This window comes from Berghia stephanieae, chromosome 1 (assembly GCF_034508935.2).
Source record: "Berghia stephanieae isolate SIO BIC M18660-M18661 chromosome 1, UCSD_Bste_1.3, whole genome shotgun sequence".
NCBI lineage: Eukaryota > Metazoa > Mollusca > Gastropoda > Nudibranchia > Aeolidiidae > Berghia > Berghia stephanieae.
The window spans coordinates 94,211,517-94,264,016 of NC_088360.1; the positions used below are offsets into that span (position 1 = coordinate 94,211,517).

General features: G+C 35.8%; 1 protein-coding gene across 6 annotated transcripts; it reads right to left on the reverse strand.

Moving 5' to 3' along the window:
• Positions 1-11,719: 11,719 nt before the first annotated feature.
• LOC144962411 (nuclear pore complex protein Nup153-like) lies at positions 11,720-44,607 on the reverse strand. Of its 6 annotated transcripts, none has more exons than XM_078895324.1 (27): positions 44,382-44,591; positions 43,115-43,409; positions 41,181-41,297; positions 40,657-40,800; positions 40,096-40,211; positions 39,242-39,364; positions 38,833-38,955; positions 38,455-38,511; positions 33,026-33,088; positions 32,661-32,777; positions 32,174-32,278; positions 31,383-31,487; positions 27,072-27,293; positions 25,617-25,788; positions 23,791-23,934; positions 22,736-23,044; positions 21,553-21,696; positions 20,561-20,704; positions 20,090-20,233; positions 19,275-19,430; positions 17,082-18,107; positions 16,244-16,321; positions 15,308-15,394; positions 14,802-14,954; positions 13,958-14,046; positions 13,340-13,479; positions 11,720-12,703 (listed from the first exon to the last, which is right to left on the reverse strand). In XM_078895324.1, exons 1-27 carry the CDS (start codon positions 44,454-44,456, stop codon positions 12,643-12,645), a joined length of 4,509 nt encoding a protein of 1,502 aa, XP_078751450.1. In that variant the 5' UTR covers positions 44,457-44,591; the 3' UTR covers positions 11,720-12,642. The 6 variants fall into 6 exon arrangements, with proteins under 6 accessions (XP_078751450.1, XP_078751452.1, XP_078751453.1 ...); XM_078895326.1 differs by having other exon boundaries at positions 22,736-22,837; positions 44,382-44,590; XM_078895327.1 differs by lacking the exon at positions 22,736-23,044 and having other exon boundaries at positions 44,382-44,590.
• Between the last annotated feature and the right edge of the window lie 7,893 nt (positions 44,608-52,500).

A 52,500-nucleotide genomic window follows, 5' to 3' on the forward strand; every position in this document is an offset into this window, starting at 1 on the left:
TAGTAGAAGCTATTCCTGCAGTGAGCGGGTAATTCAGAACTAAGATAAGACTAGACAATGGCATGAAACAAAACCAAATAAATGGAGGGGCGGAGCGGAAATGGATAAGATTGTTTTAGTGATAGATTAGTGTGGGCGGTCAATGATCGATTAGAAGACTGCTCGACTGACTGAATGGAATGCTGGCCTCAAGGCTGGCTCGTGCAATCTGTAACTGTGTGGCCCCGTCTGGTCTACTTGTTATGATGATGATGATGATGATGATGATGATGATGATGATGATGATGATGATGATGATGATGATGATGATAATGATGATTTTGATTACTATTCATATCATCATATCAATAGCATGAGCACGGCACCGCTGTCAGACCCACATCAGACCACGTATTCTGCCGTTAAGCCAAAGAGGAAAAATTAAATCAAGGATATTATTATTATTATTATTATTATTATTATTATTATTATTATTATTATTATTATTATTATTATTATTATTATTATTATTATTATTATTATGTTATTATTATTATTATTAGTATTATTATTATTATTATTATTATTATTATTATTATTATTATTATTGTTATTATTATTATTATTATTATTAATTATTATTATTATTATATTGTTGTTATTATTATTATTATTATTATTATTATTTCATCATCATCATTCAGCATATATATTATTATTATTATTTATTATTATTATTATTATTATTATTATTATTATTATTATTATTATTATTATTATTATTATTATTTTATTATTTATTATTATTATTATTATTATTATTATTATTATTATTATTATTATTAATAATAATATTATTATTATGATTTAGAAGTATTTGACTTTAATCTTATAATATGTTGGGCTGATTGTGTGATATCCAACAAGGATACCCAAGATTTTCCACCCTAGTTCGCCTGGGCAGCGGGTAATCTAACACGGGCCCTCCAGTTGCAGGCTAAATGGGACTCAGATTAAATAGTGTGTGCGCCATCCTTAGAAGCTGCTGCATCTGTGCCATTCACCCCCTGTAAACTAATAAAGCGGGGGCTCAATACTAAAAAATACAAAAATCTTTCATTGGGACGGACTATTTGATTAAACTAATGATGTTTATAAATCACGTATCTGGTTGTTTAAAAAATAATTGAGAATCTCTTCGTTGACATGGAAATGACGACCACCTTGGAAAATAAACAAGTTTTTTTGGGACTCCACCATATTAATGTTTTGATTTTGAGTTTTAAAGTTATGTAAAGTATAGCTGGCTACTTAATTTTATAAATATCTCAAACGTCTTTTTGAAAGATGAATAAAAATTTCCTCGCTTTTTGACACTATTTAAAGAAAAAGAAAATAACCCCAAAACTATTAAATTGAAATAAAATCAAAGTAGTCAACTATTTGTTGTAGCATATAAGTTATTTTAGGTCCAAATTTCCAAGCTCTCTCCAATGCTAGCATTGAAAATTTTAAATGGCCAAGTCCCAAAAGATGGTTATGGTGATTAGATAACAGTTTTGAGAAGAAACGCAATATTAATCAGATTTTGAGCCCAATAATGTTGGGTAGAGGTTTTGAGTTGCCTTTTTTGACTGTTTTAAACTATTCATTCATCAAAAATATGGGTTGAAATGAAAGAAGGAATGAATAAATTGATCAAAAACAGTCACTTCCAAAAATTGATAATTTCCACCCAAACTAACCCCATTTGAACCCGCGAGCCCCCATGACATATAAACAGCTGTGTCTATCTACGTAGAATAGAACATTTTTGTGGACTTTTTGCATGTCACACAAACACTCCCGCTTATAATGTGCAGATATGAGCGTGACCTTGTGGTATGACACTCGCCTTCGGGTCGGAAGGTCCTGGGTTCGAGTCCCGCGTTCTGAGTGGTGCATAGTTGAGTCCTTGGAAAAGGCTCTTTACTCACATTTTCGCACCACACTCGGGTGTAAAATGAGTTCCTAGCCATTAACAGCGTTGTCTCTGTCGGGGAAAATGAACTGTCGCCCAACAGGAATCGTGTCTAGTCCTACATATTAAGAGTTGCTGTTGGCTAATAGCCCCTTGTAAAGCGCTTTGAGCACATTTAGTGGATATTGCGCTATAATAAAAGCTCGAGTTTTTATAAGATTAAAGTTAATAGATATTTATCTCATAAACTATCAGTTACCTGTTACACCTTTGCCAGGACTAGTACGGCTCCTGGAATCCTTTCAGTAAAATCGGGTCCATCTTGTTTTATCAAAATGCAATTATGAGGGATCCACTTTCGTGAAGTAATCGAACATTTAAGGTAATATGAGATTAGTTTAACATAATAACATAAGAATCCTTATGAATATCCATATTTTAGATAATAACACATTCCTTTTGTTCTTGGTGTATCATAGTATGCTGAAAATTGCCAGTTATCCACTATCCTGTCAAAATAGACGAATCATCTCATAAGAAATGCACAGAGAGAGACATCCATTTAATCTCATATTCTGGAAGCCCGATAGAATGCATTTTTGGGATACATGTTCAGAAGGAAGGCGGTTTTGTTGTTTTGTTGTTTTTTTGTGTTTTTTTTTTTTTTGGGGGGGGGGGGGGTTGGATTATTTTATTTATTTATTTATTTTTTTAATTATTATTATTTTGTAATGGATTCGATCGGCGTGCATTTGCAGGTCTGATAACCGAACGCAATTTTATGGGCTTGCTTTATCATTGTTGTAACGGACAATATTTTGCGCTGGTTTGAGAGTAGATATTTCCATTACAACAATGAACCCATTACAATTTGGGTTATCAGACCTGCAAATGAGCACATGTCGGATTTCATCATTTTTATCGAGCCGTAGTCAGAGAGTATTGGTAAAAAATAAGGCTTCAGCATTTAGACCAGTGATAGGTCGGTCTCCTCAGAGTGGTGTATAAGTATAAGGATACATCGTTGTTTATAATTTACAAAAACGATCTCCTTGACACTTTAAATTCAAATTGTAAAATATTTGCAGATGATACGAAAATATAATATTCTACTCAAAATTGGCACCTCTTACAAAATTATGAATGATTTACAGATTGGATGCTTTCTAAAACAATTACTGACGTTTTTGAATATTCTATATTCAAGTATCTATGGGTCTAATGACCGATTCAGATAATTGAATAAACATAGTTAACATTCCTATTTAAAAATCTCCTACGATTAATATCAATCATCCTATTTGCCCAATTGTTCCAATAATGGATATGAGAAGTAAAGTTAACGATCCCATCAATATCTTTCTCTGCATCAATACCAACTGGGACCATGCAGTAATCATAAGAGGAGGTTTTGCTACCATTATGTAAGCGTAAGTCTTTTTAATTTTTTGTCATGTAGACCATAAAAATAAAGCATAAATCATACCACCGCTTACTAACACTAACATGGTAATAGAAGAAAATAAAGCAATGAACTTTTACTTTTCTACCACCGCTTCTAAAAGCTTGGCTACATAGCAGGACGGATCATAAACCTACCAAGATTGATGAATACAAGTGAATACAAGTCAATTTAAATTCACAATCAGATCTTAAGAACTATCTAGATACAAGATGTCGCACACAACATAAAATCTTGTAAGCAAATCTCTATAGCAGGACCGGTCATGAACATACCAAGATTGGTGAATCAAGTCAATTTAAATTCACATTTAGATCTTAAGAACTAGATACAAGATTTATCACACAACATAAAATCTTGTAAGCAGATCACAAAATCCACGAGGAAGACAACCGAGGCTGTGATGCCAGAAGACCACACCAGCGCGAGACAGTGAGTCAGTAAATCTTATCAAGGTGTACACAATATCATTAATATTCCACTAATTGGACATTTTGATTTTTATCCAAAAGAAATACTGGATAATAATAAAATAATAATAATAATAATAATAATAATAATAATAATAATAATAATAATAATAATAATAATAATAATAATAATAATAATAATAATAATAATAATAATAATAATAATATCATGGATATGAATTCATTGACGATAGGACGCATAACACTGTGAATGGAATCGGGTGAAGTGTTGCGTTGTACCGGTGCCACATTTGACCAGTTAACTACCATACTCTGGGAGGAAAAAACGCATTTAACAATTTGGCCAGAAAACCCGTCCTTCAAATACCGATCGATTTAAATGACTCTCATTTTGGCAAAAACTCTCAAAACTCGCGAAGAGAGTTTTTGCCGAAATGAGCGTTATTTCAATCGATCGATTTTTGATGGACGAGATTTCTGGCCAAATTTGTAAATACCTGTATTTCGAGAGTACAGCAGTTAACTGGTTAATCCAAACTCGATAACCATTGACCCGGTCCACAACTATTTACTATAGATTGAGAACACGTGTAGCAATGCAGAAAAGGAATGTGCGTGTAATGTGTTATAATCTAAGCAAAACGAAAAGTTAAGGTAAATACTTGAGTATATAATGCCTTCTTAATGACCGCCAGGTCTCTCCTCTCTCTCTTTCTTTCTCTCTCCTATCTATACTGTTCTCTGCCCCCCCCCCCCCCTCTCTCTCTCTCTCTCTCTCTCCAATATACTGTTTTCTGCATGTGTGTGTGTGTGTGTGTGTGTGTGTGTGTGTGTGTGTCCCAGCGTTTTCCTATAAAGAATAACAAGGGCAAAATGAAAATGTTATCTGACATATCATACCAATTAAACAGTAGTTCCCATGAGCCCTAGGACCATGGAGTTGATGCCGGACTTGGTAGAATTAAACAAGTAGCAATTATTTTGCAAAACTTTTCTGCCATAGTCTGGAAAAACAAATTCATAAAACGTGTCCTTCAAATCAAAAACTCTCAAACCTGGGACTTCAAAGAAGTAAAGGAATTTTCTGACAAGTAAGGCAGTTTTGATATGATACTAGTACACTTGCTCTCAAATTTTACAAACCCAGCTATCCAATAATGGGGGATGGGTGAATCATAAGAAAATCTCTTCACCTAGGATTGATAAATATCTTGGACAGACAATGACCAACAACGGAAAGAATGAGCTGGAAGTGAAAAACAGGATTGCTATAGCTAAGTCGAGGTTCAGCCAACTGAATAGCATTTTAACTTCGCAACAAACGCAGATGAAAACGAGAATAAGACTACTCAAATGTTATGTCCACTCAGCACTTCTCTACGGCTCAGAAACATGGACCTTGAACAAACAAATAGAGAAAAGAATTGAGGCCTTTGAAATGTGGACTTTCCGTCGCCTTGGAAAAATCAGTTGGAAAGAAAAGAAAACAAATCAAGAAGTCTGTGACATCCTTGATATCAGACCGACCCTAATGAAAGTAATAAAAACAAGAAAACTAAGGTATTTTGGACACCTAAGACGCCATCAAACTGTCAACAAGGACATTCTTGAGGGTAGAGTTGAGGGGAAAAGAGGAAGAGGCAGGCCAGCAAGAACTTGGATAGATGATGTGAGGACATGGACAGGATTGTCGGCAGCCGTCAACAGGGAAGATTGGCGTGTCATTTCAAGTCGACCTCAACCCATGAGATGACACTGGAAGAAGAAGAAGGATTGATATCCGTCTCTTTGCTTGTAAAAAGCAAGATGATAAAGATAAAAAGTTGTAGATCTGAAATAAAAATTTCCAAAGAAAAAGCAAGACAAAGAGGACTGGTACAAAATGGGGACCTAATATTCCATGAGCCGATGTGCCTATTTTGACAATACCTAAAATGTCCCATCCAGGCCAAAGCAAAGGGTCAGACTTTGAAAGCTTCTCACAATTGTTTACACAAAGTACAATATAGATAGTACGAATTTGACGTCACTCGGGTCTTTGTAATTGCTTTTTGCCATCCGCGTTTATGAGTAAATCTCACTAAACTGTATTGACCAAACTATAAATGTTCAAGGTTATACATAGTTTTGTGTGTTTGTCCGTTTGGCAATGTTGTGAGCTTCTTAGCCAAGCGTATACTACCTATACAATACAATACAAATACATAATATAGAGATGATTTGAAGGGGGTGAAAAAGATCATCTCTCATAAAAAAGGTATTAAGCATGTGACTGTTTCTCCTCCAGCTAAGGATCCCCGCCAGGACCAGGATAAAAAAGGGCAATCTCAATCCAGAACAAAGACGAGAGAGAAACATGGAAAAGGAAAACAGATATGGGGGGATAGGCGACACAGCATGTGATCCTTTGGTCACCATGGGAGGTCAGAGGACTCCACACAGAGGATCCGACTAAGGGGAACACACTAATACGTTTACAAAATACACTCAAAATACTCTAAACAAAAACGAGAACAGTACACAACTAAGAGATGATTTACAACGGAAACAAAATCTCTCAAAACTATTACTTTACATTTGATTGTTTCCCTCCCTGCCAAGAGCCCTGACCAGTGCCAGGCAAAAGCAAGTAAGCTCATTCCAAGACAAAGACAGAAAGCAACATGAAAAGGGAAATAGAGGGGGGTGGGAGGCACAGAAATAGTGACCTCGCTGCCTACCATGGGACACCCCACCGAATCCCAGGTGTCCATCCCATTCCAAGACAGAAAGCAAATCAGAAAACAGATACGGGTGGATAGAGGACAGCAAGTGACCTCCAGCCTACCATGAGGGGTCAAAAAGATCGTACCCGGAGGTAACAACTTATTATGTAGATAAAATGTGGTCACCCAGCTCCAGGTTATATCAGCGCCAGTAAAAAGGAAGAAAATGGGATAGTAAAAAGTTCTAGAATTATAATTAAAGCACCCAAGAAAAAGTAAGACCAGGGGGAACTCGGAACAAATAGGGATCAGATGTATATTCCAAGAGCATACATACCACCAATGCACTTAGTTTGAGATCACCTATAAGTCTCATCCAGACACAAGCACAAGATCCAACAAAGAGAAATTCACTCAAATGCTTACATTATACATTCAAAATAACAAATATAATACTTAACAATTACAGAGAGATGATTTACAAAGAAAAAAATATCATCTCCCAAACTATATATTTGACTGTTTCCCAGGGCCAGGACGAAACCAAGTAATCTCATTCCAAGACAAAGACAGAAAGCAAGTTGAAAAACAGATATAGGGGGATAGAAGACGCAGTAAGTACCTCCCTGCCCACTATGGGAGGTCAGGAACCCCACCCAGTATGGATAACCTGTATAATCGAGGGGTGATTTATAAGATATAAAAATAAAATGTTCCCTCAACAAAGGAAGCGAAATCTATTATTTGCAACAAACCAAAACAACGCTGGTATACAAATGGGATTCAAATTTATTTACAAAACATTCATGACCGTCCTTTCTTCAAAGTCAGTATTTTTTCTTAACATTAACGTTAACATCCAAATCAAATAACACAATGTGGCCGACAACAAAATCTTGAGAAACATTTGATTGTTAAAAAAACGTACAAAAAAAAATTTATCAATTTCACATCTCATTTCAAAAATATCAGTATCAACATCCCAACGCAGAAAACCATTGTCATAAATATGTACAAAAACAAAATTTAGGAAACAAATCCCACTTCCAGCAACAAAGAACAGTAACAACAACATTTCTTCAGTCTAATGACAAAACATTCCTTTTTCCTTTTGGCGGGGAAAACGTCTACTTCAAATTTCGATAAATTAAGAAAATTTGTGGGTCAACTTAATTTATCGACATTTGAAATAACATTTCACGCCAAAATTACATCAACAAAAAAGGTCTTGACATCGTATGCAAAACAGTTAAAGCATCTCAGCAAACTTAACTTATTCCAATATATTACAATTTCAACTAAAAGCAAAGCCTTATCATAGGGCCCTGACATTGTATTTGAAAAGCGATATTGAATAACACAAAAATACGTCCCGCGAAAACACTTCAATTCAGTTGCATTTAAGACTTGAAATTTTAGAACCATGCTTATGTTACGCCCAAACTGTTTAAGATCACTACCAGTAAAAAGGAAGATGATGAAAAACAAGCACTTGCAAGCAACCAAGAGAAAGAAAGACACAGATGGGGCTAGTTCTTACACAGAACAGGGTCCTTTCCTCTGTACTAAGCACTTAATCAGTGCCTATAGTAAATGACAATTTTCAGTTCTATGAGAGCTGAATAGGATTTAAGTTTGAATAAAATTGACATTTGACTTTAAAACTTAGCCCCTCAGATACCAGGGCTAATCATCTGTTTTTGTTTTTAAGGATTTTACGGCGCTTGCAACACATTAAGGTCATATCAGCGCCAGTAAAAAGGAAGAAAAGAGGAAACAGATGTAGATTCCAATAGCACACCATCAAAGTACTTAGTTTGAGATCACCTAAAATTCTAGACACCAGCACAGGTCCCCACTAAGAGGAATACACTCAAATGTTTACAAAGCATATGTTAAAAATGAAAAGAGTAACAGTACATAACAGAGAGATGATTTACAAGGAAAAAAATATCATCTCCCAAAACTATAACTATACATTCGACTGTTTTGTTTTGTTTTTGTTTTTAAGGGTTTTACGGCGCTTGCAACACATTTAGGTTATATCAGCGCCAGTAAAAAGGAAGAAAATGGGATAGTAAAAAGTTCTAGAATTACAATTGAAGCATCCAAGAGAAAGTTAGACATAGGGGAACTGGGAACAAATAGGGATCAGATGTAGATTCCAAGAGCATATCACCAATGTACTTAGTTTGAGATCACCTATAAGTCTCATCCGGACACAAGAACAAAATCCAAAAAGAGGAACACACTCAAATGCTTACATTATACATTTTTGTTTTTTTTGTTTTTAAGGGTTTTACGGCGCTTGCAACACATTTAGGTTATATCAGCGCCAGTAAAAAGGAAGAAAATGGGATAGTAAAAAGTTCTAGAATTACAGTTAAAGAACCCAAGAAAAAGTAAGACATAGGGGAACTGGGGACAAATAGGGATCAGATGTAGATTCCAAGAGCATACCACCAATGTACTTAGTTTGAGATCACCTCTAAGTCTCATCTGGACACAAGCACAAAATCCAACAGAGAGGAATACACTCAAATGCTAACATTATACATTGAAAATAACAAATATAATATTACATAACAGAGAGATGATTTACAAGGAAAAAAATATTATCTCCCAACACAATAACTATGCATTTGACTGTTTCCCTCCCAGCTAGGACTCCGGCCAGGGCCAGGACAAAACCTCTCATTCCGAGACAAAGACAGAACGCATGTTGGAAAACAGTTATAAGGGGATAGAAGACACAGTATGTACCCCCCTGCCCACTATGGGATGTAGGAACCCCACCCAGCCACCCACCATGATCTCTATATAATTATTAACTAGCTGTGTTCCATAATGTGTTGTGCATTATTACCGCTGAACTATTTTAGATACATCTTTGCTCAATTCTATGGCACTATTTAACAACTTCAAATGGTCTCATCAGTAGAAAAGCAAGCCTTAACGTGTTTGGTCATTTATCACCTATGACCTGTAAAGTGAAATGGTATCACTTTGCTTCATCCGATCAACTAATAGTTTGCATTTGATTTTGTTGTAAAAACTGCATGATCAAATCATTTCAAGGGGAAATCACTGCAATGGATCAGAGTACAAACAAATCTGTCTCCATTCGAGGAAGAAAAGTAACTCCATTTGACAGTATATAGAGTTGTCCTATGCCACTGCTTTCTTTTTTTTTTCTCCAACTCCTCAGTTCTGTTTGAATTGTTGCAATTATGTCACTGGACATAATTGCAACAATTCAAGAAAATAAATCGCTATTGATCTGTCATTCAACTATTCTAGTTTAAAACAAGCAACAGGAAACTTTCCAAACCACCATATATTTCAATTATAACAGCCCTTTGGAAGTGGGATGAGACTGGAAAGACATTTGGCACATTTTAAGACATTTCTCAAATTACACAATATTATAATGGTAAAGAAATCATACATCATCCAAACCAACTATGTAAATGCAATGCGCAGTACGATTTTAATTATTTACAACAAAAAAACAACGAACAATGCAATTATTTTTTTTTTTTACCATTTACAAAATTACTCATCATTGTTACATAAAAACAACATTGATAATGACAATATATATAACAAGTTTGCCAGTTTATGTGGTCAGAATACATTTCTTTAAGCACATTTAATTCTGCACTTTAATTTTAAAATTATATGACCTAAGCATAGGGAGGCAGGCATGGTGCATAAAGACTTCCTCTCCCTTACATTCAAATATTGCGGCCACCTCTCATGCTATTATTAAATTCCCAACTCTTTGAAGCTTGAATATTTGAAGGTCTTGAGACCTATTGTCAACTGGCCAAAAATTATGGAGAAAAAAAATCAACCAATATTGAACTTACAATAATTCGATCACAGAAATTCAATAATAAATACGCAGAGGATTCTCCAATATGTGCCTCTTGATACTACCACTGCCTTTGAAGAAAGTAACATAAATGAACATTTTTTGTGTGTAAAATATTGATAATGATCATTCAAAATTACTTCAATTAACACATGCATTTTCTTGCCTTAACAACTCGGGACACACCATTTCAAAAACAATAAAAAGAGGAAAGGAAAAAAGGAAAGAGAAGAAAGAAAGAGAAATAAAGGAAGAGCAGAAGGAAAAAAAAAAAAACAAAAAAAAAAAGAAGAGCCTTCTCCATTCTTTCTTACAAAACAAGGGAGGCAGCAACAAAAATGTATAGAGGGAATGTGTTTGACAATCAATTCCAACATTAACCCATCAACATATGAAGAATATCGTGAAGCGATGTTGGAAAAGCATACAAGTCATGAAATTCAGCAAAATCATCCTTTTTGGGCAACCTAGCTTAGAAGATTTACCAGCAAGTTGTGCATGATTTTCACTGATCAACAGAAATAATATCATTTTAAAATACTAAACTATATGACTAGCATCCCAAAATTGTATCTAGTTATGTGTATATTGTGAGTAGCTGTCTATTAATTGTGGATGTTGGAAGCTACAGAGAAAAATTTAGTGTCAAATGCATTTTCTATAGAGACAAATAAATGGAAGCTTTACAATTGGGGCCATTTTAAGCCAAAGGTCAGCACCCTATCAAATTTCAATTTAAGCAAATCAAAAGACTTTTACTCAATCCTAAATGGATACTTTTAATGGAAACAAAAATGAGTAGATAATAATCTGACATGGAACTAAGCTGAGGAAATTGGTTGGACCAATGGGATGTACCACCAATTATAAAATACGGAAACCTCTATTTTAACCTGGACACATTTCAAACAACAGCAAAAGTTGTTTGACCATTTAAAATTTATAAGACCCGAACAACATACCAAAAAAAAGGGAAATACGTAAATATATAATTAATTCAATTAATCCAAAACATCTGCATGCAGAACGAAAAGTTCAATTTTGTTTTTCAATTATTCTAAACTTTCTTCAACAATTTTTTTCTTTCTTGCTTTATGTCTTCTAGTTCTATTTTGCTCCAAAAAATGCTTATTTCGAGGGGTAAAAATAGAAAGAAGCTCGAAAATGGGTTTCATCAGATAAAAATGCTGTACGCTTAAACAATTCTCTCTTTTACCTCCCTCCCCTCCCCCCTCCCACGAAAACTGTCAAAAAAAAGTCTTGAGTAGCAGGTTATCTTAATCAGTCGAGTTATGAGGTACAAGATTTTTGGCTGAGATTTTTAAAATGTAGCTTTGCTTAAGTTTTCAACAGATGGTGAATCAAGTAAAACCAAAGTATTTTCACAAAGTTTTTTTTTCTTTTCTTTTCTTTTTTTTTTTATGAGAAAAATCTCTAAAGAGAGGGGAAATAATTGGGGGGGGGGGGGGGGGGGGAATAGTCGATTCATATTTGATTGGAATTGAATGTGTGAAAGGTCCCAGGACTCCAGACATTACCAGGTGTAAGTTTCCATATACACAATTTATCCAAAGACAATAATGATTTTAATTCATCTGTGAACAGTAAGAGGTGCACAAAAATTAAAAAGAGCATTGTAAAAATAAACAAATAATTATGCCAAATAAATTTTACAAATCTTGTTTAAGATTATAGGTCGATCAGGATTGAGTAAGGGAATTCAATACGCTTTCCACAATTCACATCACTCATTAAAACGAATAAGACGAAATCCCTCCCAATCAATTTTCATCCTGTGGCAACAAAGAAATATTCCAATTTAAGATAAGAGTGTCACAGCACATTGCCATTTGTGAATATTGTAATGCTGAAGGAATGCATGACACAAATTCAGCTGAATAGTTTTTAGGCAACAAAATATGCAGCTTACATACAATCAGTTTTATTAGGTAGTTACCAGTCTACTTAGAACTGGATATCCTTTACCAAAACCTTAATGAGCAACAACACTATTCCTTACAGATCAAGAGCAAACAGCTGTCACAGATGCACATAAATTGGGCTTTAACAGTGAACTCAAGCAAGCAGTTTAAGAAGTCACTGTATATGATCTACACCACATCCTTTTACAATGTGATTTCCAATCCGATTGAATTGGAATGGAAATGCACAGAAAGGCCAGCCTTGGTGCCGAGATTAATGAACGAACTAGTATCTAACACTTTTTATCACCGAGGCTTGATTCGTCGCACTGCTTTCTTCATTTTCCTCTGACTTGTATCAGCAGACCTGTAAAAGTGGGAGTGAAAAAAAGAAAGGGGAATTAAATATTAAATGTAATAAGGTTACTGCCTAGTGTGATAATTTTTAGGTATATCCAGATTGCACATCAGTTTCAGATCATTCTGGGGCTTTACAAAAGGAAGATCGTGCACTACACAAAAAAAGGTCTTAGCAGTATCTGCTACACTCATAGATCACAAATGCCAAAGGAAAAGAGAGACAAGGGAGAAAATCTACACACAGAACCCAGATATCTTTCCTAAACCAAGTCCACCATGACCACCTTATGACTCACATATACAAAGGAACAAGATCCTCGCTAAAATGAGGACACGTTTAGGTGGTTCTAAATACCAACATCCTCAAAAGAGATCATCTATAGGAGAAAAAAAAAATTTCCAAAAAAAGGAGAAGAAAAATAAAAAAGCCAAGGAAAGCACCCTCGTAGATAAGTCTCTAGCCAGGGATTAAGCAAAACAGTCACGAGGACAGAGAGCCATGGAGAAAAGAAATAAAAGACCCTACCCAGAAGTACCCTCAACTGCCCACTAAATCCAGACTGATTCATCTAAATTTCCAACAATACTAAGGGTAGCGAGTTAAAATGGACCCGTTAGAAAATTTGCGTCGAAATGGACTTACCCCATGTTAAAACTTCCTACAGCATTTGGAGCGGCAGCAGCTGCTGGTGCGGCACCAAACACAGGGATACTGGGGAGAGGGGCTGCGGCATTGGAAGACGCTGCTCCAAATGTAAACATATTTGAAGAGGGTTGCTCTGACTGTGAAAAGAAATAATAATCAGTAACTGTTCACAAATAATTTGTCAATTTAAAAAGGGAATAGCAGCAGCCATATTATATACACGACAACCAATTGTGCCATGTATTAAACATAAGTTTTTATGTGTGTAAATAGCAGTTTAAAGAATAAGTCCTAAAATAAAATCACCAGTTTGGACAGATATGATTGTTTCACTTTCCTTATCATATGACAATGATGATGATGAATAAACAGTTCTTTTGAAAGAAGGAGTCAAATTATTTGCCTATTGCTTTTTCTTTGCATCCTTTCTTAAACTGAAAAACTAAAAATCAGATGAGGTTAGCTGCAACGTTTGAAAGAATAGGAACTGAGGACTTTCACATATAGGCAAAACATAACAAATGAAATGACCTAAAACAGATGATGATGATGATGACGACGATATTTCAACATTTAAATCATTATCACCATCAGTGCTGGTATTCTACAACTTACAGTTGCCTTCGATCCAAACTGGAAGACTGCATTGCCATCAGGAGTTGCAGAAAAGTTAAAGTTTGGGGTAGTGCTAAATGAAACTTCACCTGGAAGGGAGAGAGAAGAGAAAAGAGAAGCATAAGTATTTATCTATTGTAAAATATTTCATAGCCACATCAAAATTCAAACCAAGTAATTCTATAACCAGGGTTGTCCAGCAAGATCTCAGTTTTTAAAATCTAATCCGGCTTTTCAGGAACCAATGTGTGTCACAAAATCGTCCAATAGATCTTAAGCTTTCTTTGAACTATATTTTGAATCAACGTAAAGAATGAAGACATGTTATTAAAGTAGCAGTACATGCATTCTATGTATACCGCTATTAATCATAAGTTACATTCTGTGGAAAATAGTACACTACAATACATTAAAGAAATTTTTTGACTGTTTAGTTTTCAGCAAATCAAGCAAAAAGACAAAATATTTATATTGTAATGTAATATTAAATGTGAGCCACTGACACAGATTATCTCCCTTTTAAAATAAACTGAAAGACGGTAAATTATTTCCTTTATAATTTGGAAATAATATGTAAATCTAGAGACAAAAATATAATCAAAGCAATGCAAAATACTCTAAACAATGTCAAAAATGGCAATAATAACAACCTAAATGAGAGGAAATACTTGCGAATTGCCAGGTAGCATGGCTTAAAATGTAGTTATACAATTATCGCATTCTTACACCCTTCTTTTTTCAGTCTAAAATGGAATATGAGATAAATTCTAAAACCGAAAATAAAATAAATAAATAAGTAAATAAATAGATGATTAGATGATAGATTTAAAACAAATTGGCTCACTTGTGCCGGCCGATTGTGTTAATGGCTGACTTGGTTTGGCAGTGAATGCAAATGCTGTGGCTGGTGCTGGTGCAGCTGGACCTGCAGGGTTAGCAGTGAATTGAAATCCCCCAGCTGGATGGCTAGATCCAAAAGCAAATGAACCTGCATTTGCTTTAAAATATAAGATAATGATACTGAATAAGACAAAACGTAACAACGAAATTAAAGATGTACTTCAGTCTTCTACATCTCACCTCTCCTATATACTAAAAATAAAACTTATTCTTGTGCATGAATTTTTTCTTTTTCTTTTTAAAAAAAAATCTTAACACATCTACTCTTTTCCAACACCTGTTGGATGTCATAAGGATGACTAATCCGATAACATTATCAATTAAAATATTTCTAACTCTTCAAATAATTGCAACACCTGCTGAGTATCATAGTTGAAACTTCCTAAAAATTAAAAAGTGTTAGACCTCAGCTAAAGTCTTTCAAGTTAAGACCTAAGAGAGAAAACTCACCATTAAAATTAAATCCACCATTCACAGTAGGCTCTTTAGGTACTGTACCAAATGAGAGACTTGCTTTTGCACTTGGAGCTTCATTATCTATTTTTTTTTTTAAAGAGAGGGAGGGATGATAACAATAAAATATACAAATGCATTATCATCAATAACATAGCTTTTCAGACAGCGAAAAGTAAATATCGGATTGTATAAAAAATAGTCATCAATATAATTATTCTCAAATCTGTGCATAAGATGATGGTTTTTGTAATACTATACCCATGCATAAGTTACCTGCATTCTATGTCTTGGTTTTATCATGAATTCCTGATTAATAACAAAATTGCTTCGTGCTATTTACATTATTAAAGTACCTTACAAAGTAAAAACACAATGAAAAATACAATATGCGAGTGTTTAAATAATATCTTGCAAAGTTAAATATGATTTCATAACATCAAAGATATTTATTTTTTTTGTTCACGGCGCTTGCAACCCATTTAGATCATTTCAATCAGTGCCAGTAAATGGGCAAAAATGGGATAGAAAAAAGTTCTAGAATTACAATAAAACCACCCAAGAAAAATTAAGACAAAGGGAAATTGGTTCAAATACAGAAAAGATGTAAATTGCAAGAGCATACAACCATCAGAGTTCTTAGTTTAAAATCACCTCGTCTTCTCATCCTGCCAGAAGCACATGTCCCCACTAAGAGGAACACACTCAAATGTTTACAAATCATATATATGTGTAAATCAAACCCAGTGCATAGCAAAGATGATTTATAAGAACAAAACCAAGTACCCTAATCTCATTCCAAGACAAAGACAGAAAGCACGTTGGAAAACATAGGGGGATAGAAGGCGCAGTAAGTGCCTCCCTGCCCACTATGGGAGGTCAGAAACACCACCTAGTAACATCAAGATAGGTAACTTCCATTTAAATTCTTACCAGCACTGTCAAGGGTTCTCTTTGTGATAGTATTTTGTTTGGATCCAAATGCAAAACCACCAGATGAGGTATTGAATCCTGTGAAGGAGATATTAATAAATCATCATGCACTGATGAAAAGGAAAATGGTAAACCCTCACTAGAAAAATTATTACCTCCCCTGAATATCTGGATGCAAATGTCAAATTCATGAAAAATATCTGATTACAATGATATAGTTTAAAATCATTCTGACTTACCAGATTCTATAAGATGAAAATTGAATCCAAATATATGATTCAAACTCACAAAAACTATAAAGTGTGCTATAAATAATACTGTATGCAAATATCAAAGATTAAAAAAAAAACACAGATAGCCTTACTGTAATTATGTGAAAGCAAATGCAAAAATCAAGGCTGCCTCACATGGGATTTCTGCCATTTCTGGATTTAGGTGGTGGTATTAGGAAGCAGTAGTTGTAGTGGTGGTGACAGTTTAAGTAGTAGGAAATTTATTAACATTCTCATTTTTCCAACCAATATTCATTTTTTCAGAACATGGATCTGCTCTACCGACCGAAATTCAACTTTGCCCAACTCCGGCTTTAAAAAACGACTAAAATCCGACTTTGGTGGACATCCTGTCTCATTTTAATATCAAATTTAATGTTACACCTTTATTACACCTCCCAATTATATCAGATTAGGGCAGGTCAGTTGTATCATCTCTAGCAATGTGCTGAGCAACATTTTCTCCAATGCTTCCATTTGTAAGATTCAAAACGAGACAAAATGTTAACAATTAACACAGCTAAGAAACATTGGTGACTAACAGTTAAGCATTTGTGCATTTTTACCTGTATTGTTTGGTTCCAGTGATTTTTTCGGGTCATGGCCTGAACCAAAAACACCATTGACTAGGGGGCTGGATGCTGATGATGCAGCCAGACTTTGACCCATACCCAGTCCAACAGCATTTTGCTGGGGTGTTGAAGACACTGGAGCACCAAAGACAAACGGACTGTTGTTGGATTGACTCTTTGTAGAGGGAGGCACTGCTCCAAAAGTAACTGAAGGTGTCTCAGATTTTTTCCCCACTGGGATAGCCGATGACGACAATGATGGTACCGGGGCAGATGAACCAAACTGAAAGCCACCCATTACAGCTGCTTTATTATTACTAATATTATTGTCAGATGTACTAGAACTCGGCAAAGAAGAGGAGTTACTAAATGTGGTTTGGCTACCGTGTAAAGAAGTCTTCTGACTTGATTCATTATTATTGTTGTTGAAAGTAAGTCCTGCCTTAATGGCAGATGTGTCACTTGAACTAGTTGTGGGTGCCCCAAACTGAAAACCGGAGGTAGGTTTACTAACATTTGTTGCTGCGGAACCAAATGATGACGATGACGATGATGTTGACAATGACGGAGTGCTAGAAGCCACAGTTGGTGCTCCAAAGCGAAAGCCTCCAGATGAAATATTGACACTTGAAGCAGTGGAGACAACAGTAGTAGCACCAGAACTAACAGTTGCTGCCGCTCCAAACTGAATACCTCCCAAAGAATTACTATTGTTACTAAGAGAACTAGATGATAATGGCATGCCAAATTGGATCCCACCACCTAAAGGCGTTGTCTTTGTGGTATTGTTGCTACTAGTATTTACAGAAGAACTATTACTGTCTTTATCTGTGTTTTTGTTTCCAAAATTAAAGCCGGTGCTGGGTGGGGCTGCATTTGAAGATATCACAGAAGCAGAGGCACTGCCAAACTTTATCCCAGCAGAACCAGTGGTTGTGGTGGTTGTAGAAAAGTTCAGGGAAAATCCTCCACTGGGATTTATTGTCATTTGATTGTCTTTAGTTGAGGAAGGTTTAGACACTGTATTTGAACAGAAGAAAAAAGATAACAATTAGTTTCTAAAAGCTGTAATAAGAATATCAAAATCTATATGAAAAACTTCCCGACAAAGCAGAAAGAAAAATACAAGATAAAAATAATCCCTAAAATTCAGTCTGCCTCGACTAAGGATCAAACCTTAAATCTCCTAATTACCGACCAGACATTGCACCACAGGTTACCCCATAGTTTGGACAATTTAATTCATAAATCTTTCACTAATGTATGTGTTTTGTGAACCCTTTCCTGCACCAACAAGCACTGAGCAAGACTATTCAATGTGATTTTGTATTATGGATGCTGAATGATGCAGACGATGCAAAGGGTTTCTGTTTATAAGCACTCAAGTTTTAAGAATTACCTTGCCGCAAGCTCGCCCAAGGCACAAGACAGAATTTTTACACTATAAATCTAATTTATCCTCCCAAAAAGACTTCTTTTTGTTTTTTCAACCATTCTTTGAAATCAATCAGTAAACGAGGGTTTCTTTTTTATTTATTTTTTCGTGTGACAGACTCACAACAACAAAAATTAAGAACTGATCAAGGTTGGTGATGGGGATTTAGTGCTAATGTTTTTGTTTTTGTTTTTAAGGGTTTTACGGCGCTTGCAACACATTTAGGTTATATCAGCGCCAGTAAAAAGGAAGAAAATGGGATAGTAAAAAGTTCTAGAATTACAATTAAAGCACCCAAGAAAAAGTAAGACAAAGGGGAATTGAGAACAAATAGGGATCAGATGTAGATTCCAAGAGCATACCACCAATGTACTTAGTTTGAAATCACCTACAAGTCTCATCCAGACACAAGCACAAAATCCAACAAAGAGGAACACACTCAAATGCTTACACTATACATTCAAAATAAAAATAATAATACATAACAGAGAGATAATTTACAAGGAAAAAAATATCATCTCCCAAAACAATAACTGCATTTGACTGTTTCCCTCCCAGCTAGGATTCCGGCCAGTGCCAGGACAAAACCAAGTAATCTCATTCCGAGACAAAGACAGAAAGCATGTTGGATAACAGATATAAGGGGATAGAAGACACAGTATGTACCTCCCTGCCCGCTATGGGAGGTCAGGATCCCCACCCAGGATTTAGTGCTAACAATTAAAGCAAATCAAATAATCAATATGACTAACCTATACCAGCAGACTGCAAACCAGGCTTTGAAGCATTGCATGCAATGCATCTAAGAGCAGTAGAATTGTTATGAACCATACAAGTATCACATTCCCATGAACCCTCAGGCATCTTGAACATGGCTGCTAGAGAATTATCACTTTTAGAGGCAGTCCCTGTTTGAGAACAAACAGAAAAGGATACATTGCTGAACCCTCCAATGTGATACAAAGTCAATTACTCCAAATCTGCACTATCATCCCGTGCCAGATGTACAACATTTATCAATGACCATGATTTTTAAAAACCTGTCTTGTCAGGCATTGGATTAATATAATCAACAGGATTTGTTTATCTATCGACAGAAAAGTCTGAGCGTTTGATTTGTTTGGGACGCTGATATGGAGGAAAAGTTGTAGATCTTGACTCTCTCATTACAGACCATTTTCAAGATTTGTACTGAAATGTCATAATGACCCAGCAAACAAATTGAATTTTCAACTCAAATTCAAAAGCAATTGTGGAGTGCTATACTAATTTTGTTGAGCAAAACAAACTCTACAATTTGTAAATATAAAACTTTTTCTTCAATCTTTTTTTATTTGTAACACAAAACCGAATAGGGAAAAATGTTCTTTGTATTGTAACAAAAGTGATTATTTTCCAGGGCCACTCAAAATGCCGACTGTTTAGATATAAATGGTTTGCTTTTTCATTTCAAATGGTCTCAAAGGACATGGGGAGGAGAGAACGCAGCAAGGTGAATAATTAAGACCCCATGTGCCCAAGACATTCAATCAACATAAATCTAATGCAAATGAATATATGGTCATACCACTTTCGGCTCCAGGCTTCGGAGTTTCACATGCCACACATTTAGTAACAGACGGAGCGTTCTGAATCATGCAAAGGCTGCAATCCCATGTTCCTTCTGGTTTCTTAAACAGCTCGCTTAAAGGAATTTTGCTTTTGTCCTGACCTGAAATCACAAAAGTTAATAGTCTTGTCTAACTCAAAGATCCCAGATAAATTTTAACATGAACTCTTAGTGAATGAAATAAATTATATTGGAAGGTAAGAGATAAATGAAATGGGTTCTATAGCATGTAATTTACAAAGATGCTAATGCCATATAAAAAAAGCTTGAAATTTTTCTCAAAATCAAGAGCCAAAAATATAATATAAAATTTCATAATTACAGCGAAGTGATTGTCTGTTTTTTTTTTTTACTTAACATAATTTTTGTGTATGGGGAAAGGGCATTTCAAAAAAAAAAATCTATTAATTTAAAAGATTATGGCCATACCACTTTCAGCTCCAGGTTTGGGAGTTTCACAGGCCACACATTTTGTCACAGATGGAGTGTTCTGAATCATGCAAAGGCTGCAATCCCATGTTCCTTCTGGTTTCTTAAACAACTCGCTCAAGGGAATTTTGCTACTGTCCTGGTCTGAAATCACATAACCGATATCTAAATTTACTCAAGGCTTCCAGTAGAGTGCTTTCATGGGTTTTATGTCACTTGCTACACATTTAGGTTTATTTCAGCGCCAGTAAAAGGGCCAGAAATGAAAAGAAGTCTAGATTTATCAAAAGCAAATGAGAATAAGTAAGACAAAGGGGAATGCTTCAAGTAGGGAACAGATGTAGATTCCAAAAGCACACTATCAGTGTACTTAGTTTTAGATCACCTAAAGGTCTCATCCAGACACAAGCACATGATCCCACCAAGAGGAATACATTCAAATGCTTACAAAATATAATGTTCAAAACCAAAAATAAATATTACAGTATATAACAGAGAGATCATTTAAAAGGAAAAAAAAATATCATCTCTCCAAACTAATACTGTAATACTATTCTTCTGAGTGTTTCTCAGCCAAGGATTCTGGCCAAGACATAATAAGATCTCATTCCAAGACAAAGATAGAAAGCAAATCGGTAAACATAAAAACACAGTGAGTGATCTTCTGCCCACCATGCGAGGTCAGAAAACCAAACCCAAAGAAGACTTCCAGATAATGATGTCAAATTCTTTTATCACTGGCAATCTAATTATTGAGAACCCATAATTTGGTGAAAAAATTAATAAGGATGATTCAATTCAACCGGAGAAGCTCTTTAAATGAAATAAAAAGAGAGAAAAAAGCTGACATTTTTTATAAACACAAGTCAAAAACAAAATATAGAGAGTGATATTAATCACCATGCATGCAATTGGACATATATAAATTACTGTGTCCATGAGTTTGAGGAAAGGGTAAAGAAGACTTCAATGAAATGAATATAAGACCATACCACTTTTAGCTCCGGGCTTGGGAGTTTCACATGCCACACATTTAGTAACAGACGGAGTGTTCTGAATCATACAAAGGCTGCAATCCCATGTTCCTTCTGGTTTCTTAAACAGCTCGCTTAAAGGAATTTTGCTACTGTCCTGACCTGAAATCACACAGAAATGATATTCAGCTGATCAAAATAATTACCAAGTCATCAGCATTTACACTTGTGAGAACCTTTATTTTCAAAAATTGATAATTAAGGATTTCTCTATGTGTACAGATCCTAAAGCTTTTGAGTTTTCAGGAAATACGAAATAATTTTTCTTTTCAGTTTGTAATTGTGGTAAGCCTTTAGAGCTATAATGGCCAGATGTTGTTATATGAGCAATTACAACTGCTTGCTACCTATGTATAGGACATGACACTATGGAAAAGTGCTGTCCCCTAGATCTAATAGTCCCAACTAACCAATTATAAAAATAAAATTCCCTTTATTCATCCCATAGGGGAAATTTGTCTTTAGGGTCTATTCCAAAGGAAGACTCGAATAACCTGAACGTTGGCGTTGGCCACAGTGCAAGTTGATCTAGGGTGAAGTGACTTGCTCCACAGCGCAGTGGGTAGGTTATTTGAACTTGGTACCTTTTGGTTACGAAGCAAAGACTGTACCACTGAGCCACGCTGACCCCATTACGATGAGTGAGTGAGAGAGAGAGAGAGAGAGAGAGAGAGAGAGAGAGAGAGAGAGAGGGAGAGAGAGAGGAGAGAGAGAGAGGAGAGAGGGAGGAAGAGGGAGGAGAGAGGAGAGAGGAGAGAGAGAGAGAGAGAGAGAGAGAGAGAGGAGAGAGAGAGAGAGAGAGAGGAGAGAGAGAGAGAGAGAGAGGGAGGGAGGGAGAGAAGAGAGGGGGGGGGAGAGAGAGAGAGGGGGGGGGGGGGGGGAGGGGGGGGGGAGGGAGGGGAGTGTCACACTAGCCACTGAGCCATCCAGCCACACTAAAAAAAACTCTCAACTAACCAATTACTGCTATGAAGGTAAGGAATCCACTAAAATCATTGGTATATGATCCTGTACCCCCCCCCCCCCTCCCCCCTCTCATCTTTTTTTTTTTTCTGATAAGGTGAGCACTATCAGAGGAGTCATTAAAAGTAGTGGTACAAATTAATAAGAAACCAACATGATGAAATATACAAAGCCACACCTTTGATCGGAGACTTAGATCCCGGTTTGGAGGCAGAGCAAGCAGCACACTTATTAGCAGATACATCATTCTGTTTCATGCAAGTTGCACACTTCCAACTTCCTGTTGGATTTTTAGACAAAGTAGATAAAGACTGGTCTTGACCACCAATGGCATTGTTTGATTTTGAACCTGGTTTAGGTGCTGTGCAAGCAACACATCTATTAGAATCTGCAGTGTTTCGTATCATACACGTATCGCATTCCCAAGAACCTGGAGGTTTCTTAAACATAGCACTTAATGGTGTATTGTTACACACACCACCGCTGTCTGCAATGAATGAAAGAATGTAAAGCTATATGAAAGGAACATATAAAAATAGAGAAATGCAGAGCAATAAGTTAATTTCTTATTGATAGTGAGTTACTGTTTGCATTAAACACACAAAGGGAGAGTGTGGTTCAGGAGTATGATCTTTGCTTCATACCCGAAAGGTACCGAGTTTGACAGCCCGCCGCGTTGTGTGGCCTTGAGCAAGTCACCGATCCTTAACTCAGTTTGCGCCGCTGCACTGCGGCTGACTCCTGGGTTATTCCAGTCTTCCCTTGGAATAGATCCTAAAGAAAAATTTCTCCTTAGGGATGAATAAAGGGAATTTATTTATTATGGCAATAACCCCAAATAGTGAAATGCTGAGTTGCTTACCTGTAATTTTAAATAATTCACCATGCCACTATTTGGCAAGAACAAAGCTGACAGGCCAAGATATGCTAAATTCTTCTTTTCAATTCTTAAGTTTTTATTACAATTTGATGATGACTATGATACAATTCAACCCTATTCAGATTCATGAAAGGAACACTGGTAGGTACATTAAAAAAAGAAAAAAAAGAAGAAAAAAACAAAAAACGATCACAGCTGAAAGTGACGAGGAAAATTTTGAACGATTGTCTTTAAGCCTAGTTTTTCACTGCATTAACCACCACTTTTAGAGTAAATGAGATTATAAAGTATCATTGATACTCTAGCTAAAATATGCTTGTTCTGACTAGCATTCAGACTATCTTTACACTTACTAGATGAGCCCCCTAAAATATCCATCACTGATCCTTTCTTGAGAGTGGTTGCTACAGGCAAACCAACGGAGGGAGATGCATTTGAACTATCGCTTTTCTGACTTCCATTCCACTTAGTGTATGACTTGAAACTCGATGAAGTACCTTCAAAAGAATTTTCAATTATAGAATAGAATAAAAAACATCTGATAAAGCAAAAAGGAGAGAAAAAATAAAAAATATACCTATGCAATTCCAATCAACACACAGTGGAAGGAGGGGTGGTGTTGAATAAGCTAGATCTCTTATTATCTCATTTTACTTTTAAAATAAAACACCAGATATGATTATAGATTTGTCTTGGTACAAGATCTCACTATGACATTGTCAATAATTCTCATCCTGATTTGGTAGGTTGATTTGATAGTGGAGAAGGAGCACGCTTTTGACTTTAAAACCACATTTTATTCTAAAGTTTAAGGTGCATATGAAATCTAACATATACATAACGTTCATTCTGCTTCATGTTTGTCCTTAACCATTCAGATTATTCATTTTATCATGTAAACACAACAAATTCAAGACAAAAACTCTTGGATAAAACAGGATGTTTGTTTATGTTTGTTTTTAAGGGTTTTACAGCGCTTGCAACACATTAAGGTCATATCAGCGCCAGTAAAAAGGAAGAAAATGGGATAGTAAAAAGTTCTAGAATTACAATTAAAGCACAAAAGAAAAGGTAAGACAAAGGGGAATTGGTTCAAATAGGGAACAGGTGTAGATTCCAAGAGCACACTGTCAAAGTACTTAGTTTGAGATCACCTAAAAATCTCATCCAGACACAAGCACAGGTCCCAACTAAGAGGATTTTGTTTTTTTGTTTTTAAGGGTTTTACGGCGCTTGCAACACATTTAGGTTATATCAGCACCAGTAAAAAGGAAGAAAATAGGATAGTAAAAAGTTATAGAATTACAAATACAGCACCCAAGAAAAAGTAAGACAAAGGGGAATTGGGAACAAATAGGGATCAGATGTAGATTCCAAGAGCACACTATCAAAGTACTTAGTTTGAGACCACCTATAAGTCTCATCCGGACACAAGCACAAAATCCAACAAAGAGGAATACACTCAAATGCTTACATTAAACATTAAAACTAACAAATATAATAATACATAACAGAGAGATGATTTACAAGGAAAAAAATATAATCTCCCAAAACAATAACTATGCATTTGACTGTCTCCCTCCCAGCCAGGACTCCGACGAGGGCCAGGAAAAAACCAAGTAATCCCATTCCAAGACAAAGACAGAGGGCATGTTGGAAAACAGATATAAGGGGATAGAAGACACAGTATGTACCTCCCTGCCCGCTATGGGAGGTCAGGATCCCCACCCAGCCAACTAAGAGGAATACACTCAAATGTTTACCAATCCTATAATATAATATGTAAACTAAACATAATACAATGCATAACAGAGAGATGATTTACAAGGAAAAAAAATATCATCTCCCAAAACTATAACTATACATTCGACTATATCCCTCCCAGCTAAGGAACTCCGGCAAGGATCAGGACAAAACCAAGTAATCTCATTCCAAGACAATGACAGGAAACAATTGAAAAGCAGGTACAGGGGGATAGAAGACACAGTAAGTACCTCCCTGCCCACTATGGGAGTAAAACAGGATGTTTTTAAAACACTAAAAAAGGACAGGAATGTCTTGGAAGCTGGGGGTGAATATGGAAGTTGGAAGCTAAGGAGGAGGAAAAGGTGTTTTACAAAAAAGAAAATATAAAGGAAAAGAAAAAAATTGAGATCAAAATCAAGGAAATTTACAATACCTCCAATATCAGGGGCCATTGCCTTGGGTTTCATCATTTGGGGTGTCCACATAGAAACTGGAGGAGTAGCTGCCCCAACTGCTGGCTCAGGAGAGGGTTTAGACCCTTCTTCAGCACCGGCAGCACCCGCCTTGCCAGGTGAGACATGGATTGGAGAGCTAAACTTGAATGCCTAAGAGCAAGGATGGCACAAAATGTAAAAGATTTTTTTAAACCGCTAAAGAGTTCTAAGTGATAAAATGAATTTGTTTTAATACCACTACATGCTTTTAATTGGGGAAAAAGACAACATATCAAATTTAAAAGTTTCAATGGTCTTTTCACTTATTATGGGTTATGTGGTGCTTGTGAGATCAATTCAGTGCTGAAAAAAAAAGATGATATGTATTGAAGTTATCCCTTTAAATGTGGGGTATATATCTTTTAAAGCAAATCATAATTCTTTTCTTGACATATTTTTATTAACAGCCACAGATGTTCTCACAATAAAAGTGGTTACAATGAGTCCCATCACAATTACTGCTTTCTTGTCAGGTAGTGTAAAATCAATACACTGTTATAGGTGTTTTAACAAGTCCCATTTTTTTTTGGTATTTTTCAAACCTCACTTTGCAAACTCAACTTTTTCTCAGAATCCAATACAGGTCATGTCAATATTACATGACTCTTATGAATAAAAATGAGAAATTGAATGGAAGCTTCAATTTAAAAAACAAAAACAGATAATGTGGACGTTACAGGTTTCCCCTTTATCAACAAAATAGGATGAATGAAACACTACAGACGAATGAGATAATATGCGACTTCTTTGAGCTTCGAGCAGCAACATTTACATGTTTCTTCTGAACCACTGAATTGAAAATTTTACGCGTCGTGACCTCTATCCCTTTCCCCCATATTAATATCTAATAATAATGTTAATCAGCTCAACACAGATTTACTTAATGAAAATCAATTGTCGAGCATTATAAATTTAATGTCAAGCAAAAGATCAGAATTTGTGTCTGCCTGCCCCAGCTAATAGCAAAATTTGAGCTAGCTACAAGGAATAACTGTCAAATTAATCGTGCACTGGTTTCATCAGAGGATCCGTAAAAGTGTTCCCCATGAGAGGTAAGACTTTGCAATGTACATCATATGAAACCAATACATCTTTATTCAGAATAACATATTACAAATCAAGTTAGAAAAAAAAGAAGGAAAGAAAGAATGATAGGGGTTTTGTAGGTAGAAAGGAGTAATTCAATATGAAAACATACTTGATCAGCTTGGTTTCATCAGAGGATCCGTAAAAGTGTTCCCCATGAGAGGTAAGACTTTGCAATGTACATCATATGAAACCAATACATCTTTAATCAGAATAACATATTACAAATCAAGTTAGAAAAAAAAGAAGGAAAGAAAGAAGATAGGGGTTTTGTAGGTAGAAAGGAGTAATTCCATATGAAAACATACTTGATCAGCTTGACGGCCAAATTGAGATCCCAGTGGTCGATTCTTCTCAATTGGTGTGGCGAATGTAAACTGAGGTGAAGTGCCACAACTAGGTTTGTGGGACACAGCTGCCGAGGGAGTAGGGACTGTGACCGGCTTTTCACTCCCCGACGATAAAACTATGGGGGCCATACTGGACAATGGCAGGGTAAAGTCTGTTCTCAGATTGGGGATAATCATGACCTTAAGGATAAAAAAATGCATTTAATTATCTTTAAAAATATGCAATTCCATAAGTTCAAATAGTGCATAGAATCGAGCTTTTCAGAAACATTTTTGAGAAATATCAACCCAATATGCAGAGACCAAGCTAAAAGTTAATGTCTCTATATTAGCAAAAAGAACAGCAAATTATTTATTATTAGAGCTACTAGCTCATAAATCAGAGCTGCCAACCCACAATGCACTTTTTAATCCTACAGATGCCAGGGCCGATTTTAAGTTGACTCAATGCATGGCTATTGTCAGGACACGATGACTGTCATTTTCATCACTTTCAGTAACAAATTAGTAACTGTGGTGAGACTAACTTCTGGAGAAAATAGATAGCATCACAGGTTCTAATCTCTTGCAAAAAAAAAAAAAAAAAAAAAAAAAAATAGAAAAAAGTCGTTCAGAGCCATTGGGCCCATGGAGCCGGAATTTATCCCGTTTTCTAAAGCGTGAAATGGACAATAGCAATTGATTCCTATCCTTACTTAAGCGTGAAATGGACAATAGCAATTGCTTGCTATCCTTTGGATAGGACGCTAGTCTATCACAAAGTACTTTCTGCCAAATCTAACAGACTCGGCTACCCACTCACTGCTAGGTGGATAGGGCATCAGAAAAAAATTTCGACTGCAGCCTGGATCGTCTCGATCCCTTTGTGTGTGAAGCCAGTGCTCTACCAACTGAGCTATCGGAACCTCCAAAATGGAATGGAAACACTTATCAAATTCTATTTGTTTTTGAGTGAATAAAAATGTTGGATTGTTTTACAGCACTTCCAACACATTTAGGTCATATCAACGCCAGTAAAAAGGAAGAAAACAGGATTGTCAAAAATTACAATAAAAGCACCCAAGAAAAAGTAAGACAAAGGGATATTGATTCAAATAGGGAACGGATATAGATTCCAAAATTCCAAAGTCCAGCAAAATCTCGGACTGAAAAATCCATCTTTAGAAGAAAAATCCTACCTAACAATCTAAGAACCAAATCCAAATACGTAAGAAATGCACCAATTTGGAAATCATTATTGTGACTTACATCGAGTCACAGGATAATTGAACTTAGATAAGGACCAATACACAAGCACAATTGTAAAATCAATGGAATAACTTAGAAATGTATAACTGCCGTCCTGGTACATCATTTGAGAGGGAGTTTTAGGATAAAAATTAGGGAGATTGTTTTTTGTTTTTGTTTGTTTGTTGCTTTAGGTCTCTTCCAACACAATTGAGGTTATAAGAGAGACCGCTGAAACAAAAAAACAAAAAAACAAGCAATCTAACAAAAATAGTACAAATGTCAATCAAAAGCATAACCTAAAGATATCATAAGCTAAATTATAAATAACCAAGAACAAACAGGCAGAGGATTTACAGGAAAAAAAATATCCCCTGTCAAAAATACAATCACAAACCAAAGAAGCAGGATAGGCTAGTAAAGAGAAGAAGAAACGACATCACTATCGGATCGTACACCCATGCGAACATCATAGGTATACGATTCAAAGGTGATGCTCCCATCCAACCACCCGCTTAGGGAGATTGCTAAAATGTAGGAGATTGCACATTTATTTCATTAATGTAATATAAAGGTCTTCAAGTAGCAATAGTAGTTGTAGATTGAACCCCTAAACTGGACCATCCTACCTTTGTATCTACTTTGACAAAATAAACACACCTAAAAATGGAGAATATTCATTTCTCTTGAAACTAAACTTTAATAAAAGCTTGCTTGAAAAAAAAAGAAAAATCAGAATCAGATCAAGATTTTGTTTTAAAGGGATTGAGTTTATATTTCATACAATTAAGGGAAATAATCATTTTAATGTTTACGTTTTAAGGGTTTTACAGCGCATGCAACACATTAAGGTCATATCAGCGCAGGTATAAAGGAAGACAATGGGATAGTAAAAAGTTCTAGAATTACAATTAACTCTTTAAGATTCAACCCGACAAAAACCGACACCGGCATAATATTCATGGGCGGGGTAGTCAAGACTGGCCTCAGTAAGTAAAATCCAATCGTTGTGAAGGAAATGACAGGCCCTGTCACTGCCGCAGGGTGTTTTCAGCTTTGATTTTTATAAATTTGCCGACAGAAAAGAAAATACGTTTCAGAAATTGCGATTTAAATCCTATCTTATTTGCGGGTGAAAATCATTGACATTGCACTTTGTTTGGTAAAAATCGGTAAAAAATTACGACTTTGGTGATGAAAAATGACTTTGAAGACAATTATTGTAAACTTTTTAAATATTGATATTATAACTCTTATTTGGTCGATTTTGTCATTCGAGTATCATTTTTGATAAAGATAGGACTTCGAGATTTTTCTGATGCGAATTATTACTTTGTAATTTTAGCACTAAGAAAAATAGTCGGTAAATAAATTTGTTACACCTCTTTGATAGACCGCCGGGGTCCGTTCGTGTAGAATTGTGAATCAAGCGTCTCAAAGTCTTCGACCAATCACAGGCTATCTATCCAGCTGGCCGAAACAAAGACGCTTCTCCCCGTCGATGTATTACGCTATTGTTATGCAAGGAATATAACACCTTATTGAGTAGGCCTAAAAGCTAAAATCTAAAAGTAAAAAATATAATTCTGAGGAATTTGAAAGTCACATTGCTGAAATCAGCTTGAAAAAAGAAGTACATTGGTCTTTGTTTCATAAAAATCGGTTGAAAACCAACTGTTTTACGAATAAATTTGATTTAAAAAATTGCTTTTGTTTATTTTAGCTTTTTTTAGCAACTTTTTTATTTATCGGCCGATTTTCTTGATTTTTATATCATTCTTTATATCTCAAAGAGACGAGATCAGTGATATAATTTGTTTGTTTCAAATGTAACTAGAACATAATTTGGCTTTTTTACCTATCGACCATGCCTTGATAATTTATTCAACAACGTGGCGATGTGAAGCAACTATTCCATGGCCGTCTTCCACTGCCTCAGCGATGATTCAATTCATTGTTGACGGCTGTTGACACGTGAGCTGTCAGAACGACCAATCGTTGAAGGGTCAAGATGCTCAATAGCCAATCGTTCTTCGGTCAAAAAACTTAAGAACTCACGAGAACAAAAGTTTGAAATTTGGTGATGGACGGACCTATGAAATCGTTTCTGGGCGGAGTTTAGCCATGAGTGACCGTAAAAAAACGAAAAGGCGACTACAGATATCAAAGAGTAGGCTTATATCATCAAAGGATGTCTACATGATTGACATGGCCATATAGGGAACTCATTATCTACTCCCCCAAAAAGAATCTGAACACGAGAGGGTTAAAGCACACAAGAAAAGGCAAGACAAAGGGGAATTGGTTCAAATAGGAAACAGATGTAGATTCCAAGAGCACACCAACAAAGTACTTAGTTTGAGATCACCTAAAAGTTTCACCCAGACACCAGCACAAGATTCAACTAAGAAGAATACACTCAAATGGTTACAAATCATATGTTAAAAATTGAAAATAACAATACATAACGGAGAGATGATTTAAAAGGGAAAAAAATATCATCTCCCAAAACTATAACTATACATTCGACTGTTTCCCTCCCAGCCAGGGTCAGGACAAAACCAAGTAATCTCATTCAAGACAAAGTCAGAAAGCAATTGAAAAACAGGTACAGGGGGACAGAAGACACAGCAAGTAACTCCCTGCCCAATGTGGGAGGTCGGAACCCCACCCAGATTTTAATGTTTAATTTATTTTCAGATTGAATACCTTCCAATCAAAGATGTTGATTTAATTTTACACTTAATTAACACAATAATTGTAACAAATAGTGAAAGTATGAATAATATCTGAGAACATTAAAAGTATATTCGATGCGAACATGCATTGTTTCCCTCTCAGGCAAGGACTCTGACAAGGGCCAGGACAAAACCAAGCAATCCCATTCAAGACAAAGTCAGAAAGCAACTCAGAAACCAGATATAGGGCGATAGAAGGCCTGCAAGTTAACGTCTGCCCACCATATGACCCCACACAGAAATGTTGGGTTCATATTCTAATACATTTGACACAAAATATTTCTCAATTGAAAAATCAACTTACCTCCTCTTCTTGTTGTCCACTAATATGTTGTGAAAATTTCTTGGTTTTCATTTTGCATGAGCCTGAAGTAAGCTGGGAATTAGCATCTTTGATAGAAGCAATATCCTGAAATCAGAAGTATTCATTCTTTACCCATAGTAAACTGATATTTTCAAAAGATTTAAGTGGTTAAACACGATCCAATATAAATCACCTTTCTTTAAAAATCCATTTCCAATACCTTTAATAAATATAGTTAATTCACGTGAAATTGAGCGTGTGTGTGACACGAAAATAAAATATTTTTAAATATTTTTCTTTACTCTAATACGTTAGTTCGGATGATATGCCATATGCAAATTTAATGGTAATAGTAATAGTGGTGTAGTTTGAGATCACCTAAAAGTCTCATCAAGACACCAGCACAAGCTCCCACTAAGAGGAATACACACAAATGTTTACAATTCATATGTTAAAAATAAAAAAACAATACAGTACATATCAAAGAGATGATATACAAGGAAAAATAATATCATTTCCCAAAACTATAATTATACATTCCAACTGTCCATCCCAGCCAAGAACTCCAGCCATGGTCAGGACAAAAGTAAGTAATCTCATTCCAAGATAAAGCCAAAACCCAACTAAGAAACCAGATATAAGGCAATAGAAGACACAACAAGCGACCTGCTGCCCACCATATGACCCCACCCAGAAATGTTTGATTCATATTCTATTTAATACCATTCCATGATTGCAGCTTTGTGTTGCATTTGGCACAAAATATTTCTCAATTTAAAAAATCAACTTACCTCCTCTTCTTGTTGTCCACTAATATGTTGTGAAAATTTCTTGTTTTTCATTTTGCATGAACCTGCAGTTAGCTGGGAATTAGCATCTGTAATTGAAACAGTCTCCTGAAATCAGAAATATTCATTCTTTACCCATAGTAAACTGATATTTTCAATAAATTAAGTCAATTTAAGTGACTTAACACGATCCAAAAGAAATAAATGTAATATATAATAATATATAGCATTAGAGAGAGAGCTCAATGGGAATCCCTGATGAGAACATATTTTCTCATCATCTTGACAAAATAAAATGCCTATAGTGAAAGATGAATGTTTCAGAAGTCCATAATGGCACTAAGTTTAAAAAAAAAAAAAAAAAGAAATCCTCATTTTAATATATTTAGGACAACAAAGCAATTACTTTTACTGTGAAAAGATTGGTCTGCAATTATAACCAAGATTTGAAAGCTAGTCAGTCTCAGAATTAAATGAAACAAACAACTACCTGTGTAATGGACAAATCAGAATCCTGCCTCATTGGTCTAGATCTGTCTCTATTCCTGGCAATTTCAACTTGAGGAGTACCCTGCAACTGACTTGTGGGGGGACCTCGATTGGGGATCTATGTTTAGGATTATAAGAAAAACGTAAATCACACCATTTTTTTTCACAGGATTGAAAAAGGTGGATCAATTACTACCAATACAGATAGGTCGGAACTTTCAAATTGATCGAAGGGTTTACAAGCCTATAATAGCAATTGACTAAATTATTGTTTAATTAAACTTAGTAAATAACTAATACAATGACTACATAATAATAAAAATGATAACACCAATACACAGAATATACTATATAAAGTAAAAATACCTGCAGTGGCCGTGTAATAGGTTTCACTGAACATTTGCTGGTCTGCCTTCTGTATGATGATGGCTAGAATTTAAATTAAAAAAAAAAAAATAAAGATATGAACCATTAATTGAAGAGCAAGGTCATTCAATTATAAGACTTTTTGTTTCCGTATTTTAATTAACAATTATATAGTACAGGACATCAGGTTTTTATTTAAGACACATTCCATCAATTAACAGCTTATTTATTTACAGACTTTGATGCCAAAAGTGGTTTCTTGGATGAGTAGTCAACTCAAACAAATGTAGTTGTATACCATTAAAATATATACAAAAACAGAGCACTTTCTCAAAAATGACATGTTTACTGAACTCAGGACTGCATTATAGATCAGTTTTGGATGACCTAGTTTTAGCAACAGCACATGGAGTTAGTGTAAGGCAAATTTTGTAAAGAAAAAGCGCCCTAGGATATTCACAAATGCATCACACTTTTTTCTCTTAAACTTTATCAATTCTATGTTAAGCAGAATCCCTTCAATCTTTTCTGCACTGTAACTAATAAACAATGACAATTTTGTATTATTTTCCAGACAGCAGTTGAAAATATTTTGATGCGTTTAATATAAAAATAATAGACCTGTAAATGTGCTCTATAAAAATTGACTGAGACTGAAACTGAACCTCACTGAAACTCTTCGTATCGTCAGGGGTGAGAATGACTGGTCACAAAAAAGGAGGAAATTTTTCATCGTGAAGATCATGACCCATCCATGCGACCATAACCTATAAATTTGAATTTCACTAAAATTTACTGAGATCCGATCCAAAATTTGTCTCGCAGCAATTTCTAACATGACTCGGTGGAATTTCAAAAGTTGAAAGTGTAATTACAACACTTGGTGGTTGTAGCAGGGATGATGGTGGTTGTAGTAATAACAGTGGAAGGGATGATGATGTGGTGGTGGTTGTAGTAATAGCAGTGGTAGGGATGATGTGGTAGTGATTCTAGTAGTAGCAGAGCTGCCAACCCCATCTGATGAGAATGTGTACAATGGGATCTCAAAATGGGGGAGATTTCATAAAAATGGGTACAATCCTGAAATAGACGGAAAATAACCATTGTGAAAGTAAGAGGAAGGTATAATTACATAAAGTCACACCCCACAAGCTCAATTGCAGCAACAATGATGTTCCCAAGACTATAATCCAATCCTTTCAGAAATCTACCTCCCAGCATGAAGATCATAATTGGTCACAAAATATATGAATATCCACTAGGTCACCAAGGTTTCTCAATAGACTAGTAATAATATGAATTACAACTAAAGAAAACTGAAGTGACTCTGCACACTGAAAATGGGTACAATCTTGGGGGAAATGTGTACAAGTGTACAATCACTGAAAATGCGTACAATTCCGCATTTTTTGCAGTAGGTTGGCAGCTCTGTAGTAGTATGGATGATTGTGTGGTGGTGGTTGTAGTAGCTGTGGTAGGAATGATGATGTGGTGGTAGTTGTAGTAGTAGTGGTGGTAGGGGTGATGTTGTGGTGGTTGTAATAGTAGTGGTGGTAGGGATGATGGTTTGGTGGTGGTTGTAGTAGTGGTGGTGGTAGGGATGATGTTGTGGTGGTTGTAATAGTAGTGGTGGTAGGGATGATGGTTTGGTGGTGGTTGTAGTAGTAGTGGTGGTAGGGATGATGTTGTGGTGGTTGTAATAGTAGTGGTGGTAGGGATGATGGTTTGGTGGTGGTTGTAGTAGTAGTGGTGGTAGGGATTATGTTGTGGTGGTTATAGAAGTTGTGGTGGTAGGGATGATGGTGTTGTGGTGGTGGTTGTAGTAGTAGTGGTGGTAGGGATGATGATGTTGTGGTGGTTGTAGTAGTAGTGGTGGTAGGGATGATGGTGTTGTGGTGGTTGTAGTAGTAGTGGTAGTAGGGATGATGGTTTGGTGGTGGTTGTAGTAGTAGTGGTGGTAGGGATGATGATATGATGGTGGTTGTAGTAGTGGTAGTAGGGTTGATGATGTGGTGGTAGTTGTAGTAGTAGTGGTGGTAGGGATGATGGTTGTAATAGTAGTGGTGGTAGGGATGATGTGGTGGTGGTTGTAGTAGTAGTGGTGGTAGGGATGATGATATGATGGTGGTTGTAGTAGTGGTAGTAGTTGTAGGAGTAGTGGTGGTAGGGATGATGGTTGTAATAGTAGTGGTGGTAGGGATGACGGTTGTAATAGTGGTGGTGGTAGGGATGATGGTTGTTATAGTAGTGGTGGTGGTAGGGATGATGTGGTGCTATTTGTAGTAGTAGTGGTGGTGGGGATGATGATATGATGGTGGTTGTAGAAGTGGTAGTAGGGTTGATGATGTGGTGATAGTTGTAGTAGTAGTGGTGGTAGGGATGATGTGGTGCTATTTGTAGTAGTAGTGGTAATAGTAGTGTTGGTAGAGATGTTGATGTAGTGGTTTTGGTGAGTGTTTTTTAATTCAGTGATGATAATAGCAATTGTCAAAAAGGAGGAACCTTTCTCAGTCTATCGATCAAACACAAGCAAAGAAACCTAGTAGTTAGTCAGCTTATAAATACAACCCAAGAATCTCTCAAATTTAAAGCCATAGTCAAAAGGTAAAAAGGAAAAAGATTAAACTAAGCCAACCACCATTGCTTTGTTCTAATATATCATCTCTATATACCAGATGATTTAATGTGGTTGCGAAAGAAAGAAAGAGAGAGAGAGAGAGAGAGAGAGAGAGCGAGAGAGAGAGAGAGAGAGGGGGGGGGGGGGGAGGAGGAGAGACTTCTTTACAAGAATAACTTATGTATTGACCTTTTGAATTCTATATCCAAAAAAAAAAAAAAAGAAGAAGAAAAGAGAAATAGAAAGAAAGGCAAAAGGGGGGGGGGGGGGGAGAGAGAGAGAGAGAGAGAGAGAGAGAGAGAGAGAGAGAGAGAGAGAGAGAGAGAGAGAGAGAGAGAGAGAGAGAGAGAGAGAGAGAGAGAGAGAGAGAGAGAGAGAGAGAGATTTAAAAAGCAATAGGTACCTACAACAAGGGGAAAAAATCCAGACCCACTTGTCCCTCCCCTTCCCCTTCAACCATCAACTAACTAATCAAAGAACACTACCTACTGGTCTTCTGTGTCTATTGTGACATCTGGTGCCATACTGTCTGGCCCAACGTCATAAAAACGGGACCGTCACTAAATTTCACGAGACTGAGCACAGGTGTCAAAATATGACATAGACATAATGGTGATTTTGTGGTTTTGAGGAAAATGTTTGACACGGCAAATTTGAAAAAGGAGGAAATGTGATGGGATGGGCGGAGATAAACTACCATTTAGGCGGAAATCCGCCTTTAGGCGGAAGATTCTCAGCCCTGATTGTATCAGAAAAATCCAAAGAATTGAGATGAATAGTAAACAGCAAGCTCACTTGAGCAAAACAATGGCACAAAACTAATTTACGTGGTAATTAATTAGGCTACTTACAATTGTTTCTTATAATTAGGTACCCACATCAGTGAAAAAATGGTCAACCAGTTTGTTTACAACGTGAGGCAATCGAAATGTGCTTGTAGTTGTAGCAATCATATAACTTTCGATTTGAAGGTGTCTTCATAACGCATTCCCGGCTATCGCATTAAACTTTTTCATACTTTTAGGTTCAACCAAGTAAATGTGGTCAATTTTGACTTAGACGAAACAGTGAAATTTATCGCTCAGCGGCTCAGTTAAAACTGGCTACCATTGGGATCACGACAGGTTTGGAAAGTGAAAAGATAATTTCACGAAGTCTGTGTGAAAATACACTGGGGTGTGTTCAGACACGGCAATTCTAAGAAGCGTCGCTTAGCCTTGGCAATATATCCATCGTAAATATAAACGGCCCTTGAGCTATGCGTAGCGTTGTGGAACATTCCTAATTACTTCACGGTCATTCAACTACGATTCATGAATTATTTCTTTCTTTCCTTTTTTAGACCTGTAAATGAGCTCTATAAAAATTGACTGAAACTCTTCGACAAACTGAAGATTCAATTATTTTTTTTAAAAATAAGGGCATCATTGGAGAGGAGAGTGATAAATACAATATATCAAAATAGTGGGTGTTATTTCTTACTGGAAGTCTGGAAGTATGACTGTCATAATTTGATGTAGAAGTAGAAGGAATGCTAAATAAGCATGTCATTCATATAGGTAAAGATGACTTCATCAAAGTCATATTCCTGCCTCTGGAATTTTTTTGACATAGAAAAATAATCACCATTATCATCTTTAACTTCTAGCCATGACCAATTGAATTTATTCCTCACGGGACTCACATCTTTACCGATGCTCGACAAGTCTGAATTGCGATCCATGAACAGCTCAGCCATTGTGAGAACATTAGAATAATGTAGCAATGAGCAAACTTGATTTTCAATCAGTAAATGACAGAGAAAAAAAACTTAAATATGACTTCAGGCCAATACACTGAATTATTAAGTAGAAGTGAATTATCAAGAAGAAACTTCAGCAGGCGTAGCGGAAAAATTCAAAGAATCGAAATGAAGGTAAATCGCCACATAACAGCAAGCTCGCTTGGGCTTGAGCAAAACAATGCCAGAAAACGTCCTGATTTGCACGGGAATTAATTAGGCTACTTACCATTGTTCCTTATGATCAGGTACTCAATCAGTGAAGAAACGGTCAACCAGTTTGTTTACAACGTGAGGCAATCGAAATGTGCTTGTAGCAATCTATCCTAACTTTCGATTTGAAGATGTCTACATAACGGACTTTCGGCTTTCGCAATTTACTTTATCATAGTTTTGAGACTCGAAGGGTAAATGTGGTCAATTTTGGCTTAGATGAAACAGTGAAATTTATCGCTCGGTGGCTCAGTTAAAATTGGCTACAGTTGGGATCACGACGGATTGGAAAGTGAAAAAATAATTTAACGAAGGATTTGTGAAAATACCCAGGGAAGTGTTCAGACACGCCTTTTATAAAAAGCGTCGCTTTGTCTTGGCAATATATACATCGTTAATATAAACAGTCCCCATGAGCTATGCGTAGCGCTGTGGAACACTCCTAATTATTTTACGGTCATTCGACTACGATTTGTGAATTCTTTCTTTTTATTTCTTTCTTTCTTTCTTTCCTTTTTTAAATATTTGAATTTGACAAATTGACTGATTTCAGTTAATTGACTGAGAATTTACAGGTCTACTTTTTAAAAATATTTGAATTTGACGAATTGACTGCTTTCAGTTAATTGACTGAGAATTTACAGGTCTGAAAAATAACAAGCTGCATTAATGAATTGCATATAACAAAACAAGTTTACATGTACATACCCATTGTTAACCTTAGTCCTGTGACTAAAAATATCGGAAAATGTAGCTAATCAATGTTTTTGTTTCGTTATTTAAGTTGTATTTCAGAGATACAAAAGCTTTGCAACTTACTGTGAATGACAGAACAGAGTCATTGCCTTGATCCCCTTGAGGAATCTTCTTGGCATCCTGCAAAGTACGAGATACCATTAAAGACATGATGGTGGGAAGTTATTTATTGCTTTAATCTTTATTAAACATATTATTTAATTCACATTTGTGACTCTTTTCTCTCTCTTCAAAATCCACTTCCTGTAGTCTAAATAATATGATTCTACCATTTAGCAATTTTTAAAAATTTCCATTCAATATTGTCATTAAAAGCACAATGACATAATGATGTGGAAACAAAAATACTAAAGTATGATTTTTTGTCTGTCACTTATTAAAATTTTAATGACTATACTGCCCTTCTGTACAGACACCCATCATTTTACCAACAAAACTTACTTCAAGAGGTGTTGACATACGCTCCAAAGTATCCAAAATTCGTTGAGCAGTAGAACTTGTTGTGGCATGAAAACTGCTGTTCATCTTTGTAGCCCTCACTTGTTTTCTTAATGGCAATGACGACTGGGATTTTAAATTTAAAAAACAATTTGAAGGTAATAAGAAAAGTGTTTATAACATATTTAAAACAACTACAGAGGTGGCATACAATAGAAATAGCACTGTTTAAAAATTATAACTGATTGTGATGCAACAACAAAATTTACAAAAATTCAAAGATTTGTACCCAGGAGATGAAAACAACTAAAATCTAAGATTTTGTATATTAGCCAAACATATAAAATGCTTTCACCACATCTAAATTAATGTTGCTGCTTTAAGTTAAAAATAAGAAGAAAATCTTAATCACCTGATATGGGAGGGAAGTATTCATTGTAGACTTTCTTTTAGCAGACGAGGCTCCACCATAGCATGTCTTTCCAACATAGAAAGAAGAGTCACCAAAACCACTTGCCATTGTTGAAGTATCACCCTGCAACAAGAAAATGAATATTGCTACTATTAGATTAATAAATGAAGGGTACTAAACTTAGAATCATTTGTTAAAAATATTTTCATGATCGTCAGCTAGCTAAATGGATTAGCCAGTTTGGCTAATAAAAAAGGAGAAGGGATCAATCTTATGTGTCCATAAATCAACATCATCAATGGACTCATGTAGTGCCTAATCAGTAAGCCAGTAAGTACAACACTGTTAGCTAGAAAGCAAGTGCAAGTTTGTTTACTTTCCTTTTCCTTTCCACACCTTCAAATATGGATCATATGCCATATTTCAACTTTATCACCGGGTAAAAAATTATTGACCATTCAGGAATACCATCTGCAAATTTGACCAATGCTTTCAATAAAAATGATTGAATAATCCAAGTATTTTATATCTTTACTATATGCCTGTCCAACATACATCATACCTAATGGCTAAAAAATGCCCGTTCAGACATCTACTGTAATACCAAATGTCTTGTCAATAATGATATATAGAAACGACAGCAAAACAAAAAACAAAACAAAAAAAAAGAAATAAAGAAAAAAAAAAGAAATAAAGAAAAAAAAATTTTTTTAAGAAGATATTACAATGCGCACTTTATGAAAGGATAGAGCTGAATTTATTGGTGCTTCTAATAAGCCTAATAATGGACAGATAAGCTGTCCATGTTTAAAAATAAGACTAAGCCTCAAAATCTATTTTTTGACAACACTCACCTTGGACGGTGTCCCAAATAAAAGAGAGTTGAATGTAGGCTTCCCTCTGGGAGGGGGTACTAATGGTTTCCCTTGCCTTAATGGCTGAGGGCTCCACAGTCTTTGTCTTTTAGTATCTAAAAAAAAACAACACACAATTGAAATTATAACAATGTCTTTTCTACAAAGAAAGGTCAAGGGATGGTAACCATGTATTAACTGTAAAAATTTTTTTTTTTTTTTTTAAAACAACAACGCAACAAAACTAAACCAAAATACAATTCTTTCGCTCTTTACAATTGATAAGGGTGACCTCTTAAATGCGCATAAATTTTATGATGGATTATCATTTCCAAGCAAGGTGCAATCTCGCTAACATTTTGATGACAATTTTTTTTTTTAATGTAAAAAAGAGATAAATGAGAGATACATCCGTTAAGATATTGGACGATCTAAATCTTCTTTGCCTGACATTTTTTTAAGTTCAAGAAGAAGAGTTTTAATAATCATCTATGACATGTATTTTCTTACATATAAGTAAAAAATAAATAAATAAATAAAATAAAAAACACAAACAAGCACCTTGTTTGGCTGATGAGGATTTGATTCCTGTAGATACCATTATGGGTCGCACTGGTGTGGTCTCAAAATATTGGGGGTGATTGTCTTCAGTTTCAGAAATTCTATGACCAATATTCCCTGAAACCACTGAAGAATCAGAATTTCCTGAAGATAAAATAAATAAATAATATATTTTTTAGTGAATTTCTTAATAGTCAACCTGTGTAAGGCGGACACCATTTGTTCCAGAGCCATGTGCTTATGCAAATGTCCTGACATAAATTACAACTTGACGGTTTGATCACGTTTTGCTAGCAATTAGCAATGGCAATATCAATAGCTCATGATGTTATAATTATGAAAGATGAATCTGTAACGATCGAGGTATAAAGGATAAAGGCCTGTCCTTGATCCATAAATATTTGTCATTAATTTGATGAATATTGCATTAAAAAACCCAGAATTTTGGAACTTAGGATGTAATTGGTCCAACGGGACTGTGCGTATCTCATAGAATCATGTAAAAAGACAGTAAAATTACATACTTGTCATAATCGATCCCCCTGCAGTAACATTTGGTGCCACAGATTGTTGAACCTGAGTTCCATGACTGAAGTTCAGGACTGGTGTGGTTACGGGTAACTGATCAGCCCGAAGATCACCTTGATAAAGAAAAAACAGATCAATTAATAAATATCCATGCATACATTCCTGTTGAAATCAGGAGACAAATGTGTTGACTTTTAACCACCTACTAACACAGTAGTTTAATTAAAGCAGTCTCTGGTGTTTAACTAACAAGAGTTTTGCATTCACTAAAGGTAAACTAATTGATTGTTTTATTCATTTAAAAAATTTTTGTTGTTTTTTTGTGTGGATCTAATGTTCTCATGAGTGTTCATGTCAAAACAATTCTGATACAACTACAACAAAATATTCTTTCAACTTTTACGTAATAGTCAAGAGCAGAGGCAAAAGATACCATAAGCTCTACAGCTAAAAAGAATTGGCATCTTTGTCATAAAAACAACCCTTCAAAATTGTCGATAAATTTGAGTCTCTTCATGTTTGAAACAATAAGCAAGGTTTTATGTCGCTTAGGACACTTTTAGGTCATTTCAGTATTTATAAAATGGAAGAATGGAAAAGTAAAAAAAAAAATATTCTTGATTTGCGATTAGAAGTACCAGAGAAATTCTAGGACTGATTCAAATGAAAAACAAAAGTAGATTCCAAGAACAAACTATAAATGCACTAAGTTCACCTAAAAGTCCCACCCAGACACAGGATAGAATCCCACAGAGGAATACACTGAAATGCCTACAAAACATTTAAAACAAAAAACTATAAACAGCAGGGGTGATCTACAAATAAGAAAAATACATCTCCCAAAACTAATAAGCACACATTCGACTGTCTCCCTCTCAACCAAGGACTCTTCCCAGGGTCATGATAAATCAAAGACAGAAAGGAACCTGGAAAAGATTTTGGGGGATAGAAGACACATCAAAGGTGACCTCCCCACCCATCATGGTAGGTCAAAAGACCCCAACGAAAAAGAAATATAACAATAAATGCAGACTTGCTAAACTCAAACTGCCTACAGAGGAGAGAAAACCTTCAAAAAGCCAAATTTGGCCATTAATTATGAATAATCAATATCAAAAATATTTATATGGTCTTGTGGTATGACACCCGCTTTCATATCAGAGGGACTTGGGTTCGAGCCCAGCTTGGTGCAAAGTTGAGTCCTTGGAAAAGGCTAATTACTCACATTCTCACCATACTCAGGTATAAAATGAGTACCTAACTGTTAACAACGCTATCTCTGTAAGGAATTTTTTCTTAAATATCACCTAACAGGTATCACATCATTTGTTACATGCTGCTGTTGAGCAGGGACCCTTTGTAAAGCGCTTTGAGCATGTTAAGTGGACACTTATGTTTAATATACATAAATATGTTTGTGAATACAAAATCCAAAATTCATTCAACTGGAATTGGTTCAAAACCAATAGAATGCTGACAACTTGCAATCTCTCTTCTATCTTTTCTGAACAACAACAAAAACAAATAACCAAACAATAAATTATAAAGATGAATAAAAAAAATGAACCTCCTCAACATAAAGGCTATTCAGATTAGATTCTGTATAACAATAACCTTATTTTACAGAGTAATCGGGGAACCAGAGTTAAGCATTATATTGCCAAGCATTCGAATTAGAGATCAAGTTTATTTCCCTGAGCATCAGGCAGGAGGAATAAAGCTCAAGTTTATTTCCCCGAGCGCTCAGAGAAATAGAAGTCAAGTTTTATTTTCCTCCGAGCGTTTGGAGAAATAGAGCTGGCCAAAAATAATTTATAAATTCGAGATTGATACCTTTTATCCTATATAATTAATCTAAAACAGAAAGGCTGATAAGTATGTAAATGGAAATAGGACCTACTGAGGATCCATATTATAAACCAAAACTTACCGTTTGGAGGTTGATATCCAAAGCCTGGAATGTTAGAGCCAGGAAGTTTTACAGCTGCTGAATTTCCATAAGATGGGCCACCCAAGTGAGCAGCAGCTGTTCTATTGTCTACCTGGAATGTGGTTCCATGGGTCCAGTCTGAGATAACTTGACCTGCCCTCCCACCCTGTCTTGCTTCTTCATTTGGTTGAGTTGGTGCCTTCTCATTCGATTTCTCCTGCTTTGTGGGTGTGCCCGACAACCATGATGGAATAAGTAGGTCTTTAACAGAGTCTTTCAGCTTACCAAACAAGCTCTGGGAAATATAAAAACAAAAATAATCAGGTTAAGAAATATCTCTTGAATCTTACCTCCTGCTGACTGAAGTAGAGTAGAGATAAGGGATTACCCTAAAATACTGTGATATTTGAAATTCACTCCAACTCCTACCACTACCACTTCTTTCTTGTAAGTTGTAAGTTGAACATTGTAGTAAGTGGCAAAGTCGTGGTCATCCCTAAGTCTAAATCTAAGACTGAGTCTAGGGAAACAAAAAACAAAAAGGAGCCCGAATAGAGAGCATATATATATCATACACTAAGACTATAGTTGGACTCCAGTATGTTGCTAGACAATACATCCTCTCTCTCTCTCCAAACCCCAACTCCAAAAGTTAACCTAGACGCTTGCAGGAGTGAATGTCAAATAATAATAACATATTTATAAATAATATTATTATTATATGCTACTCTGACCAAGCCATTGGCGGGACTATCACTGGCATTGGGATAAGAATAATAATAATAATATAAATATAAACTGGAATCGGAGATTACAAAACGATGGATACCACTGCTGACCTATCGAACGGGTCTAGGACTAGATCAAGATTTTCGTTGTTACTGTCGTGGACTTACACAATGGTTTCGAGAGTTAACAAAATATTTAAAATGGCTCCACCATGTCGTTATATTAAGTGGATTTAGTGTGAAACTCCATTTGTGAAAGTGGAAGTAAGAGTAAGGAGCCTGAAGAAAGCCTCTAAATCTGCGTACGACTCGACGCCTCTTCAACTCTATTACATCAACATCATTGACAAAACCATTCTCGGTGCAAAGAAACATGGGCGAGCAAATAATGACGACACCCTTATTACCCTCTGCCCTTGGGGCCACTAAGAGAAGATATTATTTTGATTTTAAAATTTCAATTTAAATTTCAAACCATTTGCACTTTATTTCTCACGTGGGGGATTGATTTACGTGCCCTCCAGCATCAAATAACTTACGGATTTTCGCTCATACGGCTTTCCCGGAGTCTGGTTCCTTTTCTGCTTAACTTTTCCACCGCCATCCGAAGCCATGGCTCATGTATTAAGAAAATGGGAAATACAATAAATATTCTACTTCGTATGAATAATAAAATCAGCTATTGATAAATGAATACAGAAGCCATTTTGTCTTCCTTTCTTGACAAAGATGGCGGCAATACAAGTCTTACACCATTGGTTGAATACAAGGTCACGTGAATGATGTTATGGTGTCTTTCAACTTTGACCCAGCTTGCTGGCCTACAGACTGTGAACGAGCGGTATCTCTCTCTTTCGCACACATTAGTACAGAATGTGCTCAAGAGAAAATATCAAAAAGTGTGCGCTTACTCGTGAGGACTCGACCAAGTGTGCGCAAAAGAAGACAAGAACTTGTAACTATAATATTGATTTTTTCAGAGACATTGCTACTTCTCGTTTCACACCAATGTATGACTCAGAGAGGCGCTTAGTTGAGTCCTTGGAAAAGGCTCTTTATTCACATTCTCTCACCGTACTGAGGTGTAAAATGAGTACTTGGCCGTTTAAAGCGAAGTCTCTGTCGAAAACATTGTACTATAGCCCTTAAGATGTCATGTCTCGTCCTTCGTGTTTAAATATTACTGTTGGCTAGGGACCCCTTGTAAAGCGCTTTGAGCAAGTTGAATAGATATTGCGCTATACAAATACTCTACATATTTTGAGAAAATGCAAGTAAAGAGCCTTTTCCAAAGCTTCCTTTGTACAACGCTCACAGCAAGACTCTTACCCGGGACCTAATGGTCACAGACACACACACACACACAGACACACACACACACACACACACACACACACACACAGCAAAAAAAAGATCGGCCACAGTACATGTCATTTGCACACATTTGACCGAAACAAACAGATCGATAAGTAATTAATTCTATATCACTTCGGCCAACTTTTATTTTGAGTGATTTTTGAGACAAAACTACAGAATCGGGTGAGTGTCTTTGACCAATTTCGTCTGAAATGAAATTGTATTGGATGCATTTTAAATTTGGTCGAGAGGGTGAAATCTATTTATTAGAAATTAATGCACGAATTTGACACAGACGCAACATCTTTTATTGAGCACGGATGGACAAGGAGAACAAGACAGTAAGAAAATATGATTAAACTATTTTGTTATGTTGAACTGAATTGAGGAGAGCATATAATACTTTATGCCACTGTGAAATTGAAATTGTGCTCACCAGAAAATGTCAAAATATGCGCTCGATTCGTGACAAAATATGCCCAGGGATCATTTTAAACAAAAATGTGAACTTTTGTTTACATATGAATGACTGTATTACCAGAGCATGGGTATGATCCTCAGAGGGTTTGTTTGTCTAGACAAATCAAATGTATTTTTTATAAATTTGTACTGATCTCTCGGCCTATCCTTCAATATGGCAATTGCATTTGGAGTCCAATATAGAAGGAAAGAAGTTGATGTCTTTGTTATTGTTTCTAGCCAGCCATTTTTATGAGGAATCTCACAAAATTCTATCAATCTGACTATAAACGTTCAATGTTACACATAGTTGTGTGTGTTGCTATGTTATATCCGGTTGGCTGATGTTATGAGTATTTTGCCTAATGGAATAGCATCAATACAAAAGTCAATCTATTTACATTGAAAGGAGGGCCACAAAACAGTTTAATTGCCATTGAGGGCTTTTCATATCATGATAGGTTATAATATTTGGACTTACCTTTTCTTAAATATAGGAGAATTCGGGGAGACCTCATTCAACTGTATAAATAAGTCAGTCCATCATGAGGTTGGCATTTCTGATTTTGCTTTTCATTGTCAAGTACAAAAATTATCAGAGGAAACCGGTTTAAAGCCTCTATTGGCAGATGCAAAATTAGAACATGTGAAATTTCTGTTTTATTAACAGAACTGTAAAACGTTGGAACAGTATCAAGTATGAAACGAAAAATGCTGCTTCTGTAGAAAGATTCAAAATAATGCTTGATGAAGAAATAAATAATTCCCAATTTATTTATCATTAGATTCAAATACACAGAGTATTCAACTGTCAGTTGGCCTAAATCACCCTTTACAATATTATGATATGATGTGATAGAAGTCCTTCCGAGCCCCAAGGTCCATGGAGCCTGCAGAGTTTATCCCGGTTTCTATACCGTTCTGCGGATGATCGAAAGAGCAAAATAGCAAAATGACTTAGGTAGAACTTGACTTATTCCCATCTCTCCTCGTGGAGAACTGGACCGTATCTCAAGAATCTGACAGCTGATAGCTACCCTATCCTAACACTGCCGGGTGGATGAGGGATGGGGGTGGGGGGAGGGTCAGAAAATAATCACGACTACATCAGGGATTGACTCTAGAGCTGGGGCGAGAATTGTTTTTTTAGGATCTTGCGAATACCAAGTCTTTTATGGAAAGGTCTTTCGAACTCCAAGCCGCTCGGTTTGTTTTACTGTCATGGCACAAACGAAACCTAGATGAATCGTTTTGTGACAGTGGTGAATGGTTTTGTGTGTGCAAACCATTCGGGTAAGTAAGCGTTTGCCAGTCAAAAAAAAAAAAAAAAAGAAACACCGAAGCTGCGTTTGAAATTAAAAACAAAAAAAAAAAAAAAACAAAACAAAACAAACAAACCTGAACAATAACCCCAACAACTTAATCTTTCATGGGGAAGTTCAATCTTTCTTGGAGCTAAAAGATCTTACTGTTTTCATCTAAAGACAAATAACGGGAATGCAATTATAGTTTAATTGAAGCCTGGGTCTCAATGGTGGAAACGGTTTATCTGCATGAAAAATAATATAAAGGGAAACTATTATTTGAAAACTAAAAATCAGTGTCACTGTCAAAGGGTTCATTACACTCACCGTCCAGCGTCCTGTGACACTCCTACCTCATTTGCTAACCATAAAAATAAAAAGTAAATAGCAATCAGCAACACTGAGTTGAATAAAAAAAAGAGAAGAAATAGGTGAGGGGGGGGGGGGGGGAGTAGAGCAAAACCCAGTCGCGATGCTCCGACTGCTCTCTTGGTGGAAACGCTTTATTCTCCATTAACAATAATAAACATAAAAAGAAACTATTATCTGAAGACATCGGGTAGCTTGTTTACATGTGGATGTGAATTGGTTTGAAAGAGATCAGTTCCGAGTTCCGATTCAATGTTTGATGAATCGCTTAACCGCAATGGTATTGCGGACAGCGAGCTGTTACGGTATCCCGCCAGTTCTAATTGATACCCGTTAGGCATGACACGAGTGCTGAGTGCTGTTTCAACAAAGTTATCCCAAACCTCGATTTCCTTTACTGAGGGCATATACAAGATAGAAACATCTAATTCTTTTTTTTATTTTTTTTTTTGTTTTTTGTTTGTTTTTTTTTTTTGCTTTGTTTTTATTCATTTATTTTTGTTTTGTTTTGTTTTTGTATTTTTCCATAGTTTTCCATCACAATTCAAGTGATGGCTCGAGCGGTTTTTTGACGGGAAAAAAAAACACAAAAAAAAGAAAAAAGCTGGAAGAGAAATAAAATGCGTGTGTCCAGTTTTACACAAAATTTGTTTATCACAGAAGACAGGGTTTCATACAAGTTATAGCTAAACCTCCACATAGGATTCTCCATTCTCTCTCTCTCTCTCTCTCTCTCTCTCTCTCTCTCTCTCTCTCTCTCTCTCTCTCTCTCTCTCTTTCTCTCTCTCTCTCTCTCTCAAAAAAAAAAAGAGCTGTTATATAGCACAATATCCTCTAAACGTGCTCAAAGCGCTTTACAAAGGGTCCCTGACCAATAGCAACACGAAGCATATAGAACGAGACATGCCGATAATTATTAGGCGATAATACAATTTTTTTTCCGACAGAGACAACGCTGTTAACGGCCAGGTAGTCATTTTACACCTGAGGACGTGAGTGAGAGAATGTGAGTAAAAGGCTTTTTCCAAGGACTCAACTATGCGCCGAGCTAAGCTCGAACCGAGAAACTTCCGATCCGAAAGCGAGTGTCAAACTACTAGACTACATAGCCTCAACGTATCTAAATGCTTTTTCAACCCTCTCCACGTGTTTTGTTAGCATTTGAGGGGAAACAGTCACCACAACTTCCCTTATCTTGATTTGGAGATGGTGGCAATCGCTTATTCGGGTGACATAAACTCTGTCTTTCACGTAATCTCAGAAAAAGAAATCAAGAGGGGTGATACCAGGTGACCCGGGTGGTCCGTTGATGCCCCCCCCCCCCCCCCCCCCCCCCCCCCTTCCAATCCATCTGCCAAGAAAGATTTATCTAAAACAGGCTCTCACATTCAGTCACATTCAGTCCCCAAATGAGGCGGTGCTCCAACTTGTTGGAAAACGACTTTGTTCATAGCAACTGTGTGGGGTATGCAAAAAGATCCAAGCATTTCAAAGTATTATACGGCAGTTAGCGTGCTTTCGTTGAATAAAAAACAAACTTGATTAGTAAATTGAAAATATTCAACAACAAAAAAAAAAAAAAAAAAAAAGAAAGAAAAATAAAAGATGTTTCTATCATTTCTAGATTTTAAGCTATCTTAATTCTTTATCGGGTAGTAATTAACAGAATAAATAAATAAATAAATAAATAAATAAATAAATAAATAAATAAATAAATAAATAAATAAATAAATAAAACAGCTAGCATATTTTGTCTCACGTGAAAATGTTCGCAAATAATAATGTTCCTCACAAGCTGATTGTCACAACACGAGACACATAAGCCGCGCAAAGCTATTTCACACCCCGACGGGAGAGCTTCTTTTATTATATCCATTGCTTTGTTTATTGTAATGCTCAGACTGTTTCAGTACCTAAAAACAAACAAAAAACAAACAAAACAACAACAAACAAGAGCATTTATATAGCGCAATATACACTAAATGTTCTCAAAGTGCTTTACAAAGGGTCCCTGACCAACAGTAACATGTAAATTTCCGACAGAGAAAACTCTGTTGACGGCCAAGTACTCATTTTACACCTGAGTTCGGTGAGAGAATATGAGTAAAGAGTCTTTTCCAAGACTCAACTATGCGCCGAGCGAGGCTCGAACCCAGGACCTTCCGTTCCGAAATCGAGTATCATACCACAAGACCACATAACCGCACAGATTGAGGTTTTAGATAATTGATTATGGCAAAAATTATTTCATTTCGACAGTTGCATACCATCATATTATATATCATGGCATTATAATATTATGTATTTAAGGGTGAGATGTGTCAATTTACCTTTAAATATCCTGAAACCACCAAACCAGCCTAATCGCTTGACTTGAATCGTGACATTTAATTTATTTCATTTCTTAACCCAACCTACACATGAATGAAGCTGATCGTTTTCTCACCATTATTTAACTACCATTTGTTTAGATTTATTGCTTATTTAAAATGTCTGTCTGATCAATGTTTTGATAATGTCTGATATATTGACTGGGAACATGCCCAAATTTGGGTACGTCGTGTTTATCAGGGCTCATTTACCCATTTTCACACTGGTGTTGACTTCAGGATTTGAAAAAATAACAAAACAAAAACAAAAAAGAAAGCAAGATGTAGAATTTGTAATAATATGGGAAATTATTATGAACTGACACATGATTGAAATTTGTCATGGACTTGATCAGGGAGGATTACCACGTATCTCTCTTATCCAATTAAAAAAAAATCTGTTTATCTCCCTTGGCCCTTTATCCGGTCCGCCAGTCGAGATTGCAGTCTTGCAAATCATGAACACAGTTCACAAATGCTTCACAAGTTTACTTAGCAATTTTCAAATGTTTGCTGCCGTGTATCAATATTCAATCACTGAAGGGCCTCCCAATCCAGTCAGTTGAGGTCGTCTTTGAAAAAAAAAAAAAAAATAGACGGTGATCTCTGTAGAAGGATGGGTATCTGCTTAAAACTTCAAACTGATGGTGATTTGGATATAATTCACGTTACAAACGATATCTCATCCTCCTCCTCCTCCTCCTTCTTTTCATCCTTCTCCTCCACCTTCTCCTCCTCCTCCTACTCCTTGTAGTCATCGTCGTCCTCCACCTCATCAAAATTTTCTTCTTCTTCTTCTTCTTCTTCTTCTTCTTCTTCTTCTTCTTCTTCTTCTTCTTCTTCTTCTTCTTCTTCTTCTTCTTCTTCATCATCATCATCATCATCTTCTTCTTCTTCTTCTTCTTCTTCTTCTTCTTCTTCTTCTTCTTCTTCTTCTTCTTCTTCTTTTCTTCTTTTCTTTTTTCTTTTCTTCTTTTTATTATTATTATTATTATTATTATTATTATTATTATTATTATTGTTGTTGTTATTATTGTTGTTGTTATTATTATTATTATTATTATTATTATTATTATTATTATTATTATTATTATTATTATTATTATTATTATTATTATTATTATTATTATTATTATTATTATTATCATTACTCTCCTCCTCCTCCTCTTCCTCTTCCTACTCCTCCTCCTCCTCAAATTCGTTTTGCATTATTCCTATGACGAAAAGGACATCACCTTAGTTCTGAAAGCCACACTCCATGATAATATTAATATCATCCAGTCAAAATAAAGTGTCTATTTTGAATGTGACAGCAATCCCAAGCAAAACTCATTTTAACCAGTTAAAAATCGTACTCTGGAAAAGCAACCTATTTCAAAATTCTGCCAGAAAAGTTCTCCTTCAAATATCGTTCCATTTAAATGACCCTCATTTTGGTCTCAAGTTTGCATTTAAACCGAATGAGATTTGAAGGAAGAGTTTTCTGGCCACATTTATAAACACGTGTTTTTCCAGAGTAAGCAGTTAACTAGTTATAATGGTTTTGCTCATCCTGTTTCACCTGAGGAAGTTAATCAAACGATAAACAGAAGAGTGGATGGAGTGGAACAATACATTTTGCGGCCTTGTTGTCTTTTAGCATGACACCCGCTTTTGGAACGGTAGTTCTCGGGTTCGAATTTCGCCCTAAATGGGTCTTCGGAAAAACCCTGTAAGGACGTTTTTCTTTCCATGAACTCGGGTGTAATACCTTGCGAATATAAAATCGCCATAAAAATGACGACAAACAGATAACTTCTATGTTGATTAAGGTTGAACTTTCGTTCGACAAGACCTGCTCTGCTATACACCTACGAAACAAATGTTGTTTTTTTTTCATTTTGGCCAGACATAGATATTGATCTATTCATTTTACCCTCAAATTATTAAAATTTCTGAAACTTGAAACTCCAAAGAAGAGAATGGTTAGAAAGTTTTTGTTTTTTTTAAAAAAAATTATTTTATTTTTTTTTTTTTGCAATTGTCAGCAAAGCTGGGGGAAGAGGTGTAATAAATACAGTAGATTTTTTTCTGAACCCATTCTCTTCCTCACTCATCATCAGTGATTTGTTGTGTTAGAGAGTACTTTCTTTAATAGACAAGTGTCGTATCCAAATGGTAGCAAGCAAGTAATTTATACTGTACATTTAGCGTTAAAGGCACCAGGATAGTATCCGGAGTTTAAGACCTCATTGACTTGAAAACAAGGTTATATCATTTAAGTCAATTGTATATATATTTTATTTCAAACTGATTGAAACTCACAAAGGCTCCGCTGAAAAGTTCAGAAAGTTGAAATTTGACCTCTCTCTCTCTCTCTGTCTCTCTCTCTCTCTCTCTCTCTCTCTCTCCCTCTCTCTCTCTCTCTCTCTCTCTCTCTCTCTCTCTCTCTCTCTCTCTCTCTCCCCTCTCTCTGTCTGTCTGTCTGTCTCTCTCTCTCTCTCTCTCTCTCTCTCTCTCTCTCTCTCTCTCTCTCTATATATATATATATATATATATATATATATATATATATGTCAATATATCATACATATTATATATATCTATATATGCGTGTGTGTGCGCGCGCGCGCGTTTATTTATCTGTATTTATAGTTACGCTGCCGTTTTATTAAAGAACACAGTATGAGCTATATGGTTAACATTACATATACTGTGTTTTTAAAAGCAACGGCAGTACATATAATATTATTATCTCGTCTTGCTCTATTCTGCATCCCTTCCTCGTTCTCTGTCTATTTACCCTCACATCCAACCGTTTG

What these genes read in the sequence shown, in the direction of transcription:
- LOC144962411 (XM_078895324.1), bottom strand. Translation starts at nt 44,456, where the DNA reads ATGGCTTCGGATGGCGGTGGAAAAGTTAAGCAGAAAAGGAACCAGACT. An exon ending in TTTGCAGTCTGCTGGTATAG is followed by an intron (nt 18,108 to 19,274) that starts GTTAGTCATATT and finishes GTTCAAATACAG; the next exon opens with TGTCTAAACCTTCCTCAACT. An exon ending in AGTTTGGATCGAAGGCAACT is followed by an intron (nt 13,480 to 13,957) that starts GTAAGTTGTAGA and finishes TTCTTTTCACAG; the next exon opens with TCAGAGCAACCCTCTTCAAA.